General features: G+C 44.6%; 1 protein-coding gene across 12 annotated transcripts; it reads left to right on the top strand.

The window, feature by feature from the left end:
- The first annotated feature begins 254 nt into the window (after positions 1-254).
- On the top strand, positions 255-49,331 carry LOC310888892 (E3 SUMO-protein ligase PIAS2-like). Of its 12 annotated transcripts, none has more exons than XR_014576243.1 (15): positions 271-1,249; positions 13,298-13,772; positions 18,176-18,260; positions 19,467-19,517; positions 19,643-19,733; positions 30,743-30,877; positions 33,229-33,334; positions 33,946-34,019; positions 34,880-35,040; positions 35,627-35,760; positions 36,211-36,382; positions 43,503-43,642; positions 44,140-44,198; positions 45,451-45,488; positions 46,885-46,985. XR_014576243.1 is itself a non-coding variant. In XM_083852518.1 (14 exons), exons 1-14 carry the CDS (start codon positions 845-847, stop codon positions 46,989-46,991), a joined length of 2,148 nt encoding a protein of 715 aa, XP_083708644.1. In that variant the 5' UTR covers positions 269-844; the 3' UTR covers positions 46,992-49,331. The 12 variants fall into 12 exon arrangements, 10 of the variants coding, with proteins under 10 accessions (XP_083708638.1, XP_083708643.1, XP_083708644.1 ...); XR_014576244.1 differs by having other exon boundaries at positions 46,911-46,942; XM_083852518.1 differs by lacking the exon at positions 44,140-44,198 and having other exon boundaries at positions 269-1,249; positions 46,911-49,331.
- Positions 49,332-60,948: the final 11,617 nt, after the last annotated feature.

Below are 60,948 nucleotides of genomic sequence, written 5' to 3'. Positions count from 1 at the left end.
GCAGTGCAGTGCAGAGCAGAGGTGCTCCAGGTGCTGGAGCCAAAGCCCCCCCTGGGGGCTACAGAGAGGCCCCTGGTGGGGAAGGCAGACCCCCGCAGCCCATGGTGTACCGCAGCGGAGCAGATCTCCACGCTGCAACCTGTGGAGAGGTGCCCATGCAGGAGCAGGTGATCGGGGGGAGGGGGGGGGTTGGACCCCAGGGGGTCCCAAGCCAGACCAACCCGGTCCTGATGAATAAACCCCATGGCACAGACCCACGGCTGGAGCAGCTCCCAAAGAGCCCGTTTTTCACTGCCTGTGGAGAAACCCACACAGGACCAGCCCAGGAAGGTCGGTACCCCACAGCAGAGCAGGGGGAGAGAATGACTGTGAAAGAGCAGTGGAAACAAAGCACCACGGACTGACGGCAGCCCCCACTCCTGCCCCCCTCCCCCGTGCTACTCATTTTGGAACAGTGAGGCTTTCTACTGGCCACTTATCTACTTAGCATTTCTCCTTATTATGACTATACAACTACCTTGGAATACAGAAAATTAGTTCTCTACTGAAAAAATACAACTTTGTTTCTCACACCGTGGCTTCACAGTGACATTTTTGCTTCATTTTTTATTAATAAGACATGTCACATTATCACTGTAACACAAATGATGTGTTTTTGATTAGATGGACAAAACTAGGAAAGCTATAAAATTACTGCTGGAGTCTGATCTTTTCATGTAACGCACTTGAACCACGAGTCTATGTGAGCTTTTGGTGAATAATTCTGCTTAAATCGTGTGTGAGGCCTTGTAGAATGCGTGTATATTTGCCTGTAGGATGGTGATGATTGAAATGCGGGACCTAGATGTTACCTAAAAGGCATATTTGCGTGCTTAAACTTAATTTTGGAAGAAGCGGCGCCCTTAATTGGGGGAGAAAAAGCAGCGCCCGGGGTTGCAGGATAGCGCCGGGCGCCCTCACAACGACGCCCTCCAGAACCCCTAGCCCTGAGATGGAGCAGGCCCGCAACTGCTCAGCAGGCCGCCTACTCCCTGCCTCCCCGAGGTTGGGGTACGGTCGGAGGCCTTTAATTTTTATTTGCCTGTTTCCCTCCCCTCCCCTCCCCTGCCGGAACCGCCCTCTCCCGTTACGTGGCGGGTGCGCGCACTGGGTTCACGATGGTGGCGGCGGCGGCGGGGCCCGGCGGCGGCGCGAGAAGGCGCGGATAGAAAATGGCGGATTTCGAGGAGTTGCGGGTGAGGAGGGAGAGGTGCGGCAGGGTCGATATGTTGCCTGGCCGTGGGGGGGGTGCGTGGGCTTTACCTTGGCCTTTTCCCCCAGGAGGAGAGGTCCCGGACTGGGGCTGCCTTCGCCCTCCCCGTGAGGAAGCGGGGCTGCTTTTTTTCTTTTATTTCTTTTTCCTTCTGTCTTCCTCCCCCTCTCGGCATCTTAGAAAGTCGGGGTGGCTGCCTGTTGCCCGAACCGGGGTGGAAGCCAGCGTCGGGCTCGTCTCCGTCGTGAAGCACAAATTGCTGTATTTCCTCGCAGCCATGTTGGCTTTAACCTTTTATCTTACAGCTCTTGTGTGACAGGCTTTGGCGGGGGGTGTCCTTCCGGGGTTTAGGTGTGTCCACAAAGAGCTGGCTGTGGTGCTTATTTCATTTTTTTCTGCCTTCTTCCCTCACATTTCTTGGCCGATACATTGGCACCTTTGATGAGAATGGAAGCATTGCCCTTGCCTGGCATTCCCACCTGCAGAAGCGCTGCCGACTGAGTATCTCAGGGATGCCGAAGCCCTCCTTGCCCCAGCCTAACTCTGCTGTGGGAAGAATAAAAGCCAGTGAAATATGGGCTGCGGAGTTAGGCTTCTGCGTAGAGAAAGGTCTGATGGCTGTGCTGCCTCATAATCTGACTAATGGTGGGAAATGTGCTGCAATCATCAGAGAATTTCCTATGCTGGGGCTTCTTCAGCACTAACGCTGCTCTGATGTAGTTGAGGAGTTCAGTCATGAACACCTCAGGGAAAGAATTGTGTTTCCTTACTGGAGAAAGCAGTGCTCTATCTCTATCTTAGGTTTAAGAAGCATTGCCTTATTTTTTCCTCAGTTGTTCAAAGGTTATTTTTAACTTGTGCTTGTATGTTTTCTTGCTTAGTGTTCTGACTCACTTGCAGCCTACTTTTTAAGAGCTCTCAGAGGGTGTAGCTCTGGAGGTGGCTAAACCCCTGCTGTTAACTAGCAGATATTGCTTTCCTTTTTGTAGCTCTTCTTGAGGTTTGAGCCAGGGCCATGATTTGCATTTTCTGAAGCACCGTGCTCCTTTATCTAGATATGTGTAAGCATTGATAGTTTGGGAATTGGGTACCTACATGCCTTTGAGATTGTGTGCATCTGAGGTGCTTTCCAAAAGTAACACAGGAAATATGGAGGGGGGGAAAGGGAACGGGATTTCAGGCCAACTGCAGAACTCTACTTTCTTCACTGGAAATAAAGTATCAGCACTTTTTTTTTTTAAGTGCTAGTCTGAACAGATTCCTCCTGACATTTCCATTCATCTTACTTTGTAACCTGGAGTACCTCGGAAATGAGTGTGCTAGCCTCTAAATGTCTGATCAACATGCAGATGATGGTCCATTTTGGGAAAGCTCTAATATTTTTTGGAAGATAATATGGTAGATTGCTCCATGTCTTTAAGGCCTTTACTGAGGTTAAGTCGTCCCCCCCCCCCCTTTTTTTTTGTTTGGAAAGAGGATATGTTTGCTTGTGTTTCCTTGAACACCATGCACTTGGTTTGTAGGTTTGTTTCACTTCAGACAACCGCTTCTTCCTGCCTCTGGTCAAAGAGGAAATATTACCAGACATTAAGATCACTGCCAAAGATCAAGTAAACTACTGCTTCATAGAATAACATGTGGGATGTTTTTATGGCAGTATTGTTTGCTGTCATGTTCACTGCAATTTTCTGTAGTATGTGATCTCTGCCTGCCTTATAAAAGGCCACTGGGACAATTTGAAGAGTTAAATTTATTTTACTAAGTTGTTCAGGACTTAATAAAGGAAGGAGGTCAGAGTTCTCTTAATTTTTTTATTTTTTTTTTTTTTACTGAGGGGAGCATATGGGGCAGCTTTTCTCTATTGTGAAGGTGGAGGATTGTTTTAATATTTGTTAGTATCATTCCTGCCATCCTCTGGATCTTTGAAATAAAAATTCTGGGGGCTGTGATCCAAAGGGACATGGCTGTAGTGGAACAAAACAGATTCAGAGGAACCTGCTGTTACATTGAGCCTTCTGAAAATCTTTAGATTTGTTTAAGGATTCAGGAATAGCTAACCATGGTCCCATTTTTACCAAGATACTGGTAAAATCTTGCACAAGATATTGGCGTATCTTGCACTTCAAAGCCTTAGATCTAGAGAGAAATTGCTATAACCCCCAATTAATTAGTAGTGTTTATTGCATTCTGTAGGTTCCAGTTTCAGAAATATTAAGAAGTTGCAGAGAAGACATGGTGAGCACAACTTTTCTCGTGTTTAGAGATGCAACTTCTAGACCTGCTGGTCACAGATTATTTTTTTTTAAACATGGTTCATGTTTTTATTCATAATCTTCACTCATGGGCAGCATAACAAATGTCAAAGGGGTTACGTGGACAAAGGTGAATGTGGCACAGACATCTGCAGCCTGTAGTGTGGAGGCCCAAGGTGGCATGTGGATGCTTTTTGTTTTTTTGAACAGAATATGCCCAGGAGCGGGAACTACAGCTCCTTCTGAGAGCCACCTGTAAGAACACGATTCCAACTCCCACCAGATTCTGAATTCACTGAGATTTGGCTTGAAGGTATGGTTTGTGTCCCAGAAAATACTGTGGATAAGAGGATTGGTCACATGTTATTCCTTGGAGGGAGAGCATCTCTTGGGTCCCAAGTTCCTACTGACATCCTGACTAATTTGGTAACCAATACAGTGTGCTTATTCTACTTGAACTGTTGTTGATTCCAGGTTTAGAAGATAACAGCTTCAGTCTGATACTTGATATTTAATCAGATTTTCAAGTAATGATAGTTTCATCTTTATGGAAAATAAAACCTCTTTAGGAAAATGCCTCTGCCAGAACTATTTTGTGTGACACTAGTGATTGGTTTCATGGCTGTTTAGAAAAGACGCTTTAGCAAGAAGAGATGAAAGCGTGCTCATACAACCTATGGAGAGTAAAGTCCACAAAATTTACAAATTTACTAGTTCAGGGTTTATAAATGCTGAAAGTCACACTTGAAATTGTTGCTCTTACACTTCCAGTATTTAAGTGATTCCATATGTGGAGAACTATATGGCTCAGTATTTGAGTACAGAAATTGAACTCTTGCTCTTATACCTCTTGTTCACAGCATGCTTGGTGTCTTGTCACTCCTCTGACTTCTCCGCTGGTCTGAGGGGACAGTGTTTTGCCTGTTTGCCAGGAGAAGTTGTGCTTAGCACTGTCCTTTGTGCCAGGAACGCAGCGAAGTGCTGTGTTGCTCCCAAGGAATGGGAGAGATGGGGAGCATGCAGCAATGAGGGCCCTTATAGGTGCGCAGCCTATTTAAGTCTTGTCAACAGTAGCGTTCAAACTGGTGACTATACTGTGTTGCAGATGTAAGTCTATATTTTCAAACTTAGATCCTGTATTGTTAGCCAGGAAGAAAATACTTATTTTCATGTGCCCTTTAAAAGTTCATTGCCAAGCCCACTTCGTACTAGTTTGTTTTGGCTGAGTCCATACCATTGTGTTATATGCCTACCAGTCTGGGATTTTGATGTGGAAATCAAGCTCTACATGTTAATTTTGGGGGTAAACATCAAATGATGGAAAAATAGAATAGATACTGAGAAGTTTCTGTTGGTGATGCAGTGGTCCTTAGGCTATAATTAGCATTCAGCGTGTTAAGTAACAGTATATTATGATAAGCTATTAATGGTATTTTATCAGAGGTTATCTTGCACTTGTATTTCACTTTTTCTGTGCTTTCTAGATGTGTAGTTACTTATACTAGTGAGTATTATTGTGGTAATTTGAAAGGCTTTCGTGTGCAGGTTAATTAATTATAATGGTTGTGCTGAGATACGGATGGGGGAAAGAAAGGCAATGTAGTTTATGGGGCTTTAAAAATGGGATTGCAATGAAACGAGTCAAGCTTTGTTTTGAGGGACTTGTGTGGATTGAAAATCTTAAGTCAAATACTGATGTTCATTGTGGTATTGGGTACATGCAGCTTCTCTGGACTTTTAATGTCTAATTTAAGAATCAAACTAGAGTTGGTTCAAAGTAAAAAGTTCTTTTAGTTCTGAGGACCTGATGGTCATGTTGCTTGAACCAACTGTTAGCACAGACCAGATCTGATGACTATGCTGCTTGCTGATACAAATTTAACTGGGGATGTCTTCATCCTTTCTCTGGACTTCCAGTTTTTTCATCTATAGCTACATCAGCTTCCTGAATACATTTATATCTTTATCTAGAGTCATCACAGAGATCTTTATCTGAAGAAATGAGTTGCTTTTCTTACCGGTGTTACTAATTTCTAGCCCACTCTAAATCAGTATGCATGCAAACTTATTGCAAAAGATGTAACAGATGTGCTGCTTTGCTGTAATGAGTAGTCAAAAAGGGCTCAAAGTCAGGAGTGAGGCCTTGTGAGGATTGATCCTTGATGCCTTTCTTCCCTTTGTAGCCTCCAGACATGTCCAGAAGGCAGTGGGGCTGAAGCAGGCTTCAGCAGGAACTGACGAGAACTTCTGAGTAAGCTTGTGTTGCTTCTCTGGGTTCAAATGTAGGGTTTGCTACGTGAGCAGCTACAGTTGCCCTAGAAATTAGTTATCAGTGGTTATTGTAGACATCTGTCAAGAATGTTTGTTCATATATATATATATAAGTACGCTGTCTGTTAAATCGTAGGTAGCTTTGGCAAGGGGAACATGGAGATCACAGACTTCATTCTAGAGATGCTTTTCATCCTCATCCCTTATTTTGCTGTGAAACTTGCCTACCATTAATTTCAGTGGTGTCAGCATTTCCTGGAGTCCTTAAAATCATGATCCCTCTGAAATCCCACCTTTAAACTAGAGTTGAAGGGGGAAGGGGATAAAACCAGGCACGCCAGTGATGAGCTAAGGAATGGTGTGCTAGAATCAGAGGGACTGTGTGCCAGTGAGGTCCTTCGGTCGGCTCCACAAGGTGCTGTGTGTAGGGAAGTGCATTTGAAGTGCTTCTACACAAACACATGCAGTATGAGGAATAAAATGGATGAGCTAGAAGTCTTGGCCCAGTCCCACAGCTACAACATCGTCAGCATAAGCGAAACCTGGTGGGATGAGTCCTGTGGCTGGTGTGCTGCAATAGATGGTTACAGGCTCTTCAGGAGGGACTGGCGGGGTGGCCGTGTATGTGAAGCATGGGCTGGACTGTGTGGAACTTCAAGTTGGCGATGGGAAAGTTGAGAGCCTCTGGGTAAGGATTAAGGGACGAACAAATAAAGGGGATGTCGTTGTGGGAGTCTATTACAGACCACCTGGCCAGGATGACAACGCCGATGAATTATTCTTTGTGGAACTAAGAGATGCCTCGAGATCAACTCCCCTTGTCCTAATGGGGGACTTCAACTTGCCAGATGTCAACTGGGATCACCACACGGCTGACACGAGCAAGTCCAGGAGGTTCATAAAACACCTAGATGATAACTTCTTGGTGCAGGTGCTAAGGGAGCCAACTAGGAAAGGTGCCCTCCTAGATCTGTTGCTGGAGAACAGAGAGGGTCTTGTGGGGGACGTGGCAATTAGCGGCCGTCTCGGTCATAGTGACCATGAAGTGGTTGAGTTTAGAATTTATGGTGACAGAAGGAAAACTGCCACCAAAACTTCAGCTGTGGATATGGGGAGAGCAGACTTCAGGCTGCTCAGGGAACTAGTCAGCAAGGTCCCCTGGGAAACTGCTTTTGAAGGCATTGGCGTCCACCAGTGCTGGTCAATCTTTAAGCACTGCCTCCTAAAAGCACAAGATCAGGCAATTCCAAAATATTGGAAGTCAGGCAGGCGGGGCAGAAGGCTGGCCTGGCTGACCAGGGATCTTCTTCTGGAGCTTAGGTGGAAAAAGAAAGTGTACGGCTGCTGGAAAGAGGGTCAGGCAACAAGGAAGGAAAACAGGGATGCTGTTCGTGTTTGTAGGGAAAAAATTCATGTGGCCAAAGCCCAACTAGAGTTGAAGCTGGCCAAGTCTGTGGGAGACAATAAAAAAAGTTTTTTTTAGATATGTGAACAGAAAAAGGAGAACCAAAGAAAACATAGGTCCGCTACTTGATGGGGAAGGTCTCCTCACAGACAAGGACATAGGCAAAGCAGAGATGTTTAACGCCTTCTTCGCCTCTGTCTTCAGTGCTGATGATGGGCTTCGGGACCCTGGGTGCCCTGAGCTGGAGGACCATGATGGTGGGAATGACAAACTCCCAACCGACCCTGAACGTGTGCGGGATTTGCTGCTCCACCTGGATCCGTACAAGTCCATGGGTCCGGATGGGATTCATCCCAGGGTGCTTAGAGAGCTGGCTGACGTCATCGTGGGACCTCTCTCAATTATTTTTCAACGATCTTGGGAATCTGGAGAGGCCCCAGTAAACTGGAAGCTGGCAAATGTTGTGCCAATTTTCAAGAAGGGCAAGAAAGAAGACCCTAGCAATTACAGGCCTGTCAGTCTCACGTCAGTGCCTGGTAAAATCATGGAGAGTATGATCCTTGAAGCTATTGAAGCGCACCTGGGGGACAATGCAGTCATTGGTCCCAGCCAACATGTGTTCACGAGGGGTAGGTCCTGCCTAACAAATTTGATTTCCTTTTATGATAAGATCACCCATCTAGTCGATCAAGGGAAACCAGCTGATGTGATCTTTTTGGACTTCAGCAAAGCTTTTGACACAGTTTCCCATAGGATCCTACTGGACAAAATGTCCAGCATACAGCTAAACAAAACCATCATATGGTGGGTGAGCAATTGGCTGATGGGCAGGGCTCAAAGGGTTGTGGTAAATGGGGCCACATCTGGCTGGCGGATGGTCACTAGTGGGGTCCCTCAAGGCTCCATTTTAGGGCCAGTCCTCTTCAATGTTTTTATAAATGATTTGGATGTAGGAGTAGAAGGTGTTTTGAGCAAACTTGCCTACAACACCAAACTTGGAGGAGTTGTGGACTCGGATGAGGGTGGAAAGGCCTTGCAGAGAGGTCTGGACAGGTTGGAGAGCTGGGTGATCACCAACCACATGAAGTTTAACAAGAGCAAGTGCCACCTGGGATGGGGCAACCCTGGCTATACGTACAGACTGGGTGACGAGATGGTGGAGAGCAGCCCCGCAGAGAGGGATCTGGGGGTTGTGGTTGACAGCAAGTTGAATATGAGCCAGCAGTGTGTCCTGGCAGCCAGGAGGGCCAACCGTATCCTGGGATGCATCAAGCACGGCATTGCTAGTCGGTCGAGGGAAGTGATTGTCCCGCTCTCCTCTGCGCTGGTGCGGCCTCACCTTGAGTACTGTGTGCAGTTCTGGGCACCACAGTACAAAAAGGACATTAAACTGTTGGAGAGTGTCCAGAGGAGGGCGACAAAGATGGTGAAGGGCCTAGAGGGGAAGACATATGAGGAGCGGCTGAGGTCACTTGGCCTGTTCAGCCTGGAGAAGAGGAGGCTGAGGGGGGACCTCATCGTGGTCTACAACTTCCTCGCGAAGGGGAGTGGAGAGGCAGGTGACCTATTCTCCATAAACACCAGTGATAGGACCCGCGGGAACGGTGTTAAGCTGAGGCAGGGGAAGTTTAGGCTGGACATCAGGAAGAGGTTCTTCACCGAGAGGGTGGTCGCACACTGGAACAGGCTCCCCAGTGAAGTAGTCACTGCACCAAGCCTGTCTGAATTTAAGAAGCGATTGGACTGTGCACTTAGTCACATGGTCTAAACTTTGGGCAGACCTGTGCGGTGCCAGGAGTTGGACTTGATGATCCTTATGGGTCCCTTCCAACTTGGGATATTCTATGATTCTATGAAGTGAATGCCATTCCACATACACCTACAGCTTAATGCTTCAGAACAATATTTCTGCCCATGAATCATGGTTGCTGAAACTTGAAAATAAGAAACAGAATCCCATGAAACACATGACCTTCACGTATGAATCTTGGGGGGGTGGGAAGGAGGGAGTGTTTCCAAAGCATAAAAGTAAAGTGCTAGAATTATCCGGTCTTATTTCTTAAAGTTCTGTCAAACTACTTTGTGCTCATGGAGAGACAGTAAAAATAAAATGGCTTTGGTCTTCTGTGTTGAGGAAGCTTTTTATTGGGCTGTGCAGCTGTAAAGAATTTCTCTTAAGAGAAAATTGATGAAAATTACATGACACAACTTGAATGTCTCATCTTAATTCAGTGATATTAACATGTTTTTCACAGCTAGGCTGCAGTCTTTTGCGATATTGCTGAAACCCCAAAAGTAAATAACTTGGTAAGCTTTGTTGGAAATAGTCTGTCTTGCACCATGATTATAAATGCATATATATAAAAGCATATGTTATAATCAACAAGGATTTATGGAGGCATAACAAGCACCCACTTTGATATGTCTGTAAATGGAATAATAAGCTAAACTACATAGGTGAGACTACCTTTATGCTCATGGTTGCTGTTGCCTTAGAGGGATTACAGCATCAGTTTTACAGGGAAAAATGTTGCAAAAGACATTGTTAAATTATTTCCAGTAAAACTCACTTCTGCAAGACTCTTTTTTCAAAAAGACTCTTCTTTCAAAAGCACGTGTAAGATTTTTGTGTTGATGGACAAAAGCAAGTATTTTTATGGTCCCAAGCACTTTAATGTAGGAGGTGTCAATATAAAATTTTGCTGACTATGGTACTGAAGCCAGGCTGTGTCTTCTACTAAAATGAAATACGTCTTGTAACAAGATGGTAGTTTGTGGAATTCCCGCATAAAATGCTGGCTGTTTCAAGGCATGATTGACTGTACATTTCACCTTGATTAACTTGCAGGAATGCATAGAAGGCAGCAGTCAGGGTAATAGAAAGTCTTTTGCAAGAAAGACATGCTGTTTCCTTAATCTCAATTCAGTGTAAGGGGTTATTTCATTCATTTGCATTCTGATTATGGAATCCAGAATCATGCTTACTGTCTCCATCTGAATTAAAGGTGTTGATGTGGCTGTGAAGCTTGTACCACTATTTATGGAAGCACGCAATATGAAGCTCTCAGTAAATTCTTCAATATCAGTGTTATCTTTGACAATTACCACACTTACGTGGCATTACTATAAAGCTGTTCTAGTCCTTCAAGCTACTTCTAAAAATACCAAGAAACTTACTTTTTTCACCCTGCTTGCCTGTGAGACTAAGGACAAGTAGCAAGGGAAGGGCAGGCGGAAACATCCTTGCAAGCTTCACATTTCTTTTGTCTCCCTCTCCTTTTCCTGTATTGTTTCTCTATTTAGAGAAGTTGCTGGGATGAAATTAAGGTATCTGCTGTTGGCTTCTTCAAAAGTTTGGGTGAGCCACTCAACACCTCATGTGATGCTGCTTTTGCCAGCAGCTTTATCTGTAGTGCATTTATAGACGGGGCATTGTGGGGAATACCAGCCTGAAGATTGCTCAGCTCACCTCCTGATAGCAGCATCACTGTACCCAAATTGGCTGCCTGGAAACATTGAAATTTGCTATCTGAAATGTGTCCCCCTCAAAAATGAGGAAATAGTGTACCTGGTGGGAATAATACCATGGTATTTTAGATGTTGTTTTAGAATGTGTGAATTGATGTGACCTTTGAAAAGGCAGGTCCTAGTTGCTTGCACCTGTTTGCCTGTAGTGGCCCAAGCTGGCTTGGTTCCCTGATCTGTCTCCCTGGAGAAGTGATTCCCTTGATGTTCAGGAGAGAGCAGGGAGCAAGCAGTTGGGCCTGTGGGGGAGTTCCTGCCTCCTTTGGGGGCTGACAGTGGCTCTAACACAGCTGTGTTGAATGTGCAGTTTAAGGTGGAAGCTGTGTTAGAATATATCCATGTAAACTCTGCATTGGAGAGATGAGGGAAGATAAACCCAAAGTGCTCTATTTTGAGAGTTGTATCCCTCCTGAAATCAGTACCCAAAGCTTTAAGTATTGTATGCTGGTTACCAGTCAACAACACAACTTTTAAAAATCCATGTTATGCTTGCAGACTCTACTACTTCATGCTTTCTGGTTGAGTCCTTCGTCTGTTACTCCTTGAGTCTGGAGTTGGTGCAGTGCGGATTAAAGTTAGATGTTCATTCTTCTTTAAAACGTAACCTCCTTACAAAGGGGGAGTGTCACACAAATAGGAAGGAAATTGCCTAGGAGAATCTGGATGATTTTATGTCTCTCTGAATAGAGAGCTCCTTCAGAAGTGCCAGGGATGCACCTATGCCAGTGTACTTGGTTGCTCTGATCAGGGGAGAGGACCACTTCCTCTTGGGTAGTATCTCTTGTTTTAATGAGGATCTTTCTGTGTATAAACTTCATGGTTCAATCCTCTCTTCCACAATGAACTTTGATAACCAAGTAAATAGCATTATTTCCTTTGATAACCAAGTAAATAGCATTATTTCCTTTGATAACCAAGTAAATAGCATTATTTCCTTTGAAGTGATATTTTGGATGGTACCAGAGTATGATATGAAAGGACAGGAAGCTTTGTCATGGTCTGGTAGAATCAGTTAAATTGGTTAAATAGTGAGTTACTTTGAAATGGTGTACCTTTAAAGCAGTTTCTGTCTTGCTGTGCCATTCTTTCAAGAGTGAAACCTGATGTGCCTGACTCTGATCAGTCATGCATTTAACATGCTGCCTGAAATCAAGGATGTCTGTAGTGGGTTTATGTGGCAAGGTTTTGGTAGCAGGGGGGCCATAGGGGTGGCTTCTGTGAGAAGAAGCTAGAAGCTGCCCCATGTTAGGTAAGGGCCCCACTGCTGACCAGAGCTGAGCCAATAAGCGATGTTGTTTTGCACCTCTGTGAGAGCATATTTAAGATGGGGGGGGGGGAACGCTGTGCCACACAGCAGCTGGGAGAGTGAGGGGAGTGAGAAACAGCCTTGCAGGTGCCAAGGTCAGTGAAGAAGGAGGGGGAGAGGTGCTCCAGGCACCGGAGCAGAAGTCCCCTGCAGCCTGTGGTGAGGCCCATGGTGAAGCAGGTTGTCCCCCTGCAGCCCACGGAGTACCACGGTGGAGCAGGTGGACCTGCACCGATGGAGACTGGGGCCTGTGGAGGGCCCCCGCTGGAGCAGATTCCGGGCCGGACCTGTAGCCCGTGGAAAGGAGCCCACGCAGGAGCAGGTGACCTGGCAGGAGGTGCTGCCCGTGGGGGATCCGGGTTGGAGCAGTGTGCTCCTGAGGGATGGACCCTGTGGTACAGACCTATATCTGGAGCAGTTCTTGAAGAGCTGCTGCCTGTGGGAAGCCCACGCCGGATCAGTTTGGAAAGGACGGCATCCCGTGGGAGGGACCCCACAGCACAGGGATGAGAGTGACTGAGAAGGAGCGGTGGAGAAGAAGCGCTATAGACTGACCATAACCCCCATTCCCCTGCGCCGCTCGGGGGGGAGGAGGTGGAAGAGGGTGGATGGGGGAAGGTGTTTTTGGTTTCTTTCCTTTGTTTCTCACTTCTCTAGCTTGTTAGTAATAGGCAATAAATCTTACTGTCTCCCTACTCTGAGTCTGTTTTGCCCGTCACGATAACTGTTGAACAATCTCCCCATCCTTATCTCAACCCTTGAGCCTGTTTCATTGTATTTTCTCTCCCTTTCCCTTTGAGGAGGGGGAGTGAAAGAGTGGTCATGGTGGAGCTTGGCCACCCGCCCGAGTAAAACTGCCACAGTGTCTCAGAATAAGCTATGCAGAACTTAAAAGACTTATTTTATTTCTTAAAATGTGCTGGAGAACAGATAACACTGATTCATCTTTTTTTTTTTTTTTCACGAAGTGAGATATTTTGTATCAGATGATGCTTCTAGTTTCCTGTGGAGTTAGGATAGCATTGCATTGTTTTTTTGGTGTTGAGAGTAGAAACAACTACAAGTCCTTATAACCAATAACACAACCAAGCTCAGCCTTCCTGGACATGTTACTACTTTGCTTTAAGTTAACTGTACTATTGTTCTGGGTTAAGGGTATGGGTAGTATCTAAGATGACTGGGGAAGAACTGGAATGATGGAAGTTCATATCTTCACCATGCCCTTCAGAACAGATGACTTACTGTAGTGTTGGTTCACTTACGCTTCTCTTGATTTATCTTTCCAGAGTATGGTATCAAGTTTTCGTGTGTCTGAACTGCAAGTGTTGTTGGGCTTTGCTGGACGTAATAAAAGTGGACGGAAACATGACCTCCTGATGAGGGCACTGCATTTACTGAAGAGTGGCTGCAGCCCAGCAGTTCAGATAAAAATCCGAGAACTCTATAGGCGTCGGTACCCAAGGACGATTGAAGGACTCTCAGACTTATCAGCTATAAAACCCATCGTTTTCAATTTGGACAGTAGTTCCTCTCCTGTGGAGCCTGACCTGGCTGTTGCTGGGATTCACACGCTCTCCTCTACTTCAGTCTCGCCTCAGTCTCATTCCTCCCCTGTCAGCTCCGTGCTTCTCCAAGACACTAAGGCTCGCTTGGAGATGCAGCAGCCGTCCCCTCCGATTCCACCTGTTCATCCTGACGTTCAGCTGAAAAGTCTGCCTTTTTATGATGTGCTAGATGTGCTCATAAAACCTACAAGTCTAGGTAAGTGTTTGATAGTACTGCAGGTTGTTTAATTTGGAGGATAGGTATTGCTTATGACAGTACAAAGTCCAGGCTTAATTTTTTTTTCCAGCTGGGGAAAAGTGGAAATTCCCTTCCCTTCTTAGTGCTGGCCCTGCCCTTTCTCTGCATCTTGCCCCCCAAAGTGCCAAGCCCCACTTTAGTAATAATAACAAGTATTCTGTTCTGCTGATACTCTACATTTAAAGATAAACGTGACTCTCTTTTCAGTATTAAGTTACTTCTGTCTGAATGATTTGGACCTAAAGTATCTGTTTGATACAAGGGAGGAACACCTCTGTCAGGGCCAGCAGGAGAAAAATTTCAGGGTCAGTAGTTAAGTTCCTGCAGTGTAAGGAGAACAAGTTCACTGTTTTGTTCGCTTGTATTTATCTCATTGCAACAGAGGCAACAGTTCTGCAGGTTCTGGCATCTTGCACTGAGATGCTTTCTTTGGGCATCAAATGCTGAATTTTGTGCTTGGTTTAGTGGTGGTTTCTCAGTCTGCTGGTTGTTGCCATACTGGATGTTAAAATGCAGAGAAGATCTTTGTCTTCCAAACAACCCAAAGTCTGAGTTAGCTTACTCAAATGCCTCATTCTTGAGCCTATTTATTTGGAAATAGGCTTGAAATTCAACCTGTTTTACCTTATAGGGTAGCAAATGTTCTGTAATGATTTAGTAATACTGTTTAGAAATGCTGTTAGCATTTTGCAAGTTGTTTGCATCCTGCTAAACTCTTTAGTTTCTTAAGTGATAAGTGTCTTAGGTTGTGACTTGTACCTAAGTGAGGTATATGCTAGTCATCCTCCAGTATCTAAAGCAGCAAGCATTACTAGCAAGCGTTCCTTACGCTACTTGTAGTCACTTGTGCTTGTGTCATGACACCCTGTTAGGGAGAGGGTCCCTCTCCCTGTTTTGGGTCCCTCTCCCTATTATTGTCCTAATGCATGGATGGGCTTGATATTAATGTGTGCTTTGGTATCGGCTGACTCTACAGCTCATCCTGGCTTCCTCCTCCTCCTTACGTGCAGTCTGTACAGTAGCTGAATATATTAATTATATTCCTTAATAATCCTGTATTACAGGACAACTGTTGGCTCATAGTTAACCAGGCTTGTTGCCAGCCGTGTGGTCACCTTCTCCCATCTAATGTGGTGTGTCCTCTGCATTGTATTTCTGTTATGCAGTTACTGGTTCTGGTCAATGATATCTGGAGGTGGCAGTAGTATGCTGGAAAACTATCTGTAACAGCTGTCTTCAGTTTTGGAAATGCTTGCTTCTTAAAATGAATGCTTCATCAGGGTGTCACTGTGTTATAGTTAAAGTTGCATGAAAATCTTCTTTTCCTTGAAAACCGTAGGCTCTCTTGGTGTTGCACAGCTCTCATAGAAGTACGGTTATCTGATTCTGCAATGTCTGTATGTGGGTGTGTTGTGGTTTAACCCGGCCGGCAGCTAAACATCACACGGCCGTTCGCTCACCCTCCCCCCTCCCTCTCTGGGATGGGGGAGAGAAACAGGAAAGTGAAGCCTGTGAGTTGAGATAAAGACATTCATCTATGGTATGTAGCAATCATGGCAGTGATGACATACAGTATTATATAATAATTAACATACTGCAATTCAACTCATGGGCTATTCTCACCCAGTATTAAATCCCCTTGAGGTACACACCGGACCTCCCCATTCTTTTGCATTACCCACCAAGTGCATCCAGGTCCCTGAGCAAAAGCAATTCCACGAATGGGTTTGCCTTTTCCTGAGGCAGGAGTAGCCCAGACTGTTTTACCCAGCATGTTTCTTACGTGCACTACAGGAACTTTATCCCCTTCTACAGTGCGTAACAGGTTTGATTGGGCAGGTCCAGCTCGGTTGGCAGATCCCCTGGTATTGACTAACCAGGTGGCCTTTGCCAAATGTGTGTCCCAGTTTTTGAATATCCCAGCACCCATTGCTTTCAGTGTAGTCCTTAACAGTCCATTGTATCGTTCAACTTTTCCAGAGGCTGGTGCATGATAGGGGATGTGATACACCCACTCAATACCATGTTCTTTGGCCCAAGTGTCTATAAGGTTGTTTCGGAAATGAGTCCCGTTGTCTGACTCAATTCTCTCTGGGGTGCCATGTTGCCATAGGACTTGCTTTTCAAGGCCCAGGATAGTGTTCCGGGCGGTGGCATGGGGCACAGGATATGTTTCCAGCCATCCGGTGGTTGCTTCCACCATTGTAAGTACGTGGCGCTTGCCGCTGCGGGTTTGAGGGAGTGTGATGTAATCAGTCTGCCAGGCCTCTCCATATTTATATTTCAGCCATCGTCCTCCATACCAAAGAGGCTTTGACCGTTTGGCTTGCTTGATTGCAGCACATGTTTCACAATCATGAATAACCTGTGCTATAGTGTCCATGGTCAGGTCCACCCCTCGATCACGAGCCCATCTGTAGGTTGCATCTCTACCTTGATGGCCTGAGGTGTCATGGGCCCATCGGGCTATAAATAATTCACCTTTATGTTGCCAGTCCAGGTCCACCTGAGCCACTTCAATCTTAGCAGCCTGATCCACCTGCTGGTTGTTTTGATGTTCTTCAGTAGCCCGATTCTTGGGCACATGAGCATCTACATGGCGTACCTTTACAACCAGGTTCTCTACCCGGGCAGCAATATCTTGCCACAATGCTGCAGCCCAGATGGGCTTGCCCCTGCGCTGCCAGTTGTTCTGCTTCCATTGCTGTAACCACCCCCACAGGGCATTTGCTACCATCCATGAATCAGTATAGAGATAGAGAACTGGCCACTTTTCTCGCTCAGCAATATCTAAAGCCAGCTGAATGGCTTTCACTTCTGCAAACTGACTCGATTCACCTTCTCCCTCAGCAGCTTCTGCAACTTGTTGTGTAGGGCTCCATACAGCAGCTTTCCATCTCCGATGCTTTCCCACAATACGACAGGACCCATCAGTGAACAAGGCATATTTCTTCTCATTTTCCGGTAGCTTGTTGTGCAGTGGGGCTTCTTCAGCACGGACCACCTCCTCCTCTGGTGATATCCCAAAGTATTTGCCTTCTGGCCAATACCTGAGGATGGCAGCAGCTGGAGCTGCAGCTCTGTGTGAGGAGTGGGTAAATGAGAAGTGAGGAACGGCTTGCTGCGTAAATAATGAATTAGTGACTTTAGCGTGGGTTCATGAGCAAATTTGAAAGAAACCCTTATTAAATATTTTCAGATTGATATGGGTAGATCATAGTCCAAGTTAATAGATATGAGTGGCTGAGACATGGAATAAATGTGTGTTTAAGAATTCAGAAATCAAACGGGCACATAGGTCAGTGCTAGGAATATAGTTTGCTTCACTGCAGCTCTTTGAAAGGCATCTGTGTATGTATTCTTTTATGAGGCCATAAGAGCAGGTGTGAATGTGGGGTTTAGCTTTAATCCACCGCTTGGTACAGTAACAGTTTCAATTTTAAATGTGTGCCAATATTTTGAAATATAAAATGCTGTCTAACATGTGCATGATACCATGTATATGAATTGCTTGAGGAACGTGCGTGTGTTTTTATGCCACCTGGATTTGTCCTTTTTGTGTTTTCCAGGCAGATTTTTCTTCTCTTAATGTTATAGTGTATGTGACAGCCTAGCTTTTCCGTTTGGCTGGTCTAATGGTGTTGTTTTCAGGCTTGTTCTCCTTGCTGGATACTTTAAACTGTTGGACAAGTCCAGTCTACCTTTATTTCAGGTCAAGTTTTCTAACTATTCAAGTGAAAAGAACTATGTACATACTATAAATCCTTAATACAGAAATACTATTGCCTGCCATCACTGACAGACAAGTAGGATTCTGATATGCAAGTTATCTTTATTTCTGGCACCATCCCTCCCCAAAGTTTAGTGCTGAGTATTCCCAGATGCAGAGTGCAGCTGGCTTCTTTAGCATTAGGAGTTGTTCCCTACCTTCCTCCCCAACAACTTAGCTACATTTAGCTGTTTCTGCACTGAGTAATTTTCCAGCCGTTCATTAATAGCTTCTGGGGTGCACTTTCCTATTATAGTACCTTAAAATAGTTGTAAACATCTCTCTGGTGGTACTTTCTCCAGGTATCCAGTGTTATATTTTGTTGTTTGTACCTTTCTTCCCCTGAGGATTACAGTGCAGGTTGCTAAGCTTCTTTAGTACTGAAAAGTAATGTGATATTAGCCATCTGAATATAGCTGAATGAATGATTTGTTCCATTGCTTTCCTGTTGACAGTGGCTTGCAGTTCAACAACAATTTGTGTTTTGAAATGACTTGTGCCTTGTTTCAGGAAAAAACTCACTTGCAGGTCCTGTTCTAATCAATGATTTTAGTCATCATGGCTAAACCTCCTCTTGTCTCTCTTTTTCTAGTACAGAGCAGTATTCAGAGGTTCCAAGAGAAGTTTTTTATCTTTGCTTTAACACCTCAGCAGGTCAGAGAAATCTGTATTTCCAGGTAAGAAGTGTTTGGCATAGTGTGGTAACCACTTTTACAAAAGTTCAGGACAAGGGGATTCTTTTCTCTTTATTTTTTGATGCGTCCCATAAGCTTGCAGGTGGGGAATGATGATCCTCACAATAGTTATGCTGAATTAATCTGTTCTGGCTGCTTCTGGAATTAGCACAGAATTTTTATGTAGTTGGGGTAAATCTGATGCCATTGAGGAGTTGACAATTATTTGAAACGGTAATTGTTACTATTTAGAGAGGTGGTAGGCTTTTATTCCCTGCATGTTTCCTGGCTGCAGGAATGGAAGGCTGCTTTTATCTCTTGTCCCGGGATTCATGTTATTACAGGACCTGTGATGTGAACAGAGTCTTTTTGGATAGCAAAAAAACTGTCCCCCCCACAGCATCATACTTTTGTTACTATAAGCCGTTGACAGAACTTGGTGATCCTGAAATCCTGCTTAACTTGCAGTACTTAATCGGGGTGTCACTCATAAGATTTGTTCATAACTTAATAAAATGTTGTGGTTTAACCCGGCTGGCAGCTAAACACCACACAGCCGTTCGCTCACCCTCCCCCCTCCCTCTCTGGGATGGGGGAGAGAAATGGGAAAGTGAAGCCTGTGAGTTGAGATAAAGACAGTTTATTAAGACAGGAATATAATAATAATAATAATAGTGATAATGATAATAGTATTAATAATAATAATGTGTAAGAAAACAAGTGATGCACAATGCAATTGCTCACCACCCGCTGACCGATGCCCAGCCTATCCCCGAGCAGCCGGCCCCCCCACCCCAGCCAGCCACCCCTATATATTGTTTAGCATGACGTCAGATGGTATGGAATACCCCTTTGGCCAGTTTGGGTCAGCTGTCCTGGGTCTGTCCCCTCCCAGCTCCTGCTGCACCCCCAGCCTGCTCGCTGGCAGGACAGAGCAAGAAGCTGAAAAGTCCTTGGCCTGGTGTAAACACTGCTCTGCAACAATTAAAACATCAGCATGTTATCAGCGCTCTTCTCATCCTAATCCAAAACATAGCACCCTACCAGCTACTATGAGGAAAAATTAACTCTGTCCTAACTGGAACCAGGACATAAAATAAGAGCAAAACTTAGTGATGGGATAGGTGTTCTAGTTCTTTCTGCATATGACTGGATTATGAGACCTGCTGTCTAAATAGGTGCTTCTCTTTTCCTTTCTCTCTGTCATAGGGACTTCTTGCCAGGGGGCAGGAGAGATTACACAGTCCAAGTTCAGCTAAGGTACCTTTTTCATGATATTCCCTTTATGTTATATTAGCTAATCAAGAAGTTATGTCTTGATGTTTGTGGAGACGCATGAATGTAGTGACACTTGAAAATTATGCTTTCTCTTTTTTGGGATATAGGTTATGCCTGGCAGAGACAAGCTGTCCTCAAGAAGATAATTACCCTAATAGTTTGTGCATTAAAGTAAATGGGAAGCTGTTTCCATTGCCGGTAAGCTTGTGCTTGTACATATTTGTGGTTTCTTTGACTTGGGGTGTTTGTCTTTCTGTAATGCTAGCTTGCTAAAACAATCCAGCACTTCATTATCACTCAAATTTCTCCTGATATTGTTAACAAATGCACAGATGGTGTGCCTCTGTGAGGTAGCCATTACTGCTATCAGCTGTGATACAGCCATCGCATGGCTTAATTACATTTTAGCCAATTGTAGTAAGCCTCATCTGTGCAGGTAATACAACAAGAACACGAGAAATCTTCTTTATGGGTCTTAAAATTGAGTTTGACTTGATTGGCAGTAGCCCTCACTGGTTAGTATATCTATTTGTGTACTGGTGCGAGTTCCTACTCGTTGTGAGGAAACATCTTGTGGATGTTTGTATACTGTTCTGCACCTCTCTGGTTAGAGCAGTGTTCATTGCATAGATGAAGAGCAGGCATGTTGTAGGGCTCCCAGCAGTTGCTGGAATAGAACGATGTTAGCAGTCAGGCACTTTGGTTTCTACTGTAAAAATTACTGGGTGGGCAGGGCCACCTTGAGTCTTGAATATATACGAAAAGGGAGAAGTATTCTTATTTTTGAACAGATCTCTGAAACAGGTATTTCTGTACAACCGAAGGGGGGAAACTGTTACCCAATTCATTCTGAAATGCTTCTGGAAGATGGAAAAAGAGTGTTTTCAGCAGTATATGTAAAATGTTTGATGGGAATGGAGGTGTGAAATGTTATCCACCTTCTTGGCATGTCAGATATGTTTATCATGTCCTGTTCTTCCCTTGTGCTGCCTCCCCTTCACGTGCAACCATGGCTTTCTTGCCTCTCAACCTAAATGATTCCACCTAGCTTCTGTTCTACCTGCTTCTATAACGATTGCACCACTCTTCTGTCTTCAGCATCTAAAAGTGTTTCTTTGAGACATTTCCTGGTCAGTACTTCCTGCAGACACAAGCTGTTCTGTGATAAACTTGGAGGCTTTCCTTTCTTCAAGCAACCCAAAAGAATTGGGTCTGATGTTATCCTGTGGATATCAATGACTGATTCTTCTCAGTCCTGTTAATGTATCTTATACCCGTTACACTGTGTTATGCTATCCATTTTATGTGTAACATGCTACAGTTGTAGCAAAAATTGTCTGTGATTTTTGGATTTAAATCTGAAGCAAAGTGAAAGTCCTGTAGGTTCTTTCTGCACACTGTAAGGGCTTGTTGTTCTGTTCAATAGAAACTTTAAGTGAGGAAGTAAATAAATGACTTGGCAACTTTTCTGCCTCAGAGACAGCAATTGTCCAATTCAGTAATGTTAAGTAACTAATCGGTGATACCAGGCTCTGTTGTCAACTTGTACAATTCTTAAATTAGTACTGTTCTGCCTTTTCCTTGTATAGCAGTTCATGCCTCTGCAGATGTCTGAATTATTCTAGGTTATCTCCTTGGCTACGATTCTTATCAGAAACTTCAGAGAAGTACTGCCAGTGTGCCAATACTGGTTTAGGTTGTGCCAGCTCGTGCTACCACAGTGTTTTCTTGTGTTCCTGCAACTGTCTGTGTCCACTTCTTTTCAAGTCAGAAGACACACTGTAAGAATAAACATGGAGCATTGCATGCTGGTGTCTCGGCAAGTAACAAGGGTTTTATACATAATGTCTACAGCAGGTGATTCTCCTGTTGCCTTTTCATGTGAGTGTAGGCAAGACAAAACCAAAAAGTCCAAAGAAGTAACTTGCTTTTCTTCCAAGGAAACCTCTCTAGACCACTACAGGTCTCTTTCAAAGGACAAAAATGAAATCTGTTGAGGCAGGCTGGAAATGACCACATGGAAGAGCAATCAGACTTTCTTTTGATACTTTTTTTGGTTATAGCAGTCCACATGTTTTGACTGTTATGGTTCTTGGAAGAAGTATGGAAGACTTAAACCCAAATAACTCTGGCACATGCTAGCTGCTAGAATTGGCAGCCTAACTGAGTAGTATTAGGCTGTGCTGGTTGTGATAGGCAAGCAGAACATTCTCTCTTTGAGTCCCAGAAGGCTAGGAACAGAGACCTTAATGTGTTTTAGGAGTACAAGATTGAGTCTGACCCCTGAGGGTCTTCGCTTTGTGGGAGAAAACATCAAAAGCTTGACTGAAATGAAGCATGTGAGCAGCGGTCAGCCTTCAAAAAGGGAAAAATGGGAAATGTCAAGAAAAACCCAAACAGTTGCATTCTTTGCTTTTTTACACATCTGCTGCTTCCATATTGTGTGATAAAGCACACATGGGAAGACTCCTTGTAGCTACTGTTGCTTATCTGGGGCGAGAACCAGTTTCGGAAGACTTCTTTCAGCAATTGTTGTCCTCTGCTCTGTCCTGGCAGACCTGGGTCCCTGTTCTGTTGCTGCAGGTAGTAGCCCTGTGCAAATAATAAAGGGCAGTACTGAAGTACAGTCATAGGTGGGCTTTCCAGGGAAGAGTATGGGCTAGTGGTAGAACTGCTCTGGAAACCTGGTAAATGACATGACAACTACTGAGTCCTCCCTGGATTAAGGGCAGTAGTTATCCAGTGGTTATCCTATGGTATGCTCTTCCAGTAAGCAGAAGAGGCCTCCAGTTCTAAGTTGCATGAGATGACTTATGTGGCAAGACAAAAGATACAGCAGAATTTCTGCTGGTCTTGCTTATGTGCTAGCTATGAAGGCAAATACTTGAAAAAAAGAAAGTGTCTGGAAACTTCAAAAATACTGCCTAAATGCTATGTGAAAGATATTCCTAAAATTCTTCCTTGGAGCTAAGAATTAAATGAAACATCAAGGCTATCATTTCTGATCCTTGAAACGAATTAAAAATGGCAAGACAGTGTTTTATACTGGGTTGCCTGATCCACTGTTTGAAGAGGTGGCCTGGGAACGTTGGCTGTGCTGCGCTTCTGGTGCAATAAAACTCTGTAGAGATGCTCCTGCTCAGGTTCCCATCAAAGGCTGGAAGTTGTGTTGACTCTACTAGTACAGGAGCTTTTCAGATTGCTTTCCCGTATCGTTAGGTGAACACAGAACATGCGCTGTGTGCTCTGTGGGAGAGTTTCTGATGAAGTAGCATACATCAGCAATTGTTGCTTATTTCTAGTTTTTATTTTCCGAACTCTTCTTTCACAGTAACTCTGTTTTTAAGCATTACACCACGAATATGTGTGTTGCGAGAGAAATCTCAAATAATTTTCTTCAGACAGGATCTTCTGTGAAGGTATTTTATTCGCGATTGCAATGGCGGGCGTCCTGTCAATCAGGAGCGCATTTTAGTAAACAAATCATAACCTTTTATTCCCTGTTACCCGACACCTGATCACCTCCCCTGTTTCCTCATTGGCTGAGTACTACAGGTTCACAAGCTACTCGACGCTCCTCTATACCATATATGTACAATTTTTTTCAACCCTTTAATTTCTCCTTTTCCCATTTTTCCCCTTTCTTATGTTTTGAGAACCTGTGATCTTTGTTTTACTGTTCTCACACTGCTCATCCTGTTTTTCTCAAGCTTCCACCTTATTTTGGAACAGTGAGGCCTTCTACTGTCCGCTTATCTACTTAGCGTTTCTCCTTATTATGACTACACAACTAACGTGGAATACAGAAAATTAGTTCTGTACTGCAAAAACACAACTTAGTTTCTCACAATTCCTCCCTCTTCTTTTCTTACTTCTATTGTTGTTTTTGCACCTCTTCACATACCGCGCTCTTGAGTTTTTCCAACATTAAGGTGCAATATTCTTCTTTGGATGTCACGGGGGATGATAGATATACAATGCCATTATTATTACAATACCAACAAATAGTTGTTTGAGCCAATTCTATTCAGGTAATCACGAAATTAGTTTCTCCCAAAAGTTTCTAAATCCCCAGGAAGTGTCATCTTGAACTACTCTATGTAAGATCTTGTTGTGTTTTTGTTTTTTTTTTCCCAAATATTTTTGAGATCAGTCAAATTCGTCCCATTTGATCTACATATATACAGCAACTAGTATTAATTACAGTGCACGCTCCTCCTTATGAGGTTATTAATAAATCTAATACCATTCAATTCTAGAGTACTATTTTTGCAAACTTATCTAACTTATTTTCTAGTTCTTCAATTATAGCTGAGATATTTACAATAGCTTTTTCTAATTCACTCACCCCTAACCGAGGTAAAAACCACCTTGCAAAACTGTGAAATGCTAGAGAATTTTACTAGAGGATTATCTGGAGTCCGCTTAATTCTGTGTGTGGTCTCAAGTTGCTTTGGCTTTGTGGGTCTTCAGTAATAGTTACATTTGGAATTATTGCCTCCAGGGTGCAAGCTCCCTTCCATCCTAGGGGCAACACCTTCCTGGCTTTATTGCCATATTGCCACGTAGCCAGTACCACCCCTTGCCATTCGGGACAGGCTATCCGGTTACAGGATTCTCATGTTGTATCTGGTGTGCATTATGTATATTAGCATTCCCGTGGCTACCATATTCAGTACAGTATGGATTATTCCCTACTTCATGGATATTTCCACACCCAGGGTCAGTACTATTGCCCCCTGAGTTTTCTATCAATGTTGTTTAAAAGGCACCTTTGATAACACAGTATATTGTAGCCAGGACTATGTGTAGGGAGCTCAACTTCAAAATCTATTCCTTCCCAGGACTATGTATGATCTGTCATTTTTAGAAATCTAGAGAATCCAGACACAGTTGCTGCTGGAAATAGCAGTCAGGGACAAGGCCTTTTCAATCTTTCTAGGCATCTGGGTGCAAATCCAACAATTATTTCGAGACAGAACTTGAGAGATGTTCTGGATTAATTGGAAATGCTGGTTTTTCCCTCCATCCTATCGCTAATCCATTGAGAATAGGTATTACTAAGATAAACCTAAAATACATCATTTTTATATATATATATATATATATACACACACCCCTACAATAAAAATCACAAACTAATAAGGATTCTTCTGGTGGGGATTAAATACCCCCCTTTCTCCCGCTTCCAGGGAGTGTTCCCTGGAAACACTCCAATTCTGTGTCATTCAATCCCTTTTACTCATTAATTCATTAAGAATTCTTCTAAGGAGAAGTTAAAGGTTTACAATAGATAGTTTTAACAGTTTTAACCTTAAAAGTCTTTGTTAATGCAGTCTCTCAGGTATCAGGGTTAACTGATGCTTTTACCCAGGAATGAGTCCACCCTTTCTCAGCTGTTCTTACTGTCGTCTCAGTAGTCAGGAGCACTTGGAACAGTCCGTCCCACTCAGGGTGCAGTTTCAATTCTCTCCATGTTCGCATCAGAACCCAATCTCCTGCTCGGAATGGATGGATCAGGACTTCCAAGGGTGGGGTTTGAGCTAACAGTCCACGGGTCCTGAGAGATGACAAAGAGGACGACAGCCCGAGTATATAGTTCTTAAGAAAAGCATCTTTTGTCTTATTTTGAGGTAATTCATTCCCTTTGTCCATGTACAGCAATCCAAATAATATTTCATATGGTGAAACTCCCACATCTTTTCTTGGTGCGGTTTGAATTTGGAGAAGTGCCAAAGGTAAGCACTTTGTTTAGGGAAGCTGAGTTTCCAGAACTTAGTCAATTGCTTCTTTACTGTCTGATCCTCTCCACCCTTCCAGAAGAGGAAGGATGCCAAGGAGTGTGAAATTTCCACTGAATTCCTAGAGTCCACATTAGCCCTTGCAATATTTCTGACATAAAGCGATTTCCTTGATCGGAGTCACTATTTTCAACAATTCCATACCTGGGAGTTACTTGTTCTAGAGTTACTTTTGCTACTGTGTTCGCAGTAGCAGATACTGAAGGGAAAGCTTCCACCCACCCTGACAAATGATCTACCGAGACTAATAAGTATTTAAATCTACCTACTCTAAGGAGTTCTGTAAAATCTACCTGTACATTTTGGAAGCGTTGAATTCCTGGTTCTCGCCCCCCCCCTTTGGGCTGACTGCGGATAATTTTCCTATTTACCTTCTGACATACTACACAACTCCTGCAAACTTGTTCAGCCAGAGTATATATTCCTACACATACACATTTCTGTAGCACAGCGTCACACGTTGCTTGAATTCCCCAATGACCCTCTTGATGTAAAACAGTTAATATTTGCCTCATTAGTACTTTATTGAGCAGTTCTCTCTTATAAGGGAGTATCTGTTTTCCTTTGGACTTTGTGACTCCTAATTCCTTAAAAACCTCTTTCTCTGAAAAAATATTTAGTTCTTTTTAGTTTTGGGTAGGGGTAGCTCAAAAATTCCCTGAATCCTCTCTGGATTTATTCTTCATTCCCCCTCAGACGCTAGATGCCCTAAATGTGTGACTTCTCTTTCTATGAATTTTAATTTATTTTCCAATACTTTCACGCCCTGTTTTCCCAGAAAGTCGAATAGCTTGTTAGTGGCTTCCTTCACAACTGTTTTCTCCTGTCCTGACAATAAAAGATCATCCACATATTTGTAACAGTAATACCTCCTTGGGAGGTTGTAATTGCTCCAAAATCTGCTCTAGAACTTGCCCAAATAAATTGGTGGCCCTGTAAACCCCTGAGGTAAAATTGTCCATCTATATTGCTGCTTCCGCCCCATTTCAGAGCCTTTCCCCTCAAAGGCAAATATATCTTTGCTCTCAGGGTCTGAGAGCAGCCCACTGATAATACTGTTATTCCAGCCTAACAATTTACTATGTGAATGCCCAATTTAATTATCAAATCCTTTCCCAACAAGTTAGTCCCTGCCTCGGTGCATACAATAATTGCCCAGTGATCATTCTATCCCTAGTCTCAGCTTGGTGTACCCAAAAAGTGGCACTGTTATCCCAGTCCCTTCTACCCCCATCACATTTAGGGTTTCATTAGTTAATTTAAGCCTTGATACTTTACAGGCCAGTAATGACCTAGCTCCCTCAGTGTATTGGGTTCACATGGCAAGGTTCTGGTAGCAGGGGGGGGCTGCAGTGGTAGCCCCTGTGAGAAGAATCCAGCAGCTGCCCCATGTTAGATAAGGGCCAGTTTCAGCTGGCTCCAAAGGGGCCCACCACTGCCCAGAACCAAGCCATGAGCAATGCAGTTTAAATCTCTATGAGAGCATATCCAAGAAAAGGAAAAAAAAAAAAAAAATGCTGCACAACAGCAGCTGGGAGAGTGAGGAGTGAGAAACCTCCCTGCAGACACCAAGGTCAGTGCAGAGGAGGGGCAGTGCAGTGCAGAGCAGAGGTGCTCCAGGTGCTGGAGCTCAAAGCCCCCCCTGGGGGCTACAGAGAGGCCCCTGGTGGGGAAGGCAGACCCCCGCAGCCCATGGTGTACCGCAGCGGAGCAGATCTCCACGCTGCAACGCAACCTGTGGAGAGGTGCCCATGCAGGAGCAGGTGATCGGGGGGAGGGGGGGGGGTTGGACCCCAGGGGGTCCCAAGCCAGACCAACCCGGTCCTGATGAATAAACCCCATGGCACAGACCCACGGCTGGAGCAGCTCCCAAAGAGCCTGTTTTTCGCTGCCTGTGGAGAAACCCACACAGGACCAGCCCAGGAAGGTCGGGACCCCCACAGCAGAGCAGGGGGAGAGAATGACTGTGAAAGAGCAGTGGAAACAAAGCACCACGGACTGACGGCAGCCCCCACTCCTGACCTCCCCCCATGCCACTCATGGCAGGGAAGAGGTGGAAGAGAGTGGATGGGGGAAGGTGCCCCCAGCTTGTTTCTCTGTTTCTCACTGCTCCAGCCTGTCAGCAATAGGTAGTAAATTTTATTAATCTTCCTATGCTAAGTCTGTTTTGCCCCTAACGATAATTGTAGAGTGATCCCCATTGAGGTACACTTGAGTTGCCCTTGAGGTATGCTTTTTCATTTATCAGGGAACTAGCTTTCTGAGAAGCCCTGACTCCCCTATTCTGAATTTATAACAGCAGTCTCTCCTCCTTCTTCCACTCCGGATATTCCTATTTGAAGTGGCTGGCCTGGCCACACTTAAAACATCTTCTCAAAGCCTGTCCCTGCTAGGATTTAGGCTGCAACACAGGTAGCTTTCCTTGTCTGTTATTCCTTCATCTCTCTTCCTCTCCTTTCCATCCTGGGCCCTCTATCTCCCCCTCTGCCTCACTACCCAGTACGCTGTGAATACCGTTTATTTCGCTCTCTGCTTTTCCTTCTCATCTCCCCTCCTGGCATACACCTTCATACTACCTGCACTGTTCACTCCATCCTCCCACCTTCTGGAGCTTTTTCTGTATATCTGGCCAGGCTTTAATCACAAAAGGAACTTTGAAGAGCCCTTGGGCTACTGGGTCCTCAGGATTCATCCCCGAGTACTTTCTCATTCTGACCCTGAGTCTCTCATAGGATTTCTGTGTTGTGGGTTGTTATTATCGCAGTTAGATAAGCGGATATTTCTGCTCTATCGGAATTACTCTTGGTGTGTGTGGGGGGGAGAGTGTTAGTTCTTTCCCATTCTTGCATAGCTGCCTGCCGAATCATTCCCCTCCTAAACATTCTTCTCCAGGGAATAACATACTCAAGATTGACATTTCCCCCCCAGGAATACAAATTAGGCCTTGGAAACGGATTTGACTGTTCTGCTAGGCCCTCAATTAAAGACTTCCATTTCCTTCTTAAAACTCCTAAACTCTCTGCTGGTAAGGGGGGAGTGGCATTGGCCCTGCATGGCCCAGCTGTCGTCCCCCCCCCTCTGCTCCTGCCACTCCACGCTCCCAGGTGCAACTTCTCCAACTTCTCCAGGGACAGCATCAATTGCAGTCCCTGTCTCCCCTCCTGGAGCAGCTGCTGTTGCCTCCAGTGCAATATTAGGATTATAGGGACCATAACTTGATTCCTCCTCTGAAAAAGGAGCCTTATTGTTTACATATAAATTCAAAGCCTGAATTTTCATCAGACCCGTATTTTGGCCAAAATACTGAAGTTCCTTTTATTGGCTTTTTAGGCCAGAGAATTACACAATATCTAACCATTTTTTTAATATGTTTTTAAAAATCTTTTTCCCTAGTTTTTGGGTTGTTTTTCCAAATCCTTGTCATTGTCCCAAAAGGACTATCTTTAGGCACAATTCCGGGGTCTCCACCCCCACCCTGCTGACTCTTGGAACCCTTAATCCCCAGCTCTTCCTGACATGCTGCTGTGGACTTTACCACCCACAGGGTACCACACGCCTTCACCTAGGATTAGGACAGAGGTGGGGTGTACTGCTGAGCACCTCACTTCACCGTGCTCGGGGTACCGTACACCTAAGGGCCCAAACCCCCGAGACTCTCTTTCACTCGTCTCTCTTTCGCTCCGTCCCTCTCCAGCTGAGGGGACTTCGTTCATCCCCTCGCGGGACTACAGAACCTTGAGGATCGGGACTCCACACTCGCTTCGCACTATAAGTGCGTCTCGTTCACGTTCCACACAAGAGTCTCCCCGAACCCAACCCGAGGCAAGATACGGTAAAGTTTCCATTACCTCGGTCTGGGTTATCAGCAGTAATCCCCGTGCCTGTTCCTGATCTGGGCTGGACTATATGTGGGCTGTGTCTGTGTATGTCAGTGCTGGCCTCCCTTCTCCCCAGAGCTTCGCAGAGCCTGTCTTCAGATTAACAGTCTCGGTCCTTTGCTGGCCGTACTGAGACAACCCACCACCCCCGACTGGACCGCTGAAATCAGCGGGGTGCACCTTCCTGTCTGTGGTGGCAAGAAATCTTCGGCAGGCGACAAGATCCCGGACGAGCCCTCAAATTGTGAGAAAAATCTCAAATAATTTTCTTCAGACAGGATCTTCTGTGAAGGTATTTTATTCGCGATTGCAATGGCGGGCGTCCTGTCAATCAGGAGCGCATTTTAGTGAACAAATCATAACCTTTTATTCCCTGTTACCCGACACCTGATCACCTCCCCTGTTTCCTCATTGGCTGAGTGCTACAGGTTCACAAGCTACTCGACGCTCCTCTATACCATATATGTACAATTTTTCTCTTTTTTCAACCCTTTAATTTCTCCTTTCTTATGTTTTGAGAACTTGTGATCTTTGTTTTACTGTTCTCACACTGCTCATCCTGTTTTTCTCAAGCTTCCACCTTATTTTGGAACAGTGAGGCCTTCTACTGTCCACTTATCTACTTAGCGTTTCTCCTTCTTATGACTACGCAACTACCTTGGAATACAGAAAATTAGTTCTCTACTGCAAAAACACAACTTAGTTTCTCACAGTGTTAACTGTGCTTTAAAAAATGTATTTTTTCAGTGTATTGTTTCTGGAGAGTTTCTAGTGTAGAACAGCTGTCTTGAACAGGATTAAATTTGGCAGTCAATTCTTCTGTGCAAGATGCAGGCTCCAGTCTCTTATTGGCATCCTGATGCAAGATGAGATCGAGATGAGTGGACTGCAGGATATCTGCTTGATCTCCAGATTCTGGGTTCTTGTTACAGACTGGCTGCTTTCACAGTGACAGTTGCAGGATGAGATGAATAAGCTGCAGTTGGGCCACGTGCTTCACATAGCACAAGTATCCTCTGCTTGAAGTGTGCTTGCGTAGAAGCAAAAGGGAGCTGGGTGGCTTCTAATTCAGTTGGCAAGCATTATGTGTCGTAAAACTACAGAAAGTGGTCCAGATTATTTATGCAGTTTTGAAGAATTTCTTAGTACCTAGTAGATTTTTTCTTCTGCTGACAACAACAAAGCCTCTTAGCTCTTAAATACTCCTGGTATTCTATGCATAGCTCATCTTCAGGGCCCTCACTGGAGTGTACAAATAACAACCTGTTGCTTATGAAGCTAGGTGTAGCTAATGCAAAGCAGACATCAAGGGGTTGTCGATCTCTTGGGACAAGAATTGAATTTACTGTTTCTTAAATAAGATCAATGAACCATTCTTTAGACATGAAGGACTGAATTAACAGTTTGTGACTTGCTGCCTTTTAAACTAATTTGCTGTTGGTTTTAAACTAATAAATTGTTTAAGTAGGTTTCAGAGTACAGAGGGGAGACTTGGTAATGCTTTTTGTTTTGTCTCTTCTTCCCGTAGGGATATGCTCCACCACCAAAAAATGGAATTGAACAGAAGCGACCTGGGCGTCCCTTGAATATAACATCTCTAGTTAGGTTATCATCAGCAGTGCCAAACCAGATTTCCATTTCCTGGGCATCTGAAATTGGAAAGGTAAGCTGTATGTTTTGTAGGATGTGGGCAGTAGTCTGAATAACCTTGTCTAGTGTTCCTTCTAACCCACTGCCGGCAAGGCATGTGGTGTTACAAAGTGGCTGTGTTTATTTTTGATGCTGGGAAACAAAGCTAGCTCTAGAAGTACAGTAGCTTACAGCAACACACAAAACTTGCATACAGGTTGCAAAGACTTCCGTATAGAGTTCATGTAGATGAGGAGTATGGCTTTCTTTGAGAGCTTTTTTGGGCAAGTTTGCCATTAGGGGTTGCCTGAAATATGTCAGAAATAGTCTTTTTGTGGTGTAAACACAGAACAGTTCAGACATAAAAGGGGAAGCTACTTTGTAGCCTGATGGTGTAATCATATGAACATGAGGTTATGTAGCCATGTCTTAAAGGTTTTTTCTCAGTTTTTTTGTGGCAATCTATTGGAGGAAGGCTTTTTAAAGTGACCAGATGTGCTAAGGCCCTGTGAGTGGGAGAGGAGACGTATATTTGCTCTTGATGCTTTTGTATTTTCTAACCAAATGATACCAAATAGTTCTACAAAAGGAATTTTTATTTTATAGGGAGAACTAGTTCATGGATATTTCCATCTTTTCTTTTGAGATTCCTTATTTTTATGTGAAAATGTCTTTTCTTCATTAAAACTGCACTTGTAAATAAGGTAAAACAGGTGGAATTTCCAGCTTGGAAAGCTCCTTGGTGGCAAGTTCCTGGGAAGTGTACAGGGAAGGTGTCAGGCTGCTAGTGCCAACTGCTGCAGGGTGATATATCTTGGTGATGCTGTGCTTGGGCCATAGTGGTGAGCATTCGTAAGGCAGGGTATCTAAGCCATGTGCCCATTGTTAAAAAGGAAGAGTATTCCTGGAAGTTGGGGTAACTTGAGAGGGAGCTGACTTCTTGAGTGCAGATATAGGGAGTAATGGAGACCTGGGGGGGGGGGAGAAAAGCATCTTCATAATGCAGTTCTTCATGGAGAGCTGCGCTGGGGTGGGGGGGGAAGTGTGTTGGAAGTGTGTTGGGCTTCAGTGGCAGGAGATGAAGCAGGTGGTGACAGGTGTGATACCTTTGGCTCTCCGGTCCCTGTAGGTAAATTTCTGGTTTTGGGGAAATGAGAAGTTATTAGTTTAAAAGGAATTGGCCCTTCAAATGGCCAGGTGACTGCTTAGGCCCTAGCTTTTCTAAGTAGAAGAACTTGCATAGCAGGCCTTTGCTATTCATCTTCTAAATGATGCTCCATGCTGTCCCCAAGGGTTTCAGCAGGCTGATACAGTAAGGGCTTATTGGCATCTACTTCTCTGATAGAGGAGGGCTTCTGAGAAGAGGAGGTATTCATCCCAGTCATCCCAGAGAGCTTATCTGGCTAGAGTCTGTAATATTAATCCTGTAGGCAATAAACACTACAAAGCAGTCTATCTTTGCGAGGATGGGGAAAGCAAGACATTTGTCTTAGTGGCTTCCTGTGCATTTTGATAACTTTATCTGTTCATCTAGGTAAGAGCTGTCTCTGGTATTGCTGGTAAAGGAGGAGCAGGGTGGTAGATGTTCTTAAAATTCCTGTGCAGTGTTTGGTTGTGTAAGAGCTACAAGAAGGTGGCTGGCAGGGAGTGGAAATGAGGGATTGCAGGTTGTGAGTGTTATGCAGATGAAACCATTATTATTCTGCAGTGGTAAGACTTGCAGATTCTTTTCCTCACTTGTGACCTTGGAGAGGAAATCCTGAACAAAGGAAGCTGGCAAGTGGCATGAATTAGGGAACAGCAGTAAATGCTAGGGAATATGGCCAGCCTGAGAGGAGTGGGTATGATATAATGAGGCTTGGTTTAAAAGCAGCAAGCTCAAGGTACAAAGAAATTGATGCTGTTGTGTGCCATTTGGAGGTGGTGTTTGCACCCAAAACAACGTCAATCATTTCTTTATAGCAAGTTTGTCTTTGAGCTCTGCTTTAAGAGAGTGACAGTGGAAAAAGGGAAATGTGTAGGAGACGAACACAAGAAGCTCTTACAGACTGCATGTTTTAAGAAATTGTATTGCCAGTCTAAGTCATCTTTTCAAGAAAAAGCACAGATTGTCTCTTGGTTGTGGAGAATATTTTTTGTAGTCAAGTCACAACTGGAGTGAGATAATTTGACTTGGATAGCAGAAGAATTCTGGCAGACTGCTGACTTTCATAGTAATGAAGTCATCTGTCAGTGCTTCACAAAGTATTTCCATAACTACCAAGCAAAAAATTCAGCATGATTTTTGTTTTTACTGTACGTTACAACCAGTGTAATAGTAACTTGTTGCTGTAGTAGAAGTACAGTGTTAAATCAATACTTCATCTTTAATTACTCTTTTTGTAGAATTACTCCATGTCTGTGTATCTTGTTCGTCAGCTCACTTCAGCTATGCTTTTGCAGAGGTTAAAAATGAAAGGTATCAGAAACCCCGATCATTCCAGAGCACTAAGTAAGTCAAATTAACCTTCCTGTTTGTCCTTACTGAGGGTGGTTGGCAGCTCTTTAAAACTAGAACTGGTAGTACTCAGGAGATTTGCAGCATTTTGAAAAGCAAGTCCATGCCCAGAGTATCAAAGGTTCTTTTTGCTGTTGCTGAGGTATCGTGCATTGATTCAGTGTAGGTCCCTAGCTAGGAGGGAGGAGTACTTAGGGATTTCATCTGAAATGTTCTCAAGAGAATTCTGAGAGCACTGCTTAGTGTAGTGGGCAGTGAGGTGCAGATAGATGGCCTAAATATGTGTTTTGTTCACCTGTATGTGCTGCTAATTGTCTTGTCTTTACACCTCACTCCCTGATGATTTTATCTCCTTGCATGTTGGGTAGAGTTTGTTCTACTGAATATTGCGGCCAGAACTGCATCTGCTGCACATCAAAACAGTCTCGTGATGCAGTTTGCCAGTTGCCTGTGAAGCTATTCTTATGTGGTATTTGCTCTGAACTAGCTTCCTTAAATGCTCAGGGCTTCTTAGATAGCTGGAAACAAAGTATATGTACTAGAGAATCAAGATTAGCATTTTAAATAGTTGTGCCCATCTCTAACTTCTTAATTTATTTTGGTAGTTAAAGAAAAACTAACGGCAGATCCTGATAGTGAGATTGCCACAACCAGTCTGCGGGTTTCTCTGATGTGTCCTGTAAGTAAGGCTGGAAATTACCATATACAGATTTGTGTTTTCATCTTTAGTGCAGAGTTGGTCTGCTTTTAAAACACCCTGCTTCAGAAACTTAACTGACTTCTGTTATACTGATTCATTAATGCAAATGAGGAGAAGAACCAACTATGGTTTAGACCCCTGAATACTTCAGCTGTAACGCAGTCAGAGTCAAGTTGCTACTTGTGTGTGTATTGAGGCCTTTAAAAGTAAAAGGAGTGATTTTGTACATGGAGGCATTGAGCCTACCTGGAAGGGTAATAGAATAATTAAGGGGCACAATGAGAAACAGAACTTCAGACCTCCTGGTCTTGGTGGTATTGCTTTTACTGCCAACTACTATAAAGGAAAAACAAACAGATCACCTAGCAACAAGGTGCTGCCGCCTTGGGTTTTCTCTTTCCAGGTAGAAACTGACCTTGTGTTTGTGACTGGTCTGTTTAAGTCTTACGCTGAAATGGGTATAATGCCATTCTCAGTTTAACGTAACTATAGCTCACAAAATAATCAAACCTTGAGGTATTTGGCAAAAAATGACAAAGTGGGTGCTTCAGTAGGTCTTCCTATTAAAAATAAAATCCTAGAAATAATGTTGATGCAGGTCCACTTGAAATGTTTCTGACAGTTCTTAACTTAGTAATAAGACTTTGAGGACTGCTGTATTGTTCATTCAGGTACCTTGTATGTGCTTTGGAGTGGATTTGCACGCAGTGACCTAGTGTTGGGCACTCTGTAATGAGAAGTGACTGTTACCTTGCTGGTTGCATCTGATTTCATTGTTAGCTATCCAGGTCTACTTTACTTTCTTTTCTTCTGACATTCTTTAAATGCACCTCCTGCAGCTGGGAAAAATGAGACTGACAATCCCATGCCGGGCTGTTACTTGCACACACCTGCAGTGTTTTGATGCTGCTCTTTATCTTCAAATGAATGAGAAGAAGCCTACCTGGATCTGTCCTGTCTGTGACAAGAAGGCAGCTTATGAGAGCCTAATACTAGATGGGTAAGAGACTGGGCTTGCAGAGGACAAAATTACTTCAGATTTTTCACATTGTACTAATTGTTTTTGTGACCTGAGGTTTAGCCATTTCTATTCTTGTTCTCAAAAGTACATTAGACTGGGAGGAACCATTAGAATCCTTTTGTTTCTATTCCCATGTAACAAACTGCAAGAAATCATCTTGTAACTGCATCATCAAACTCCTGAGCCTCAGCATATCCTCTCTGGAGAAAATCAAATGTGACACCTACGGATGTCTCCCTTTTACATGAACTATCTGCGAGGCTATTAACTCTTAAAATTTAGCTTATAAACTGTGTAAAACTTGATTGAAAGGGTGATTGCTTCTACTGCTGTATGGGAATCTCTAAACTGCGATAATGTTGGAGTAGAACATGGGTAGGTTGGGATAATTCTTTGATTTTGATGTATGGATGTCTGCAAAGGCTGTAACTGCAGGTCTTCAGGGAAGACAAATTAGGGGGAGAGTATGTACTGTAGGTCAGTGTTGATTGTAATCAACTTCTTAACTGTCTCCTTTTTGCTTAGGAAAAGCCTGGAATCAAAATCACTTAACTTTATTTTTCAGGCTCTTTATGGAAATCCTTAATGAATGTTCAGATGTGGATGAGATTAAATTCCAAGAAGATGGTTCCTGGTGCCCCATGAGGCCTAAAAAAGATGCTGTGAAAGTTTCAAGTCCACAGTGCACCAAAATAGAAAGTGAGTATGTCTTGGATATTGGTTGCAAACCACCAAAAAAGCTTGATGCCTTGAGACTTAATTGTAGCTGGGATAATGGGTATGGATGTTGATGTTTTTTGTGGGATGTGTGCGAAGTAACTTATTTAAACTAAAAAGAAAGGATTGTATCTCTAAAAATGTGCATTTGTGAGTTTTGTCTCTGTTCTTTATAATAGCACTTTAAAAAAAAAAAGTTGCTCTTGTTGTAGGTCCCTAAACTTAAGTGAAGATTAAAGCTTGTGCTCAATAATTCTCACACAGAATACTACTACTAATATTACTAATAAAACTGTTCCTGGGCCATGATGGCCTCTGCAGTGATCAGGAAGATGAGCTAAAACAGTATTTTGAGATGCTGGTTTTGCTTCAAATTGAAACTGCTGATGTCAATGGCCTTTTTAAAAAAAAAAGTGGTATTTTCTGGTTTAGGTTCCAGTGTTGTTAGCAAACCATGTTCTGTGACAGTGGCCAGCGAGGTAAACAAGAAGAAAGTTGATGTGATTGACTTGACAATTGAAAGCTCTTCTGACGAAGATGATGATCCTCCTGCCAAAAGGAAGTGCATATTTACGTCTGAAGCACAAGGAAGCCCAACCAAAGGGTTTGTCAATTTTAAAGTTAGTTATTCTGTAATGTCTTAGATAAACTGACGTGTAGACATATGGGATCTCTTTGGGATGCAGCTCTACTTCCCTTTCTTTACAGGGGGGATTTCGGGCCCTTGCTTTGCCAGGGGAGGCCCGGGACAGCAGTGTGACCAGGCAGCACCTGCCAGCTCTTGTGAGAGAGGCTGACAGGGAGTGCCCTCTGCCTAGAAACTGCCTCTGGGAGGGCAGTGATGCTCGCTGCTCACTGCAAGCAGGGAGGGGCAACCAGTGTGTGAGAACCACCCACAGTGTGCTGCAGCAGTGGGTGAGAGCTCATGCGGCGGGGCACAGGGATTCTGTCCCTCCTCCCTTTTGAGTCCATCCTATCTACTTGCAGTCTCTGTGACCACAGTTTTTACCATGGTCTCCACCAGGCAGAGAGCTTGCCCCAAAAAGACTGTGGTGACCCAAATGGAGGGGCTGTCCAAAGCTGTGGCTATACAGGTCTCTGGCTGCAGGGAATGCCAGAGCCTGCTGCTGACGGGGGAGGGCGGCAGGTATTCCACCTGTGTGAGGTGCGAGCAGGTGGAAGATCTGGTCAGCATGGTGGCAGAGCTGAAAGAGTAGGTTGAGAGACTGAGGGTCATCAGGGACTCTGAGTGGGAGATCAACTGGTAGAGTAGCTCCCTGGTGTGCCAGAGGGAGAGGTGCCAGGGAGATATCTCACAACTGGTGCTGGACCCCCTGCCCTGCCCCTGTTGGGCAGAGGAGGGGGACCTGAGGGATGGGGAGGGTTGGTAGAGGGTCCCTGCTCGGCATCGTAGGTGAACCCCCCCACTTCCCTCACGTCCCCAGGTCCCCCTAAGCAATAGGTTTGTAGCATTGGACATTGAATGGGAGGTAAGTGGGGAGGCGTGGGAAGGTTCCTCAGAGATGTTACTAAGGACGAGGCAGTAGACTCCATGTATTCAGGCTGCCTCTGCCAGGAAAGAAAGAAGGGTGGTTGTGGTAAGTGACTCCCTTCTCAGAGGAACGGAGGGCCCCATTTACAGATCAGACCCGGACCTGAGCCATAGGGAAGTGTGCTGCCTACCTGGGGCTCAGGTCAGGGACATAACTAGAAAACTCCCAGAGCTGGTTCACCCCACTGATTATTACCTATTACTCATAGTTCAAGTGGGCAGTGATTAAATCACTCAGAGAAGCCCGTGAACTATGAAGAGAGATTTTAGGGGTTTAGGATGAATAGTTCAAGGAGCAGGAGCGCAAGTCGTGTTTTGTTCTATTTCTTCTGGGGAGGTGAAGGACATGGAGAGGGTTAGGAAAACACAGGTAATGAATAATTGGCTGAAAGGCTGGTGTTGAGACAGGAGCTTTGGGTTCTTTGACCATGGGGCAGTTTACTTGACCCCTGGCTTGTTGTCGATGAATGGAACTCACCTGTCTCAAAGGGGGAAATGAATCCTAGTGCAGGAGCTAGCAGGACTTGTGGAGAGAGCTTTAAACTAGCTGTGGCAGGGGAAGGGGGTAAAAACAGGGCTCACCAGAGCAGTGCATAGGGGAACAATGCTGAAGCTGGTAGTGAGGCAGATGTCTCATCTGAAGTGCATCTACACCAATGCATGCAGCATGGACAACAAACAGGAGGAGCTAGAAGTGATTGTGCGACAGGCTAACTACGACCTAGTTGCAATAACTGAAACATGGTGGGATCACTCCTACGACTGGAGTACTGTGATGGATGGCTACAAGCTCTTCAGAAGGGGTAGACAAGGTAGGAAGGGTGGTGGTGTGGCTCTTTAATATAAAGTGTTTTGATGTTGAAGAGCTTGCGGTTGGGAATGATAAAGTTGAGTGTCTATGGATAAGAATCAGGGGGAAGGCCTGTAGGGGTGACATCTTGGTGGGGGTCTGTTATAAACTGCCTAATCAGGACGAAGAGATGGATGAGGCATTCTATGAGCAGCTTGCAATAGTTACACGATCGCCAGCACTCATTCTCATGGGAGACTTCAACTTCCCTGATATATTCTGGAAGTATAACACTGTGCGGAGGAAGCAGTCCAGGAGGTTTTTAGAGTGTGTGGAAGATAGCTTCCTGACACAGCTGGCTCAAGAGCCTACCAGGGGAGGTGCCCCACTAGACCTGCTCTTCACTAACAGAGAAGGACTGGTGGGAGATGTGAAAGTTGGGGACTGTCTTGGGCGGAGTGACCATGAAACTGTAGAGTTTTCTATCCTTGGTGATGTCAGAACTAGCAAAACTGCTGTCTTGAACTTCTGGAGGGCAGACTTTGACCTACTCAGGACACTTGTTGCAGGGGGTTCCTTGGGAGTCACTCCTGAAGGGCAAAGGGGTACAGGAAGCCTGGATGCTCCTCAAGAAGGAAATTTTAAAGGCACAGGAGCAGGCCGTTCCTGAGTCCCATAAGGCCAGCTGGAGGGGAAGAAGACCGGCATGGATGAACCAGGAACTTTTATTGAGACTCCGTGAGAAAGTGTCTATGTCTGTTGGAAGAAAGGACAGGTTACTTGGGGCGACTACAAGGAAGTTGCTAAGATATGCAGAGAAGAAGTTAGAAAGACAAAAGCCCAGCTTGAACTCAGATTGGCCACTGTAGTAAAAGAGAACAATAAATCTTTTTACAAATATATTAACAGCAAGAGAAGAACCAAGGAAAATTTCCATCCTAGTAAAGGAATGCAGCAGGAAATGTGATCACTGAGGATAAGGATAAGGCTGAGGTTCTCAATGCCTTCTTTATATCTGTCTTTAATAGTCAGATCAGTTATCCTCAGGGTACTTTACTCCATTACCTGGGTGTCCCCTGTGATTCAGGTAGAGAATCCCCTCCCCCTATGGTCCAGGAAGAGACAGAGACCTGCTCCTCCATCTGGAATGTCACAAGTCCATGGGACCAGACAAGCTCCACCCTAGGGTGCTGAGGGAGCTGGCGGAGGTAATTGCCAAGCCGCTTTCCACCATCTATCAGTGTTCCTGGCTATCTGGGAGAGGTCCTAGAGGATTGGGAGTCACATTGGTAAGCCTCCATCTACAAGAAGGGCTGTAAGGAGGACCTGGGGAACTACAGGCCTGTCAGCCTGACCTCGGTTCCAGGGAAAGTTATGGAGCAAATCATCTTGGGTGAGATCATATGGCACTTGCGTGGCATTCAGGGGATCAGGCCCAGCCAGCATGGGTTCATGAAAGGCAGGTCGTGCTTGTCCAACCTCATCTCCTTCTATGATCATGTGACCAGACTGGTAGATGAGGGAAAGGCTGTTGATGTAGTCTACTTAGACTTCAGCAAAGCCTTTGACACGGTCTCCCACAGTATTCTCCTGGGGAAACTGTCTGCCCGTGGCCTGGACAGGTATACTCTTCTCTGGGTAAAGAACTGGTTGGAGGGCTGTGCCCAGCAGGTTGTGGTTAATGGAGTTAAGTCCAGCTGGCGTCCCATTACAAGTGGTGTCCCCCAGGGGTCAGTACTGGGGCCTATCTTGTTTAATATCTTTATTGATGACCTGGATGAGGGGATTGAGTGGTACCCTCAGTAAGTTTCCCAACGACACCAAGTTGGGAGGTAGTGTTGATCTGCCTGAGGGCAGGGTGTCCCTTCAGAGGGATCAGGATAGGCTGGACTGCTGGGCTGAAGTGAATGGGATGAGGTTTAACAAGGCCAAGTGCCGGGTCCTGCACTTTGGCCACAATAACCCCGTGCAGCACTATAGGCTTGGGGCAGAGTGGCTGGAAGACTTGTGAAGAGGAAAGGGACCTGGGAGTGTTGATTGATGCTCGGCTGAACATGAGCCGGCAGTGTGCCCAGGTGGCTAAGAAGGCCAACAGCATCCTGGCTTGTATCAGGAATAGTGTAGCCAGCAGGAGCAGGGAGGTGACTGTCCCCCTGTACTCAGCTCTGGTGAGGCTGCACCTCAAGTACTGTGTTCAGTTTTGGGTCCCTCACTACAAGAAGGGCATTGAGGCCCTGGAGCATGTCCAGAGAAGGGCAACAAAACTGGTGAGAGGTCTAGAGAACAAGTCTTACGAAGACCGACTGAGGGAGCTGGGGTTGTTTAGTCTGGAGAAGAGGAGGCTCAGGGGTGACCTCATTGCACTCTACAACTTCCTGAAGGGAGGTTGTGATGAGGAGGGGGTCAGACTCTTCTCCCAGATAACTAATGATAGGACTCGAGAAAATGGCCACAAGTTGCGCCTGGGGAGATTTAGATCAGATATCAGGAAAAACTTTTTTTCTCAGAGTGGTCAGGTGCTGGAACAGCCTGCCCAGGGAGGTGGTAGAGTCACCATCCCTCGCGGTGTTCAAGAAGTGCCTGGACAAGGTGCTACGAGATGATTTAGTAGCTTAGTGGGTAGTATTGGTGATAGGAGGATGGTTGGACTAGATGATCTTGTAGGTCCTTTCCAACCTTGTGGTTCTATGTTTCCAGAGGAGAATTTCTAGAATTTCTAGGCCTCTCTTTGCAGAAGGTTGTATTGATATAGCTACAGTACCTCTGTACAGGCAAAACTCTGTTAAATGATTTTATGTCTCACAAAAGACTTACACTGTTGCTGTGTTTGCAGGGATGTTTTTCCATGGAAAAGGAAATTGATGAAGATAATGGACAGGATTCCCCTTAGGATTCCCAAGTACAGGAGCATCATGCGTTCTTGCAAAGTTAGTGTCATCTTACAGGCTGTTCTCACTGGTTTACCCCTCTTATCTGCTCTGGTGCCCAGGAAGAAGGCTATGTTACACGTTTCATCCATTCTGTTAGTCCTGGAAGGGAGGCGCTTTGTTTTCAATCAAAGCAATAAGCTTTTCTTCAGTCTCCATGTTAAAATCTGGAATGTCTTGGAATGGTGCTTGGCCCTGGTTTTCAGTCACTGCTGTGCCTTGGTTGGCACAACCAACAGCTCCCCAAGTCCCCTGTCAACTCCATCTTTGTAGTTGTGTCCAACTTTAGCACCACGACTGGTAAGGAGAGCAGCTTCTTCACTGTTGTGCCTTCTCCCCTCTGTCCCGGTCTGTGCAACTTGGCTGCAGTCATGGTATGTGGCTTCCATAAAGTTCTTGCTCTTAAATTGTAGGGTCCAGGAGAGCTGCAGGGTGCACAGGGAGAAAAGGGCATTCAGTCAGTGCTCTGCAAGGTGATTTCAAGTGTCAGCTTTCTGGTTAGTCATGCTGCATGCATGAGGTGTGTGTCTGTCTCTCAGCATAATGGCTTCTTTTATTATAGTAGTAGTAATAAAACCAAAACCCTTCTGTTCTGTCACTTCTGGAAGTTGTGAGCAGGTGTGCCGTCTGTAGTCTACAGGAATGTGCTCTTTGGTAAGCAAATAGTTGGTCATCAACTACTTTCAGCAGTGATACTGAAGTGCTGTTGCTTGTTGTGAGTACTCTTGCCAAAGGACGCCTTCGGAGACACACTTCTTAATTTTTATAAGAAAAATAGCTACAAATACATCTTTTAATGAAGTTTCAGAAGGCACCAGGACTTCCTTCCATGCTCCTGTGTTTGCCCAAGATGTCAGCCTACAGCCATAACCGTAGAAGGACTGAGTTTTCTTGTTTCTCTGACTGTTTTCCTTACTGCTTGAGTGTGGAAACAGCATGTTTCATTCTTCAAATCAAAGCCTAAGCTTTTGGAGAAGAGCTCATCTCCTGTAAACAATGTTGCCTGAAATGCTAATTTTGGCAAAGCTGTGGGGTGGCCTCCTGTTGGTAGGAACTGAATATGCTGAGATTTAGGAGGGGCTTGAGAAAGGAGGGTCTGAAATCCAAGCTTCTGAAATCAGCAGTAGTATAAATGCACAGTGGAGCAGTCTGGGGAGGAAAACGTGAGGCGATAACTTGTGGTTGGTGGGCTGGAGGGGGGGATGTGGGACATGTGGGAGTGGGACTGTTGGTGTTTTCACCTAACTGGAAGTTTATGAAACACTTTATGCATGTGGCTGACTACCTGTGATGTCTTCAACGGTGCTGCAAAGAATCGGTGTCCTGGTTTCAGCTAGGACAGAGTTAATTTTCCTCCTAGTAGCTGGCAGGGTGCTATGTTTTGGATTAGGATGAGAAGAGCGCTGATAACATGCTGATGTTTTAATTGTTGCAGAGCAGTGCTTACACCAAGCCAAGGACTTTTCAGCTTCTCGCTCTGTCCTGCCAGCGAGCAGGCTGGGGGTGCTGGGAGGGGACAGACCCAGGACAGCTGACCCAAACTGGCCAAAGGGGTATTCCATACCATCTGATGTCATGCTAAACAATATATAGGGGTGGCTGGCTGGGGTGGGGGGGCCGGCTGCTCGGGGATAGGCTGGGCATCGGTCAGCGGGTGGTGAGCAATTGCATTGTGCATCACTTGTTTCGTACACATTATTAGTAGTAGTGCTATTATCATTATTATTATATTCCTGTCTTAATAAACTGTCTTTATCTCAACTCACAGGCTTCACTTTCCCGTTTCTCTCCCCCATCCCAGAGAGGGAGGGGGGGAGGGTGAGCGAATGGCTGTGTGGTGTTTAGCTGCCAGCCGGGTTAAACCACAATGGTCCTTTTTACTATCCCACCTCAGGACAATCGGGCAGAAGGTGGGAATGCAGAAGGACTTTAACTGGCTGTGTGTTCCTAGGGAGCTGAACTTAGCTTGGGTTCAGCTGCGAGCAAAGATGGGTTTGATACTTAACTCTTGCGTTGGTATTCTGTGCTCCAGGGGTTGAATGATGTCAGTTGCATCCTTGGCAAGACAGGTTATCCCTGAGGAACAGTGATGTGGAGAAACTTAGCGTCCTTCTCTTGGCTCAGACTACATGTGCATCCCTCCCAGGGTGCTCTGCAGATACAGAGAGCCACTTCTGATCCCAAATGGACTGTTGTCAATGACTCCAGCACTGTACTTTGTTTTAATACCAACTTGCTCTTATGTCACAGCTGCTGTTGAGAGCCAAGATGCGATCATGTTATTATGAAGACTGTTATGAAAGAGGAAATTAGAGTGGAGTACTGTGTAGTGAGTAGCCACACTGTAGTTGTGTTGTAACACAGTGACTGTGTGAATGAGTGCACAGCTGTGCATAATTTCTCTTCTGTAACTAATGGCCAGGCTGTTTGTAACATCCCATGCTGTTTAAAACAGGGTTCTCATGTATCAGCCATCTACTGTCAGAGTGCCCAGCGTGACAACAGTTGATACTGCTGCTATTCCTCCTTCGTTAACAGACTACTCAGTGCCATTCCATCACCCACCAATATCTAGTATTTCCTCGGACTTGCCAGGTAGGTGGTGGCTATTTTTCATGTGCATTCTGACAGCCTTATTAAATCTGTGGGGTGGGTAAAAAAAAAAAAAAAAAGAAATGGAGATCAAGTTTTTTTTTAATGGGACAAGACCGTATGTAGTATTGCACTGACGTGATGTCTAGACAAGTTTAGTACAAGCTGTCGTCCCAGTGTGAAACTATGCTTCAACGGTGATGTGAAAAACCTTGCCTCTGGGGTACACCCTGACACTGGCGCTCTGGAACGGCAGCCAGAAACACTTCTTGCTGTATTCAGTTAGACTTTATGTAAACGTCCAATTGTTACGCGTGGTAGATGTGAGGGAGAGTAGCTGCTTATTTAAGTTCTAGAAATATAATGGCACTGGCTCATCCCAGCCCTTAATGTAGAGATTTCTGCTAGCTGATTCTAGTGGTGCTCTGTCTAGACTGTATGAAAAAGGTTAAGGTGAGCTACAATATGTAAGCTGACCTCTATTGACTTTCTTTACCTAGACATGCCCTAAATGCCTATGATGTATTCTTCAACACTGCTGCTAAATATCAGACAAAAGGTGGGGATACTGATTGTTTTCTATCCTGGCTCCTTGAAAAGAATTGTGTAGGGGGACTCTGGGGGTTCTCTTTGGCCATAGTGAACACAGAGCCCAGGAAACAGTGACTTGTGACAAGAGGTGTCACATGGGCCTCCTGTACTTCCCTCACCCACTCTGTTGCCTGTCTCCTTTTTTCCCCTGCAACATCTCTGGGTTTTTTCCTCTTTTTTCAGTACCAGTTTGGCAAGGGGATGGATATCCTTCCCCTTGTTTCTCTGTTGCCTTACTGCTCCCTCCCTCCACTTCTCCCTTGGTAAGAAATCCATTGTATTTCCAAATTGGATAGGAGACTAAGCTGAGAGAACAGAAGCTTAGAACTGTTTTGTTTATCTTGTTCATCTCTACCAATTGAAGTTCGAGAGTATGCGTGACCAAAAGCTGTGAATTCTATAAAAGCAGCTGGGCTTAAATCTCCTTCAAAACTTTTCTGTGACTTTCTCTGATGGAGGAAAGGAGAGATGCCACTGGCCAGAACAGACCTGGAGGGTAATGGGAGGGGGAGGGAGGGAGGAAGCTTACCATTTCTTTCCGTTGACATAGCGAACCCAAGGCCAAGATTTCAAAACAAAAAAAAAGGCTGTGATTTCTCATTGGTTTCATATTTTTAAACATCTTGCCTTAAATGCTTATACACTAATGGTGTATAAGATGGACACTAGTTCTCGCTGCTCGTAGAGGATATACCTTGAACTACTTGTAGTTTCCTCTTCATTCCTTTTATCTGTCTAGACACAAAGCGGGGCTGATATTAGAAAAGTTTCCTTATTGGCTGCCCATGGGTGGAGGAAGAGACCTGCTGCTTGTTTTTGGACTTGTGCATGTTGTGACTTTACTTCATTCCAGCATCTTTAATGTGATGACACTCTTCATGTCCCAGTTTGGCCAAGTCAGGTACAATATGCAGTGAAACTTGCATTATGAACCAACAGCTCCAAATGGCAACCTCCATCTAAGCAACCACATTGAACCACCCTGCAATGTCCAGTGAATAATACATTGTCATTCTCATTCTTAAAAAGAGCCACTTGTACTAGAAAACATGTTTTGCTGCTGCCTGAAGTCATTAAGAGTTGGTGTTACAGTGATATACTTCATTTAGAAACTATATAGCAATTGCAAAATCTGTTCTACAACAACAACAAAGTTCCTTAAACTTCTTCTTTATGAAGAGAAGAAAGATGCATCAGTTTATTATCCTTCTTCTTTCTAGGTCTGGATTTTCTTTCAATAATCCCAGTTGATTCACAGGTATGTTTTTGAACTGCTGTGGGCTTAACTTCTAAGCCTGTTTTTTGTGACATACTGATCAAGTAACTGTCAGGATGTTGTCATCCATATTGTGCTTGCAATCCACTTGCTTAGACCTAACCACAGACCAGGAAAACGCATTTGCCCAACAAGAGGTGGTAAGAAGAAAAGAGGCATTAAGGGAGGATTCAGTTTGACTTCGCTATGATGAATTCAAGCACAGGAAACTACTGATAGTTTATCTTTGCCTTACAGAAGCAGATACTTGCACACATGCTGCTGCCATGAATACAACCATGCATTCATGCTCTTAGTTCACACTCTATCTGCAGGCCAGATTGACTTTTGTAAACATACTTCACTGCTGTTTCTGTTGGTTTTGATATTAGTTGTGGATTGAGTTCTAATGATGGGATCTTCATTAGTTTGGGCATGTTACCTAACACTTTCACAAGTCCCTCAGTGTGATTACTGATGCCTCACTTATAATCCAAAGCCAATGGAGTTTATGGAAATTTTGTAGGTCAAAAGTAACCAGTTAGCGCTTTTCCTTCCATGGAAACAAACTTTATACAGTTAAGAATGTAAGAATCTAGTTACAGTAAGTATCACAGATGGACTACAGCCTTCAAGGGGGGAATGTTGTCTCCCTAACTAAGATAGTATTCAACCTGGGGCCTTGTAAGAGCAGAGCTGAGGGAGAGAATCACCTCCCTTGATCTGCTGGCCACCTTGAGTTGCAGCCTGGGATATGATTGGCTTTCTGGGCTGCAAGTACACTGCTAGCTCGTATCTAGCTATTCATTCACCAGCACTCCCAAGTCCTTCTCAGCAGGGCTGCTCTCAACCCATTCATCCCCTAGTCCGTACTGATATTGGGGATCACCCTGACCCATGTGCAGGACCTTGGTCTGCTCCTCAAGCCTGTCAAGGTACCTCTGGATGGCATCCCATCTTTCTAGTGCATCAAATGCACCTTTGAGCTTGGTGTTACCTGTGATTTGCTGAGGGTGCACTCCATCCCACTATCTGTCATTAATGAAGATACTAAATAGTACTGGTTCCAGTATGGACTCTTAGGAGATGCCATTCATTACAGGTTTCCAGTTGGATGCTATGCTGGGGGCTGTGGTCATGGTAGTGTTTCCTAATGTGCCAGTAAATGCTTGAGCTAGCCTGTTCACAGGAGATATAACAGGGAGGAAGAGGAAGGAAGGGTTTATGCTACCACCTCTGCAAAACAGCAAGCAAGCAGAACTCTGGTCTTGCTGTGCATGTGTTAATGAAGTTCTGCTAATAACCTGTTTTGCGCTTGTTGTAGGGAAGATGTATCTTCAGAGCATACATTTCCCTTGTGCAGTTAGTCTCTTCATTCTTCATTGTTTGTTTCAAACAGTACTGTCCTCCTATGTTTTTGGATAGTCTCACCTCAACCTTAACAAGCAGCACGCCTGGCAGCATCATCACATCAGCCAGTCACCACGAAAGCAGCATGCACGTTAGCTCCTCCAGCAGGAGCAAGACAGGAGTTATAACCAGCAGTGGAGGCAGTGCTCCTGACATCATCTCGCTGGACTGAAACAAGAGGCAGCCTTGGAACTCCAGGAGAAATTGCACAGAGCTGCTTGTTGTATCTCTGGAACTTCAGCATCTCAGAACTTACGCTGATATTTATTGAAAGGATTTGTCTTCTGGAAATGGAGTAAACTCATCTACACTAGGAACAGAAGTGATAGACTTTTTTTTTCTTGCTTGTTAAATAGCTGGTAGAGAAAAGGCCCGTTCAGAACATGCTTTTATGCTTCTGGCTTGTTCTGGGGAAACTGACTTTTTGTTGTTAGATAGATTCCACAAATGGTTTTTAATTTTGTTGTAAAACACAGCAATAATGTAAAAAACTTTTTTAAATAAAAAAAGGCACTTAACCACTCTAGAACAACAACCTGGACGACGGTGCAGAAGTGTATGCATTGGTGAATTTTTAATATTTTCACTGGGGCCTGTAATAAACTTCATTTAAGACAATGAAGCTTTGTGAAATAGCCATGACTTGTGTTTTATGTTTTCTGCTCCCCACTTTTCCCTTACTGGGGAAAGTAGGGAAAGCCTCTGTAAATGTTTTTTTTTTTTCCTTGATTTCATGTTGTTCACAACTGTAACACACTCCAAACTGTGATTTTTTCCTCTTTAAAGTGTTTTGAGCTGGGGGAGGGAACAAACTGTCTGTGCAAACCTTGCATCATACACATACAATCTCTGTGCTGCCATGTTAGAAGTGGGACACCTTCCCATTACCACCAAAACCCCCAAACTATTTACAGTTGAACCATAGTTGAGTTTCTGGTTTGGTAACCTTAAGAGGTGATAGAAAGAAAACCTTTCAACTTCTTAAAGTCCTTGGTGCCCTTCTGTGCCATTACCAGTGAGGTACATGCTTTCTATGGTACCTGTATGGAGTCTGTAGTGATTACTTTCTCCAGAGTGGAAGTGTTTTCTAGGATGGCTTTGCCACTTCAGTAACTGCTGTGTTCTGCTTGGGCATGCTGCAGTCTGGCTTGCCACAGTGGAATCATGGCTTTTAGGAAGAAAAAAAGCTGTAGCTGCACACTGCTCCCACCAAACTGGAACTGTTTAGGGTTTAATGATGCTTTGTCTTACAGTAGAAAAGCCATGATTAAAAAGCCATGTAATCAGCTAGGAATAACTTCCTCCTCCTTTTTTACTCTGAATCGGCTGCTTTGTTCAGTATATGCGGTGTCTCCCTGCATATTTCTAAGGGTAATGTTGGCAGTACTGTATTGGAAGAGATTACAGACCAGGAAAATCAAGTAATTTCCATAGAGCTGGAATAATGATATTGTCTATATATGTTGACATAGCAACTTTTCCATGCATTGTTTCTGAGTAACTGTATTTGAGATTACTCTTCTCCCTAGTTATCAGCATTCATTTTGCCCTGATTTTGTTCTGTATTTTTGTATTTCTTTAGTCAGATGTCTGGTGCTTTTTGCCTTCTATTACTGTTACAGTATTTGAACTAAGTACATGGATAAGAAATATTGAAGCAGGATGTATTGTATCTCTTGTTTGTCCTGTAATTCCTTCAGTAATGCTGCATTGCTATTTTTCATTGCCTTTTTTGTATTACCTTTCACATCAATCTTCAATTCACCTGTTGGTCTTATTGCATCCATTTTATTCTCCTTTCCTTATCTGTTAAATTTTTGTACCTGTTAAGGATCAGTTTTTAGCATGATTTATTTCCAATAAAGCCATGTGACTCATGACATTTTTTCCTAATGCCCTGCAGCTGATCAGTGCTCTCTGCATCACAACTGCACAGTAACTTGAACTAGAAATAGAGGGGGGGAGAGGTTTGAAAGCCATTGTGAATAAACTGTTTAAAACTTACCTGTTACTGAAGATGCTGTACTATTAATTTGCAAACTGACTGGCTGAAGTGAGGTAAGCATCTGTGGTGGTTTTACTCGGGTGGGCAGCTGAGATCCACCACGGCCGCTCTCTCACTTCCCACTCCTCAAAGAGGAAGGGGGAGAAAATATGACACAAAGAGCTCAAGGGTTGAGATATGGATGACTTAATTAAAGGGAAAAGGGAGAGGGAAGAAAAAACAAAACAAAAAAAAAAAACAAAGGCTGTGCAGAAGCACAGAGAGAGAGGGGAAAAAAAAGTTACTGTTTCCTTGGTTGTGTGTGTTTGTTTGTTTGTTTAAACAGAAATATGCACCTAAAATAATTTTCTATCAATTTTAACATCTGTAAACATATATATGTCTTCACAGCGGATGCTTCAGACAACATTAAAGTAGTTTGGCACTGCTCCCTTATCTAAGCCAGCATTATTTCGATAACGGTCACTTAGGGGCTTTGTAAATTTTATATATTGTTTTCTGCTCCATAATTTTACACCATTATTATAGCAATTTAAAGGGGCAGGCAGGTCCAGCCTATCCAGATCCTCCTGCAGAGCCTTCCTACCCTCGAGCAGATCAACACACGCACCTAACTTGGCGTCGTCTGCAAACTTACTGAGGGTGCACTCGATCCCCTCATCCAGATCATCGATAAAGATATTGAAGAGAACCGGCCCCAGTACTGAGCCCTGGGGGTCTCCACTAGTGACCAGCCTCCAACTGGATTTAACTCCATTCACCACGACTCTTTGGACCTGGCTATCCAGCCAGTTTTCAACCCAATGAAGCGTATGCCAGTCCAAGCCACGAGCAGCCAGTTTCTTGAGGAGAATGTTGTGGGAAATGGTGTCAAAAGCCTTACTGAAGTCAAGGTAGACCACATCCACAGCCTTTCCCTCGTCCACTAAGCGTGTCACTTTGTCACAGAAGGAGATCAGGTTCATCAAGCAGGACCTGCCTTTCATAAACCCATGCTGACTGGGCCTAATTGCCTGGTTGCCCTGCAAGTGCCGCATGATGACACTCAAGATAATCTGCTCCATGAGCTTCCCTGGCACTGAGGTCAAACTAACAGGCCTTAAGTTCCCCGGGGTCTACCCTCCGGCCCTTCTTGTAGACGGGCGTCACGTTTGCTAGCCGTCAGTCGACTGGGACCTCCCCTGATAGCCAGGACTGCTGATAAATGGTGGCTTGGCCAGCTCCTCTGCCAGTTCTGTCAGTATCCTCGGGTGGATCCCATCTGGCCCCATCGACTTGTGTACATCCAAGTGCTGTAGCAGGTCACCAAACATTTCCTCGTGGATTATGAGGGCCACATTCTGTTCCCCATCCACCAGCTCAGGGTACTGGGTATCCAGAGAACAAATCACTATAAACCATCTCCAGCACAGCTAATTCCCTCAGTTGCTGGAGACCTTTCTCCATGGTGGTCCACTTGCCTACTTGATATACAATATCTTCCTTGTGGGGATACCCGTCTTTCACAGCTGCCAGGAGTTGCCTCCAGAGGCTGAGAACTTGTGCCTCTCTCCCAATTACTCTGTCAATGATCCTTTCTCTAGAGAGGGATCCCAGCTGCTTGGCTTCATTGCCTTCTAGTTGTTGGCTATTGGCCCCAGTGTCCCAGCATGGAAGCAGACAGGTGAAGATGTGCTCACCTGGGTGTCGACCATAATCCTTTTGTATTTTTCACAACTCACTCAAGGATAGGGATCGGGTGGTTTCTGATTCATTTATGATTTCCATCTCTTCTCCCTGATGTTGTTGTGATGGCTCTGCTTTAGAGCTGCCTGCCTTTTCCTCTTCTCCGTCCTCCTTAGGAGGAGCTTTTTCCCTTACTAAACAAGCTGACTTCTGTTTCTGTTGTTTCGTCTTGACTATGGGGATGACTGATACCGTGGATGGTTGGTCCTCTGGGATGGTCACAGTGTGTGTTATCTGGTCATCAAATTCAAAGATGTCTCCATCCCCTTGAGGGTGCATTTGGTTGGTTGAAAAGCATTTGGTTGGTTGAAAATAAAAAAGGGGGAATTGTGGGAAAGGAATTTGCAGGGAGCTTTGCGCTGTTTCACATGTCCCTGAACTAGAGATAATGAGGAAACAAGAAGCAGAACCAAAAACTTGAGCAATGTCGAGATAAAGTAAATTGGCTACAGTGTTAAAGATGAGCTTTGGGCAGTGGCCAATTGCTGGCTGGCTCGAGGCGTGTCTGAGGGTCTCTAACCAATTGTATGACAGATTCGGGCATGTGGACAGAGTGTGGGGCTACGGGGAAAGTATATGTAGTAGTGAAAAAGGCCAATAAAGGTCTCCTGTTCAAGAGCCATCAGGAGTCCGTGTCTTGCATCCCTTCAAATGGTGACCCCGACGTGGGAGGAGCAGCGCAGCACGAACGTCCGAAGGGAACCCAGCCGAATGAGTCAAGCTCGCAGCTGGACTGCAGCTTCAACCCTGGGACATCACCTGAAGGACAGGTGAGCGGCTGGGCATTGATCATGGGAGCTAGCCTTTCGGCAGAGGAAGAGGCTATAGTGAAACTACTAACGCAACTCCTAATAGACAGGGGAGTAAAAAATGATCCATTTAAGATAAAGCTATTATTGAAATTTTTGCGAAAACAAGGGCTCCCCTCAATGGCTTCCACAGTATTTGATGTAAAAACCTGGGACCAAGCTGGGGAAAAAGTATGGGAAGCAGTGTCCAGTGGGGATACTAATGCTGCTGAGGGGATGACTACGTGGTGGCTGGTGACTGAGACTTTAAGATCGTGGCAGGCAGAAAAGGAAGTACAGAATGCCGCTGCCCAGGCAATAACAGCAGCCGAACCGAGATCAGAGCCTGCAAGGTCACCAGAGCGGTGCAATTTGATAGACCTGGGGGATGACAAGGAAGAGGGCCGCGGACCGCCGCCGCCGAGCCCCTCCCCGCTGCCGCCGCAGAGCCCCTCCCCGCTGACCCCCTCGGCTCCCGCCTTGCCTACCCCCGATAATGCCTCCCTGGGGGCCCGAGCTTTCGACCCGCGGGAACGATGGGAGCTGGTGCGCCGGGAAGCGCTAAAGGACGCGGACCCGGTGGGAATGGCTTTCCCGGTACAGGTGCGACCCAACGGTCCAAATGAATATAATGCCTTCCAATGGGACCTAATTAAAGAATTAAGAAAGACTGTGACTACATATGGATTGCACGCACCATTTACTCAGTCACTGTTAGAAAATGTTATGACTGGTCAATTGTTGGTGCCATACGACTGCCGTCAGATAGCCGCGATGATTTTAACGCCAACACAAAAATTACTCTGGGAGCAAAAATGGAAAGAAGGGTGCGAATTAGCCGCCCTGGGTAACATAGAACGGCAGCCTGGCGACCCCCTCCGGGGAGCCGGGATCCCACAGTTGATGGGGTCTGAGCCGTTATTTGATCCGAGATCGCAGGCTAGGCTCGACGATGCCATCCTGCGGCAGTCCGCGTCTCTGGCCCTCCAGGCTATGCTGAAGTTGCCTGAAGTTGGAAAAGCCGAGCCATCATTTACCAGCATTAGGCAACAAGTTACCGAGCCTTATATGCAATTCATTGATAGATTGCGAGACGCTTTGGACAAACAAAGTGACAACCGCGAGGCCAAAGAGGCCCTTATACTAAAACTGGCAGTGGAAAATGCAAACACAGACTGTAAGAAAATACTCCAAGCCCTGCCTGCTAATACTACACTGGTACAAATGCTAGAGGCTTGCAATCGAGTCGGATCCATAGAACATCACGCTGCCGCTTTGGCCGGAGCTTTTGCTGCTGCGCTTCAAATCGGAGGTAAACGGTGTTTCCGCTGCGAAGCCACGGGACATTTTGCTGCTGAATGCCCACAGCGAGGACGTGGTAACCCTGCCCCTCCCGCTGCTTGCCCACGGTGCGGCAAGGGATGGCACTGGGCTAGCCAGTGCCGTTCGAAGTATAATGCAGAGGGACAACCTTTACGACCGCGGCAGGGAAATGGGAAGCGGAGCGCGAAAAGGCAATGGGTGTAATTGTTAATAGTTTCCGAGATATGGTTTCCAAAGTATAGAGTCGAAATGCAATGCTAACGCAGGGTCCAGCGCCACCTGCACCCCCGCTGTCACCTCCGGGCACCCGCCCGCCCGCCCCGTCGCCGGCTGCTGCGTTTCTCAGGTTTGAGCGCCCGCCCGCCCGCACCGGGCGCTGCCGTGTTCCGCCTGCTGCTGCGCCCGGGCCCGCCGCTCTTCGGGCCCCCGCTCGCCGCCGCCCGCCGCCGCCGCCACTGCTGCCCCCCCGCCATCCCCCCTACTACCCGGGCCGGCCCCCCCCTCAGCCCGCCGGCCCCTCTGCTGGCGCTGCGGGCCGCCGCCGGCAGCTCGGCCAGGGATGTGGGTGGATCCCCTGAAAAGGCAGCCACAGATCTCAGCAGTGAACACAAACTCCATAAATCCCAGCAGCTGAAAAAAGTTTTCAAAGAATGTGGTGCTGTAGGGGTTTCATTCCATGTTGGAATTTCATTAGTATCTCTAGGAATCTTCTACCTGGCTGTGTCAAGTGGTGTGGACATGACTGCAGTTCTCTTCAAACTTGGTTTCAGTGAATCATCGCTGCAATCTAAAAGGGCTGCTGGTACAGGCACATTTGTTATGGCATATGCTATTCACAAATTGTTTGCTCCAGTACGAATAATTTGTGTGCCAGCGATACAGATGGCAATGTTTAACAACAGGAAAACGTTACATTGTTCCTTATCCAGCTAAATTAGACGGCTAAGTACCTAAACATGCTTTCTCACAAACCACCGTGTCCCCTGCTCACCACCTTTGGGTTTTTCCAACTGAAACAAGAGTTGCTGTTGTAACATCACAATTTGCGTGAATAACAATCTGTGTAGCTCAAAAGATTACACTGTTTCTCTCTTGGGGTAGAATATTTGCATTGTGCCAAATGCTAGTAGATATTTTCATATATTTTCTATGCTCTGTGATACCTTAATATATGCAGATTTTCAGACTTGTGTCCTCTTGTGTTAGAGATAAAAACCATAAATGATGGAGGAATTACATTGTGAATGTGTCTTAGGCTGTTAAATATTTGTTTTTCAGATTTTTTTTTAAATGTATTTAAGTAAATTTGTTAGCATATTTTTGACAATTTATGTTCATAAATGTTTTGAAGTAATTGTTTCAGGGAAAGTATCTGTGCTGCACTCTCAATAAAAATGTGTTAAATAAATAAAAAAAAGAGAAAAAAGGAAAAAAAGGAAAAAAGAGAAGGAAAAAAAGACAGACAAAAAAAGAAAAAAGAAAAAAAAGGGAAACCTAGTAACTTTGAATATTGTATCGGACTCGCAATATGCTGTAAGTGTTGCTCAGTGCATTGAGCGGGCACATTTGAGACATATCCCAAAGGAAAACTTGTTTCTAAAATTTAAAGACCTGTTATTTTTGGTAGAGCAGCGAGTGCACCCATGTTGTATTATTCACATGCAGAGCCACACCATGTTACCTTGGTATTTTTGCAGAGGGTAACGCACGCGCTGACTAGCTAACTAATATGACCCTGACTGCCCCGGTGCCTAAGATGCTGGAGCAAGCACGGTTATCCCATGCCTTTTTCCATCAATCCGCCAAAGCCTTGGCGAAACAATTCACTATATCGATCACTGACGCCAAATTGATTGTCCAAACATGTCCTGACTGTTTCGACCAACATGTTTCGACCCTGTCTTTAGCAGTAAACCCTAGAGGTCTATGGTCCTTACAGTTATGGCAGACCGACGTAACGCATATTCCAGAACTTGGTCGCTTGAAAAATGTTCACGTATCAGTAGACACTTTCTCTCATGCTATTTCGGCGACAGTTGCGGCCAGACTCACTTCCGTGTCGCTTTCGCAGCACTAGGCATCCCAAAGGAAATAAAAACCAACAGTGGCCCCACCTATGGTAGTCACTTCCTTCAAACCTTTTTTCAAACTTGGGGTATCTGACACATCACAGGCATTCCTCATTCCCCCGCGGGTCAAGCCATTGTAGAGCGCACACATCGCACCTTGAAAACACTGCCAAATAAACAAAAAGGGGAAGACACCCAGGAAACACCACAGAACAGGTTGGGAAAGGCACTTCACATAATGAATCAGCCATCATTACCCTTTCCTCACAAAGAGGTACCGCCTATAATAAAACATTACAAAAGTATGAATTCCACGCTGTCACAGGTGCCACAGTCAGAGCAGGCCTTAGTAATGGTAAAAAATTTAAATACAGGTCTTTGGGAGGGACCCCAGCCGCTAATAACTTGGGGTCGAAGGCATGCATGTATCTCCACAGGTCACGGACCAAGATGGGTACTAGCAAGGGGGGTAAGGCCATGGTTGGCCTCCTCCTCACAATCGCCGCTGTCATCGGTTATTGCCAGCCCTGGGTCTCCATCCAACCACGCCGCAACATCTGGGTCACCCTCGCCAACATGACAGGACAAGAAGCGATGTGCCTGTCCCCAGCTAGTGCTAACGACCCATTCACGACATGTCTGGTGTGGAACCCGGCAGATAACAAAGACTGGACTGTCTACTTGCCGCAAGCACCCCTAGAGCCACAGGAATTAGATATCCCGGGATGTGAAACAGCAACAGCATGTGTAAGGTTTAATTGCTCAGGCAAAAAAACAAATCATGAAACAAATGGTCAATGCCGCACTTGCTCCTTATTGCAATGCATCTCTTTGCTGTAATTATACAAAACTATAATAGCATCCTTCCTTGCGCCAGGAGCCGCTCTGCTCGGCTGTGGGATTGACTGTGGAACGGACGCCCCTAGGTGCACCCCGAGCATTTTCCTCGGAGGGGTCTCCACTCTCAGCCGCTCACCACGGGAGTAGACAAGGACCTCCTGAAGCCGTGGACAAATTATTTTAAGTGATATTTTCTTGTGGTATGAATGAGAAGTGCAAGAGGCCTCTTTGCGTGATTGTGTGATTGTGCCGTGCGAGTGAGATGCAGCATCTCTGCAAAGCAACATCCCTAGCGCTTAGCGGCTTGTTGACCGATGTAGATTCTAGTAGGCACCCTACTTTACAATCGTAATTCTGCATGTGATTTTCACTCTGTTGCTTATTGTATCTTGCTTATTGCAATGTCTGTGGTGATTGATAGAAAAATCTATAGAAAGCATTTGGTTGGTTGAAAATAAAAAAGGGGGAATTGTGGGAAAGGAATTCGCAGGGAGCTTTGCGCTGTTTCACATGTCCCTGAACTAGAGATAATGAGGAAAAAAGAAGTAGAACCAAAAACTTGAGCAAGGTCGAGATAAAGTAAATTGGCTGCAGTGTTAAAGATGAGCTTTGGGCAGTGGCCAATTGCTGGCTGGCTCGAGGCGCGTGTCTGAGGGTCTCTAACCAATTGTATGACAGATTCGGGCGCGTGGGGCTACGGGGAAAGTATATGTAGTAGTGAAAAATGGCAATAAAGGTCCTGCTGTTGAAAAGCCATCAGGAGTCCCTGTCTTTCATCCCTTCACAGGACTAGTAATAGGAGGATGACAGTTGACCAAGGATATTCAAGATACTCAAAGGCTTCTGTAATTAGCCCACAGGGAGAGAAGAAAAAGGTACCATTCCTGATATTATTCACAAATTGACTTCTAGAGGAGAAAAAGAAGGAAGTGTAATTCTTAATATTTCCAAAAAGATAATCTCCAGGAGACCAGAATAATAACAATGCAGGACCTGAGGACCAGACTAAACTCAAGGCCACTGTGTTACAGCACAGTGTGATAAAGAAACCAAACACAGATTTTAGCATGTTCTCTGATCAGATATAGAGGAGAAAATAGAACATAGGACAGATTACATATGACATATTCACACAGAAAAATGTTAGCAGCAAGCCGAACATTGTGACTAGGAAGTGTGTTAGTCGTAAATAATTTAATCAATTCTACTGTTATCTCAACCCTCGTGCCCTACGTTGAGCGCCAAAAAGGACTGTGGTGGTTTTACTCGGGTGGGCAGCCGAGTTCCACCACGGCTGCTCTCTCACTCCCCCTCCTCAAAGAGGAAGGGGGAGAAAATACGACACAAAGAGCTCAAGGGTTGAGATAAGAATGACTTAATTAAAGGGAAAAGGGAGAGGGGGAAAAAAAAAGGGCGCGCGGAAGCACAGAGGTAGAGGAAAAAAAAAAGTTACTCTCTACGTCCCATCAACGAGTGATGTTCGGCCATGTCCTGGGAAGCAGGGCCTCAATATGTGTAACGGTTGTTTGGGAGGGCAGGCCCTTCTACCACGAGAGCCCCCCTTTTTATTGCTGAGTGTGACGTCAGGTGTTATGGAATATCCCTTTGGTCGGTTTAGGTCAGCTGCCCTGGTAATGTCCCCTCCCCATCACTTGCCCACCCCCAGCCTGTTGGCTCTTGGGGGCTTGGAGGGAGTCCTGATGCTGTGCCAGTATTATGCAGCAATAGACACAACACTGGAGTGCAGAGCACAGCACTGTATGGGCTGCTGCTCGGAAAGTTAACTCCATCCCAGACAGACCCAGCACAACATCTTATGCATAATTCAGAAAAGTTAATGCAAGGGTGCTATTAAAAGTGCTATTTTTAGGACATATGCTCTAAAACAGTGGTGGTATTAATAAAATACAGTTAGAATGTTTTTAAGTGAATGTGCCCAGTTAATAGTTACTTATAGCTATGTATCAGGGCTGTGATCTCTAGCTAGTTAGGGCAGGACTTCTGCAGCTGCCTTTAGTTTTAAATAAACCTTCTAGACCTACGACAGCTATATCAAATGCAAACTTAAGGGATGTGAGTTCTACCCATCTAGGAGAGAACTAAACTGTTAGGGCAATGTGAGGCAAGCGTTATTGTGAACAGTGTAGTTTTCCTACCATGTTGATATAAACACTAATTACCAAGTTTTAGTAATACCTAAATCCTTTAATTTACTTGTTTGTGGATGATATGCATCAATGATCTGAAGTAGTGTGGTACAGTCATGTGACCTATTTGATATATATTTTTTTCCACCAGACAACAAAGCCTTTATTTAAGTAGTGGTGTGTGCAGAGGAGACTGGGAGTTCCAACTTAATGGCACAGGCCTTGATTCCAGGTGTGCTTCCTGTGCTAAGCACACCTGTCCATTGTATCTAGATGAGTTTTTGCTTTACTCTTCCTTAAAAAATTCTATGTGGAAGTTAAAATGCATCTGACTATTTATCCAAGTAGTTTGGACAGGAGAAAATCTCGTAGAAAAGGTTCGATGACTTCTTACCTCTCTTTCCACTATGGAAGTATCTGGTTACTTCTCTGAGTGGATTCTATCAGAAATACCTTTAAGCCAACTACAGAGGGAAAGTTTATGAGACTAATATAAAGTCCTTTTTCTTGCATGAATAACCAGCGCACAAACAAAGTCATGCTGCAAGAGAGCGCCCTTTTTTCTGAAAGTTTTCTGAAAGCGAACTTGCTTAAGAGGGCTAGCTGCTAAAATGTGAGTCTCAGAGAGGCCATACCTGTATACCTGAAGACTATTAGCTCAAGCTGGTTTACAAACTTTCATACTTCTATAGAGCTGTCCAAAACTATTATGTCATGTTGGCAGGGCTTTGCCCAACAATACAGCACTGACCACGTGAGGTTTTGTACCTGTTCAGCAGCAAGAATTCCGGCATTTCTCCTTGTAAATCTGCTTTTAAGCCTAGGCTCTGGATGCTAGAAAGTTTACCTGTAACTGCAAGCCTTTCACTATCAGTCTTCAACAACACAGAGGATTCAAGTTTGGAAATGAGTGAATGTGTCTTCTGTCTGCGAGGACAAAAACTGACCATTCAACAAGAATTTCTGCAAGAGCAACAATGAAGGGAGCTCCTTCCTAGGTTAGAAAACAATTGCGGATTAGGCAAACTGGAAAGAACACCATTAGAAAGAACAACTTCTTTTTTGTGTATTTTTGCTACAGGCAGCAATGGTCACAGACAAGATACAGGCAACAACAATTCCATAAACCAAATTAACGCATTATTTTTATTTTTTCAGTAGGTGATTATGCCACAATCACAATATGTTAAGACTATCTTTGTATCCAACGTGATATTCTAAAAACTTTCCATTTTCTTCCTTGGTTTTATGAGGAAGTGGTCTCAGGACAAAACTGGGCAGCGTATCACACAACATGAAACAGATGTGATTACAACTTATATAGGAAGTTATCTAGAGGTGCAATGCCTTCCTTCAAGCCTTTGCATTTATGCATTTCAGTGACAACTTGCCAAGGATGAGAATTTGCATCACAGGCATATCCAGGCAAAATCTGCCAGTGATCAAAGATGCACTGTGGAAAAGCCACTGGTGTTGGATCTCAAGTCAGCAGTAAAACCTAATGCATAGGGGAAAAAAGAAATGAAGAAAAAAAAAAGGATGATTCAGCAACAGAAAAATAATGGTTTATTGTGAATTTCTGCATAGACAGGAAACTGCTACTTTCTAAGCCATTCTTTCAAGCAGGTAAAAATGCAGCCAGCTCCACAAAGCTGCAGAAAGACCAATAAACTAACATTAAAATAGCATGTAAAAGTCAATTTAGATAATAGAATATATAAGCATATGGGAAAATTATGTTTAACATGTAATGAGGCCTGCACTGATCACTGCCACTCAGTGTGAAATCCTAGCATCACAGTTAGCAGTACAAAAGCGTTCAATGTTCAGAAAGAAGCAGGCAAAAAAAAATCAAATGCTAGAACCTGTTAGGAAAGGCACAGAGAACAAAACATCACGGCTAGTGCAAGCCTGCGCCTTGAATACTGTGTGCAGTTGCAGTTCCTTTATTACTAACACAGTTACTGCAGAACTGGAAAAAGGTTCAGAGAGGGGGAATACAGATGACCAAAGCCCTGAACTGGCTTCCATGCAAAGACATAAGCTAGGATTCTTTAGAATGGAAAGAGTAGCAATGTAGCAGGAAGGATACCATAGAGGGCTAAAAATTGAACTACATTGACACAATGGGTGAAGATCAATTGCTCATGTTCATTTCTGACACGAAGCATTAGTTGATGCTAGCAGCCAGATTCAAGAGACATAAAAGGAGTCAGTTCTTTACAGAAGTGTAGATCTGTGGAACTCCTTGCTGCTGCTGTGGATGCTGATGTTTTACATTGAGGGGGAGACTGAGCAAATTCACATGAGCAATCACAGACATATTTCTAATATTGGACTTCTTGTCCATGATCACTTGGATCTGGTCTACTGTGAAATTCACCTGGGTGGGGAAGGAAAAAACATACTAGTTTCTTTTTAAAGCAAGTCTATGTGACATTTAAACTCTTACTACTTGATTTTAAATTATCGACCTAAAGAAGAAATGAAGTTGTTCATAACATTAAGTATTACAAATAGTTCACATTTTTGACATGTTTTTGTAAGTGCAAAGAGTGAAGGTACACCTTAAAATACAGCTCAGACTTAGCATCATGTCAACTGCCACAAAAAGGGAGAATCACCCAGTGGAGACAGAACAGCTCGTCTCTGCCAAGCGCTACAGGAGTGGTGGCACACCCAGCTGTAAGCTGCAGCACAGGAGAGTTCCCACAAACAGCCTTCTCCTCTCCTTCCAGCGTTGCACCTAGCTTTGCCAAGTCTTCCTCCGAGACTTCTCCCCACCTCCTGAGGCTTTTGGTGGCTTTGACAAGGGCCTGGCTTTTCTGCTTCTGCAGCCAACACCCCAGAAATTGATACTTCACCTGCGCCAAAAACCTCTTTAAAGACTTAATTGGTGAAACGCAAGATTTTCAGAGCCTCTCTCACAAATGTTATCCCAGAAAGAATTTTTCTTATTTCCATAATGACTCTGTCTGTTGCTAAGAGCTATTCCGCTCCTTTGATTTGCAGAAGAAAGTACCTGGCCCTGGTAATTATGTGTTAAACACGTGACACAGCAAAGGAAGATGCAATTTTACTAATTTAGGCTTGACTCATTCTGTACTGAGACACCTGTAGGTCACAGCAGTGCAGTTAATGGGGTTATTCTTGAAA

This window comes from Anser anser, assembly GCF_964211835.1.
Source record: "Anser anser genome assembly, contig: SUPER_W_unloc_3, whole genome shotgun sequence".
Taxonomy (NCBI): domain Eukaryota; kingdom Metazoa; phylum Chordata; class Aves; order Anseriformes; family Anatidae; genus Anser; species Anser anser.
The sequence above is the reverse complement of the archived record's forward strand: the minus strand, read 5'-3'. Positions and strand labels throughout refer to the sequence as shown.

Excerpts from the sequence above, each read along its gene's own strand:
- LOC310888892 (XM_083852512.1), top strand. The coding sequence starts at position 845 with ATGTTACCTAAAAGGCATATTTGCGTGCTTAAACTTAATTTTGGAAGA. Across the intron at positions 19,734-30,742 it reads GGAAGCTGTTTCCATTGCCG|GGATATGCTCCACCACCAAA; the intron begins GTAAGCTTGTGC and ends TTCTTCCCGTAG. Across the intron at positions 36,383-40,953 it reads CAAGGAAGCCCAACCAAAGG|GGATGTTTTTCCATGGAAAA; the intron begins GTTTGTCAATTT and ends CTGTGTTTGCAG.